This window comes from Nicotiana tabacum, chromosome 24, assembly GCF_000715075.1.
Source record: "Nicotiana tabacum cultivar K326 chromosome 24, ASM71507v2, whole genome shotgun sequence".
NCBI lineage: Eukaryota > Viridiplantae > Streptophyta > Magnoliopsida > Solanales > Solanaceae > Nicotiana > Nicotiana tabacum.
This window is the reverse complement of record NC_134103.1, coordinates 100,529,929-100,602,017: the sequence shown is the minus strand read 5'-3', so window position 1 is coordinate 100,602,017 and position 72,089 is coordinate 100,529,929. Positions and strand designations below refer to the sequence as shown.

Here is a 72,089-nt window from a genome sequence, read left to right as displayed (position 1 = left end):
CTTATTTGTCTATTTCATAGAAAATGGAAAAAAGAATGTAACAAGTGGTACTGTGTTGCTGTTGCAGTTTCAGTCAACTACTACTAATTGTTGAAAGATTTATTCTACACAGAAAAAAGACATTAAAAGCATTATATGGAGTTGATAGCAGCGACGAAAAGAAACAAAAGTGATTACGAAGATAAAAGTTAAGCAAACAAAATTCATTTTGGGCTGTACATACAACTTCTTGAACTATACATTCAACATTTTTCAAAGATGAAAGTCTCCGACAATTTAAAGCGGAATTTATAATATTTTCATTATATTCTAAATCTCTCCTCTTCGCACTTTTATAACCTAGGAAGAACTATCCTCCCTCATGTGTAGAGGTGTAAACATTGTTATTCATATTTCATGCTATTCTTTTCTTTTTGTATCTATTCTTGAATACGTTATCTTGGTGTGAAGCAAAAGCCTCAAATTAGTTTTAGTCCTAAACGTGTATATATATGTATATATATGTATGTGTGTGTTTATATATATATACTAATTTGATATTAGGCACATACTATTAGAACATTGAGCATTTTCTTGTTCTTTAGAGATACCATTAGGTGTAAACTTGGATTCCTATCCTTCATGTTTAGTTTTTTTTACGTTTCTCATTTAGAGAACAGTGATGTTTCTATGATGCAAAACTATTTTGGCTTGGCTGTTTAATAAATATTTGTTGCCTTCGACAGAAAAGGTAGGTTACTGTAACGACCTAACCAGTCGTTTTGAGTTCTAGCATGTCGTTCAGCGGTTTGAGGCCTTGGGTAGCTTCACTTCAGGTGCTACGACTTGTACGCGCGGTCAGAATTAAATTTCGTGAAGTTCGGAGTTGATTTGGAAAGAAAATTCTAATTTCGGAAGCTTTAAGTTAGAAGAATTGACTAAAGTTTGACTTTTGAGTAAACGACCTCGGAATCGGGATTTGAAGGTTCCAACTTCCAACATGTTTGTATGATGATTTTGGTCTTAGAAGCGTGTACGGGTATTGATTTGGAGGTCCGCAGGTCATTTCGGCGTCAATTGGCGAAAGTTGTAAATTTGATGATTTTTGAAAAGTTTGACCGGGAGTGGACTTTTTGAGATCGGGGTCGGATTCCGATTTTGAAAGTGGGAGTAGGTCCGTAATGTCAATAATGACTTGTGTGCAAAATTTGACGTCAATCGAACTTGATTTGATAGGTTTCGACGTCTAATGTAGAAGTTTGAAGTTCTAAAGTTCATTAAGCTTGAATTGGGGTGCGATTCGTGGTTTTAGCGTTGTTTGATGCGATTTGAAGGCTCTACTAAGCTCGTAATGTGTTTTGGGAATGATTGGTATGATTGGACGGGGTTCCGGGGGCCTCGGGTGAGTTTCGGACGGAAAACGGAACGAGTTCAGACTTGGAAGAACTGTTGAAGCGGCTTATGGTGCGATCGCACCTGCGAGGTTGTGGCCGCAGGTGCGAGACCGCAGAAGCGGCCCATGAGTCGTAAAAGCGGTAGGGGTGAGCTGGATGGGATTCCCAGGTGCAAAGAATATGCCACACCTGCGGGCTCGCAGATGCGGGTGGAGGAGCGCAGAAGCGGAATTGGGTTCTGCAGAAGGGGAATTGGGTTCCACAAAAGCGCTATTTGGGCCGCATAAGCGGAGGCTGCTGGCTTGAGATGGAGCCGCACCTGCGATGATTTTTTTGCAAGTGCGAAGCCATAGAAGCGGCTATTGGACCGCATGTGTGAAGGTCGGGCTGGACAGTGTGTTTCTTTAAAACGAGGGTTTGGCTTAATCCCATTTCATTTCGTCCATGGGAGCCGATTTTGGAGCACTTTTGGAGTGCTATCTTCATCAACTATCGTGGGGTAAGTGATTTCTTCACATTGTGAGTTAATACATAGTTTATATATGGATTTAAACCAAGAAAATTATAAAAATTGGGATTTTGGTAGAAAACCTAGAAAATTAATATTTTTGGATTTTGACCACGAAATCGGACATGGAATTGGGAATAAATTATATATTTTAGTTCGTGATTAAAGTTTATATAATCATCTATGCTCACTGGGGTGTGTACAGACTCCGGAGGGGCTCCTTCAGCCCAAGCGTGATATAAAGTCGATATGGCCAACTGCAGGCGGGTAGTCCCGATCCGTATAATAATAAAGCCTATAAGGTCTGCTGCAGGCGGACAACCCCGATTCATATAATAATAATATATATAGAGACAATATGGCCTACTGCGACGCACAACTCGATCCCATAAATATACTCTCAATGGACGAATATGACTGAGTGTGAAATGTACATTTTTAAAATGATTAATTTAACATCAACACGACCCCATGGGGGTCCAAAAATATCGGCACGTAGCCTAAACATGATCTTCAATAAGAGCCTCAGCTCAATTTCTCTAACACATGGAACATATTTAGATAATAGCATGATTCTTTAATTTTACAACTTCACAGGATTTATACAAGTCACAATTTTTATGGTGCACAACCACACGCTCGTCAACTAACGTGTGCGTCACCTCCAAACAATTTATATCATACCAATTCGGAGATTCATACCCTCAGAACCAAGTTTAGAAGTGTTACTTACCTCAAACCGTGTAATTTATTACTCCACTATGTCTTTGCGTAGCTAATCGGCCTCCAAACGCCTCGAATCTATTCATAAATAATTCGATTTAGTCAATACAAATTATAGGAATTAATTCCATATGAAAATATAAATTTTCCATCAAAAATCTGAAATGTTACCCCAAAATCGTCCGTGGGGCCTACATCTCGGAACTCGTCAAAAGTTACAAAATCCGAAAGCCCATTCAACCACAAGTCCAATAATATAAATTTTACCAAATTCCAACATCAACTCGACCCTCAAATCTTCAAATTAAACCAAGAGGGTTTTCTAAATTTTCCAACTTAATTCATCAATTAAATGTTAAAAATAACCATGGATTCGGGTAATTTGAGAAATATTGAGTTAAGAACACTTACCCCATTATTTTCCTTAAAAATCTCCCGAAAATCGCCTCTTCCCGAGCTCCAATGCGTCAAAAATAGAAAATGGGACAAAGTCCCATTTTCAGAACTTAAACATTCTGTCCAGCGATTCCTTCTTCGAGTTCGCGAAGCACAAAAATGCTACCAAAATTTTCTCCTTTGCATTCGTGACTCCTCGTCGCGTTCACGAAGCCTTCCGACCTCTTTCATTTGCATTTGCGAGCCACGAGCCGCGTTCGCGAAGGCTTAACACCAGGCAGGCTCCCAGCTCCCCTTACTCTTCGCGTTCGCGTTCGCGTAGGCTTCCCCAGCCTCTTCTTCGTGTTTGCGTCTTCTTCATCGCGTTCGTGATGGGCAAATCCCGGTAGCCCACAAATCTTTCTTCGCGAACGCTGAGACCCTTCGCGTTCACAAAGAACAACACCGGACAACAGTTGCAAAACAAGAAAAAATGATCTGAAACCATCCTGAAACTCACCCGAAGCCCCCAGGACCTCAACCAAATACACCAACAATTCCTAAAATATTCTACGAACTTAGTCGAAACCTCAAATCACATCAAACAATGCTAAAACCATGAATCATACCCCAATTCAAGCCTGATGAAATAAGAACTTTCAACTTCTACATTCGATGCTGAAACCTATCAATTCAATTCCGATTGACCTCAAATTTTGCACACAAGTCATAAATGATATAACGGAGCTATAAAAATTTTCAAAACTGGATTCCGATTCTGATATCAAAAAGTCAACTCCCTGGTCAAACTTCCAAACATAAATTTCTATTTTAGCCATTTGAAACCTAATTTAACTACGGGTTTCCAAATAATTTTCCGGACACGCTCCTAAGTCCAAAATCATCATACGGAGCTACTGGAATTATTAAAACTCTATTTCAGGGTCGTTTACACATACGTCGATATCTGGTTACTATTTTAACTTAAGCTTTAAACCTTGGAACTAAGTGTTCCAATTCATTCCAAAACCTCACCGGACCCAAACCAATCACCCCGGAAAGTCACATAACAACTGTAAAGCATAAATTGAACAGTAAATGGGGGAACGGGGTTGTAATACTCAAAACGACAGGCTGGATCGTTACACTCTGTGAGGGGGAAACTACCCCTAGGTGATGTATTTGTTATGTGTTACTTGTTGCGGGGGCTACGTACGCACAAGGTGATGAGACTCCGTACGTAGCTAGATTCATGTTATGTCGGGGTAGACTTAGGTTCCCACCATGCTATAACTGTACTATTTGAGTTGTCTCTTGCCTATTAAATTCCTTTATTTTACGTTGCGACTTGAGACTAGACTCATGTAGAATGATAGACTTGCTATTGTAGAGATTCAAAAGGCTTTATGATTAGCCGCAGAATAATTGTACTCCTTTTATGAATTTTCCCCATATGATGTGCTCTCATCGAAAGGTTTCCCTTAAAAATTCATGACTCACATGTGTAATCGTGAGTGGGGTCAAGGACCTGTAATGACCCGGTTAGCTGTTTTGAGTATTACAATCTTGTTTCCCTATTTACTGCTCAATTTATGCTTTATAGTTGTTATATGACTTGCCGGGGTAATTGGTTCGGGTCCGATGAGGTTTTGAAATGAATTGAGACACTTAGTCTCCAAGATGAAAACTTAAGTTGAAAAGGTTGATCAGATGTCGACTTATGTGTCAATGACCCCGGAATAGAATTTTTATGATTTTAATAGTTCCGCATGGTGATTTTGGACTTAGGAGCGTGTCCGGAAAATTATTTGAAAGTCCGTAGTTAAATTAGGCTTGAAATGGCTAAAATAAAAATTTTAGCTTGGAAGTTTGATCAGGGAGTTGCCTTTTTGTTATCGGGGTCATAATAAGATTCTAGAAATTTGAATAGGTCTGTTATGTCATTTATGACTTGTGTGCAAAATTTGAAGTCAATCGGAGTTGATTTGATAGGTTACGGCATCGAATATAGAAGTTGAAAATTCTTAGTTTCATTAAGCTTGAATTGGGGCATGTTTCATGGTTTTAGCATTGTTTGATGTGATTTGAGATCTCGACTAAGTTCGTATGATTTTTTAGGACTTGTTGACATATTTGGTTAAGGTCTCGAGGGCCTCGGGTGAGTTTCGGATGGTTAACAGATCAAATTTGGACTTAGAACAAAGCTGGAAAATTTGTTGCCTACTGATGCAAACGCACCTGCGAAAATTATCTCGCAGGTGCGAGTTCGCAGAAGTGAGCCTGGGTGCGCAGAATCAACATTGGTTTGGCAAGGACTGGGATTGCATACTTGCATATTACATCTCAGTCTCTATTGTTCATTGTTGATACATTATATCATTTCTATTGGGGCTGATTTTTCATGATTACTGAGCGCCCGAGAGACTGGAAAGATTTATGACTGAGTGAGGCCGAGGGCCTTATTGTGAGATATTATACTACAACACGTGAGTTGTCCGTGCAGCACGTGAGTTATCCATGCAGCACGTGAGTTGTCCATGCAGATTATAGTGCTTGGACTAAAGGATTCCCTCCGGAGTCTATACACACCCCCAGTGAGCGCAGGTACCTACTAAGAGCGAGAGCCGAGTGCTGAGCGACTGGAAGGTCTGAATGTTGCTATGAGATGATGCATTTATTTCATTATTGTTATACTACAGTTGTCGTATATCACTGTTTTGGAAATTTGTGAGAGATTATCTTCTTGTTCAGTCGTACTTGATATGAAAGTAATGTTTGGGCCTTAATTGTTGAACTTGCAAGCATGCCTACTTTCTTATGTTGGAAATTACTGTAATTGGACTTAGCTGTAAAGCTCGTCATTACTTTCAGTTCTTTATTTAGTATTTTTACTTGCTGAGTTGGTTGTACTCATACTACACCCTGCACCTCGTGTGCAGATCTAGGTGCTTTCGGATATGGCGATTGTTAGATCTCAAAGTGTTATCAGTTGGAGACTATCAAGGTAGCTATTTGGCGTCCGCTGGCCTTGACTCTCTTCCTTTCAGTTATTGTACTATTTTATATTTTCAGATAGTGTTTTTATCACTCAGACTTTGTTATCATTTAGATGCTCATGTACTCATTGACACCGGATTTTGGGAGTGAAATTTTATCATAAATTGTGGGATTTTCTGTTACATCTACATATTATGTTTTCAAACGTAAAAGATTATAGTATTTTATTGAGGTTAACGACTTGCCTAGTGTTGATATAGGCGCCATCACGACATGTAAGTTTTATGTTGTGACAACTTGGTATCAGAGCCTAGGTTATATAGGTCTCACGAGTCATGAGCAGGTTTAGTAGAGTCTTGCGGATCGGTATGGAGATATTTGTACCTATCTTCGAGAGACTACCGAACCCTTAGGAAAATCACTTTCTTGCATTCTGTCATGCGAATTGTTGATTACGGAAACTAAATTTCTGTTATTCTATTCTCTCATAGATGGTGAGGACACGTACTACCGGATCGGATGGTCAGTCACCAGTGCCACCAGTTAGGGCCGCGAGAGGCCGGGGCCGAGGTAGAGATCGAGGTGTAGCTCGTACAGCAGTTGGAGCAGCACCTGTAGCACCACCAGTTGCTCCAGCTCAGGAGCAGATTCCAGATATAGTTGAGCCGACAGAACCAGCTCAGGCACCAGTTGTGCCCATTGTGATTCCAGGCCTTTAGGAGGCTTTGGCCCAGCAATTGACAGTTTGCACTAGCCTTGCTCAGGTGGTTTCAACTCAGGTCGCACCAGCCACTTCTCTGTCCGAGAGAGGTACTCATACCCCTGTTGCCCGTACTCCAGAGCAGGTAGTGCAAGGACTTCACATACCGGGGACACTACCAGCCCATACGGCTGCAGCTGCTCAGGCCCCGGTAGTCCCCGTTATGGCAGATGATGAGTAAAGGAGACTTGGGAGATTTGGGAGGCTTAGACCTCCATCATTTAGCGGTGCTGAGTCAGAGGATGCTCAGGGTTTCTGGATAAGTGTCAGCGGATGCTTCGGACAGCGGGTATTCTGGAATACCAGTGGGGTCTCGTTCACTACTTTTCAGTTTTCTAGGGCTACCTTCAGATGGTGGGAGGCTTATGAGAGGCGCAGGATGGACAGTGCAGTACCACTTACATGGTAGAATTTATCTATTCTCTTTTTGGAGAAGTTCGTGCCGCAATCTCGCAGGGAGGAGCTACGCAGACAGTTTGAGCAGCTTCGGCAGGATGGCATGTCTATGAACCAGTACGAGATGAGGTTTTCTGAGTTGGCTCGCCATGCAGTTTGGTTGGTTCTCACTGATAGGGAGAGGATTAGGAGGTTCGTTGATGGCCTTACGTATCAGTTATGGTTGCTTATGACTAGGGAGAGGATATCTGGTACCACTTTTTATGAGGTGGTTGACATTGCTCGGCAGATAGAAGTGGTCTGTAGCTAGGAGAGTGGTGAGAGGGAGGCCAAAAGGCCTCGAAGTTCGGGCGGCTTCGGTGGAGTACCTTCTGAGGGCAGTCCTACCACAATAGAGGTCGTTCTTACAGGCATGCTCAAACGGATCGTCCAGCTCATCGTGGTGCATTAGCTAGCCACAGTTCTTACAGTGCTCACTCAGGCTAGTCTTCATTCAGTGCACTATTAGCGCAGAGTTCTCACCATGCCTTGTCCGCTCAGGCTATTTTGGGTAATTCCTCAAGTTATCACGATCAACAGTTATGTCAGATGAGGGGTTGTTTTGAGTGCGGAGAATTTGGTCATATCAAGAGAGATTGTCCTAGGTTATTGAGTGGTGATCAACATCAGAGTTCTCGGCTGATGGCACCAGCACCAGCAGTTACACTACCCGCCCAGCTAGCTCAGGGTGAGGTTCAGTCAGCTAGGGATCGCCCAAGATGGGGAGGCCGATCAGGTGGCGGTCGGTCCCGATTTTATGCTTTTCCTGCCAGGCCAGATGTCGTTGCTTCAGATGCAGTGATCACAGGTATTGTCTCAGTGTGCCACAAGGAAGCTTCTATATTATTTGACCATGGTTTTACTTATTCATATGTATCATCATACTTTACTCATTATCTGGATATGCCCCATGAGTCTTTAGTTTCACATGTTTGTGTATCTACACCGGTGGGCGATACTATTATTGTGGACCGTGTGTATCAGTAGTGTGTGGTAACTATTGGGGGACTGGATACTAGAGTTGATCTCTTATTGCTTAGTATGGTTGATTTCAATGTAATCTTGGGTATGGATTGGTTGTCTCCATGTCATGCTATTCTGGAATGTCATGCAAAAACTATGACGTTGGCGATGCCGGGGTTGCCGAAGGTCGAATGGAGAGGTTATCTTGATTATGTTCCTAGTAGGGTAATTTTTTATTTGAAGGCCCAACATATGGTTGGGAAGGGGTGTTTTTCATATTTGGCCTTTGTGAGAGATGTTGATGCTGACACTCCTACTATTGATTTTGTACTGGCAGTGCGAGACTTTTCAGATGTATTTCCTGCAGATCTGCCGGGTATGCCACCCGACAGGGATATTGATTTTGGTATTGACTTGGTGTCGGGTACTCAACCTATTTCTAGTCCTCTGCATCGTATGGCACCAGCTAAGTTGAAAGAGCAACTTTAGGAACTCCTTGATAAGGGGTTTATTAGGCCTAGTGTGTCGCCTTAGGGTGCACCAGTTCTGTTTGTGAAAAAAATGGTACTATACGGATGTGCATCCACTACATGCAGTTGAACAAAGTTACAATCAAGAACAAGTATCCCTTGCTGCATATTGATGATTTATTTGACCACCTTCAGGGAGCGAGGGTATTCTCCAAAATAAATTTGAAATCCGGGTTTCACTAGTTAAAATTTCGAGACTCGAATATTCTAAAGACGGTATTCAGGACCCGTTATGGTCGTTATGAATTTCTCGTGATATCTTTTGGGCTGACCAACTCCCCATCAGCATTTATGCACTTGATGAATAGTGTATTCTAGCCATATCTTGATTCATTTGTCGTAGTATTCATTGATGATATCCTGGTATACTCAGGTAGCCCGGAGGAGCATGCACAATACTTAAGTATTGTATTACTGAGGCTGAGAGAGAAGAAACTTTATGCCAAATTCTCCAAGTATGAGTTCTGGCTTAGTTCGGTGGCATTCCTGGGACACATAGTGTCCAGTGAGGGGATTAAGGTGGATCCGAAGAAGATAGAGGCAGTTCAGAGTTGGCCCAGTACATCTTTAGCTACTAAGATTAGGAGTTTTCTCAGCTTGGCCGGTTATTATCGTCGCTTTGTAGAGGGTTTATCATCCATTGCATCGCCTTTGACAAAATTGACCAAGAAGGGTGCTATTTCCAGGTGGTCGGATGAGTGTGAGGAGAGGTTTCAGAAGCCCACAGTTTGCGATATTCCATTCATCCGGGTGCCGCTAAGATGTACCAGGACTTGAGGCAGCACTATTGGTGGAGAAAAATGAAGAAATATATAGTTGGGTTTGTAGCTCAGTGTTTAAATTGTCAACAGGTGAAGTACGAGCATAAGAGACCGGGTGGATTGCTATAGAGACTTGAAATTCCGGAGTGAAAGTGAGAGCGTATTACCATGGACTTTGTAGTTGGGCTCCCGCGAACTTTGAGGAAGTTTGATGTTGTTTGGGTGATTGTAGATTGGTTGACCAAGTCCGCGCATTTTATTCCGGTTGGTACTACTTATTCTTCGGAGCAGTTGACTGAGATTTATATCCGCGAGATTATTCGCCTACACGGTGTGCCAGTGTCCATCATTTCAGATCGGAGCACGTAGTTTACATCACAATTTTGGAGAGCAGTGCAGCGAGAATTAGGTACACAGGTTCAGTTGAGTACAACATTTCACCCTCAGACGGATAGACAGTCCGAGCGCACTATTCAGATATTAGAGGATATGCTATGCGCTTGTGTCATTGATTTTGGGGGTTCTTGAGATCAATTTCTTCCACTGGAAGAGTTTGCTTACAATAACAGCTACCAATCGAGCATTTAGATGGCTCCGTATGAGGCTTTATATGGGAGACGGTGTCGGTCTTCGGTGGGTTGGTTTAAGCTGGATGAGACTAGGCTATTGGGTACTGATTTGGTTCAGGATGCTATTAAGAAGGTTAAATTGATTCAGGAGCGGCTTCGCACGGCGCAGTCTAGACAAAAGAGTTATGTCGACCGGAAGGTTCGCGATGTTGTTTATATGGTAGGGGAGAAGGTACTACTCCGAGTTTCGCCTATGAAGGGTGTTATGAGGTTTGGGAAGAAAGCCAAGTTGAGTCCTAGGTATATAAGAAGATTGGAGAGGTGGCTTATGAACTTGCATTGCCGCCTAATCTATCGGGTGTTCATCCAGTGTTTCATGTATCTATGCTCCTGAAGTATGTCGGAAATCCATCTCATGTTTTGGATTTCAGCACAATGTAGTTGGATGGTATATTGACTTATGATGTGGAGCTGTCACGACCCCAAATTCCCTCCGTAGGAGGTCATGATGGCACATATTCTCTAAGACTGGGTAAGCCTATCAATGCAGAATAATAATAAATATCTGAAATAAATAAACTACAATTCAACAATTACAACTCCCAAAACCCGGTAGAAATAAGTCACAAGCTTCTAAGAATTCATTCTCTATGTCTTTATACATTAGAGTCTAAGGCAAATAATTAAGAAAACATAGTAAGATAGAAGGGGACTCCGGAGTCTGCGGACGCTGGCAGATATACCTCGAAGTCTCCTCGTACAGCTAGTTCACTGATGCCAAGTCTGATAAGATGTACCTGGATCTGCACAAAAATATGTGCAGAAGCGTAATATGAGTACACCACAGCGGTACACAGTAAGTGCCAAGCCTAACCTCGGTAGAGTAGTGACGAGGTCAGGTCAGGCCCTACTGAAAAATAAATAATGGCATGATAAAATGTTTAACAATATAAAAAGATAAAATGACAATGGAAATGAATCAAGTAGTATGTCACCATTTAATTACACTAAATAATGGCAATTAATACCTCGTGAAAACAAAACAGAATTCTTTTCAGCTTTAAGAAAATCACAACAATAATCAAAGGCAACTGCGGCTATAAATCAATATCAACAAGGGCACTCCCGAGGTACCGCCTCGTAGTCCCAAATCATAAATAAATTCACAATATCTCATTTCCTTATATCACCGTGGGAGCCTTCACAATTTATTTTAAAGAAAACACTTTTCCCGAAATAGCATCCCGCGTTCTAGCCATCCTTATCACACCGCATGACTTCTAGTAGTTTTCCCTACTAGCCACGCGTATCAAGACACCCTTATCTCACCTCATGCGTTTCAACACACCAAACCTTATACCACCGCATGCGTATTAATATCACAATTTGCACCTCAAGTGCCCAAATATTTCAATTTGTCAAAATAAACCAACAACAATATTTTTCCATAATAAAGAGCGCGTGCTCATGCCAAAATAATTCATAATAATATTTTCCATAATAAAGAGCTCACGGCTCCATCACAATTAGTACGAGAATCTCACAAAATATTCAACAAATATAATAATTCACAAATTTACTACCTTGTTTTAAATATCAAAATTTTAAATGTAAAATACTTCATTTTTAATAATATTTAAATTAATAAATTCATCCTTCAAGAAACTCACAGAACAAAAGAAAACAGAGTTTCAACTAAATAGGTAAAACACTTAGCAGGAACAAGTCAGGCATATTTAAAATACGAAAATATATTAATGATGATGAATATAACAGAATAAAACAATTTAATTTATATGCAACAGTGCTCTACACAATTTAAAGACATAATCTTCCATATTTAGCCCGTGTACACACTCGTCACCTCATGTATACGACTTTAAACACATTGCAATTATCACATCAATACCAATCCTAGGGGAAATTTCCCCCACACAAGGTTAGACAAGTCACTTACCTCGACTTGCTCCAATTTAATCACGTAGTATGCCTTTTCCTCGATTTTCCGACTCTGACCGACTTGTATCTAGTCATATTCAATTCGATATAGTCAACAAAAATTATAGAATCAATTCCATAAGAAAATACTATATTTTTCAATAAAATCCGAAATTAACTCAAAAATTGCCAGTGGGGCCCACATCTCGGAATCCGGCAAAAGTTACGAAATATGAACGCACATTCAACCACGAGTCCAACCATACCATTTTTACTAAAACCGACATCAACTTGACCTCCAAATCTCAAATTCTCATTTTGAAATCTCTAGGCCCAAATCTTCTAATTTTACCTTAAAACATGTAATCTATTCGCAATATTCAATGATAATCCAATATATTTGACTAAAAATGATCATATGTGACTTACCTCAAGTTCCTCCGTGAACTCTCTCTGAAAAATCGCCCAAAACCGTGTTGAAAATGTCCAAAATGACAAAAATGTCGGAACCCCTCTGTTTTGTAATCTGTCAAGGCTTTCGCACCTGCGATGCACGTGACCGCATCTGCGCTTTCGTAGATGCGAAGGCCTCCCTCGCTTCTACGGCTAGCTTCACTTCTGCGATCCCTCGTCCGCATATGCGGTCTCCCAGATGCGGCATTTTCCTTCGCATCTGCGGCCATTACCCACTCGCCCCTTTTCGATTATGCGCTCCCACGCTCGCTTCTGCGAGCTCGCACCTGCGAGCCAAATTCCGCAGGTGTGATTGTATCAGTAGGCAGCAGCAAGTTCAATTGTTCTAAGTCCAAATTTGATCCGTTAACCATCCGGAACATGCCCGAGCCCCTCTGGACCTCAACCAAATATACCAACAAATCCTAATATATCATACGAACTTAGTTGAGTCTTCAAGTCACATCCAAAAACACTAAAACACGAATCACACATAGATTCAAGCCTAATGAACTTTGAAACTTTCAATTTCTACAAACGACACCGAAACCTATCAAATCAAGTCTGATTGACCTCAAATTTTGCACGCAAGTCATAAATGACCTAACGGAACTATGAAAATTTTCGGAACTGGATTCCGACTCCGGATTCAAAAAGTCAACTCCCCGGTCAAACTTCCAAATTTAAATTCCTATTTTATCCATTTCAAGCCTAATTTAACTACGGGCCTCCAAATAATTTTTTGGACGCGCTCCTAATTCCAAAATTACCATGCGGAGCTATTAGAATCATCAAAACTTTATTTCGGGGTCGTTTACACATAGGTCGCTATCCAGCCTACTTTTTTAGCTTAAGTTTTAAACTTTGGAATTAAGTGTTCCAATTTATTCTAAAAATCTCATCGGACCTGAACCAATTGCCCCGGTAAGTTATATAACAGTTATAAGGTACAAAATGAGCATTAAATAGGGGAATGGGGCTACACTTTTAACTGGCTGGGTCGTTACATCCTCCCCCTCTTAAACAAACGTTCGTGCTCGAATGGGTTTAGAATTATACCTGGAGTGGTGAAAAGATGAGGATAACAGCTGTGCATATCATGCTTGGTCTCCCAAGTCGCCTCCTCGATCGGATGACCCCTCCACTGAACCTTCACAGAAGCAATGTTCTTTGACCTCAGCTTTCAAACCTGCCCATCCAAAATAGCCACTGGTTCCTCAACATAAGATAAATCCTTGTCCAACTGAACTGAAGTCTAACACATGAGACGGATCGCCGTGATACTTCCAGAGCGTAGAAATATGGAATACCGGATGAACTGCAGAGAGACTAGGTGGTAGTGCAAGTCCGTAAGCCACCTCTCTAACTCTCTCAAGAATCTCAAAAGGCCCAATATAACTAGGGCTCAACTTTTCCTTCTTCCCGAACCTCATCACACCCTTCATAGGCGAAACTCGGAGCAAGGCCCGCTCACCAACCATGAATGCAACATCACAAACCTTCTGAACCACATAACTCTTCTGTCTTGATTGGGTTTTACGAAGTCGATCCTGAATCAATTCAACCTTTTCCAAGGCATCCTGAACCAAGTTTGTACCCAATAGCCTAGCCTTGCCCGGTTTGAACCAACCCACTGGAGACCAGCACCGCCTATCATACAAGGCCTCATATGGAGCCATCTGAATGCTCGACTGATAACTATTGTTGTAAGCAAACTCCCCAAGTGGTAAGAACTGATCCCAAGCACCCCCAAAATCTATCACACATGCACGAAGCATATCCTACAGTATCTGAATAGTGTGTTCGGACTGCCCGTCCGTCTGAGGGTGAAATGTTATACTCAACTCTACTTGAGTACCCAACTCACATTGTACTACCCTCCAGAATCGTGATGTAAACTGCGTACCCCGGTCAGAGATGATACATACCGGTACGCCGTGAAGTCTGACAATCTCGTGAATATAGATTCGAGCCAACTGCTCGGAAGAGTAGGTAGTCATCACATGAACGAAATGAGCTGACTTGGTCAGTCTATACACAATCACCCAAACTGCATCAAACTTCCGCTGAGTCCGTGGAAGTCAAACAATGAAATCCATAGTTTCATTTTGGAATCTCTAACTTCTGAAGCAATCCACCGGTCGCTGATGCTCATATTTCACTTGTTGACAATTTAGACACCGGGCTACATACTCCACTATGTCTTTCTTCATTCGCCTCCACCAATAGTGTTGTCTCAAGTCCTGATACATCTTTGCAGCACCCGGATAAATGGAGTACCGCGAACTGTGAGCCTCATGTAGAATCAACTCACGCAAACCCTCTACATTAGGCATACATAGCCTACCCTGCATCCTTAATACATCGTCATCTCCAATAGTGACATCCTTGGCATCACCGTGCTGAACTGTATCCTTAAGGACAAGCAAATGGGGGTCATCATACTGACGCTCTTTGATATGGCCATAAAGAGAAGACTGAGAAACCACACAAGCCAAAACTCAGCTCGGCTCGGAAACATCCAACCTTACAAACTGGTTGGCCAAGGCCTGAACATCCAAGGCTAAAGTTCTCTCTGCTATCGGTAAATATGCTAAGCTGCCCAAACTCTCCGCCTTATGACTCAAGGCATCGGCCACTACATTGGCCTTCCTGGGATGATAGAGAATGGTAATATCATAATCCTTAAGCAACTCCAACCATCTTCGCTGTCGCAAATTAAGATCCTTCTGTTTAAACAAATGTTGTAGACTCCGGTGATCGGTGTAGATCTTACAATGGACACCGTACAAATAATGCCGCCAAAGTTTTAAGGCATGAACAATAGCTGCTAACTCAAGGTCATGGACCGGATAATTCTTCTCATGTACCTTTAATTGTCTGGACGCATAGGCAATCACCCTACCGCCTTGCATCAACGCTGCACCGAGACCAATACGCGACGCATTACAATACATAGTATAAGACCCTAAACCCGTAGGTAATATCAATACTGGGGTTGTAGTCAAAGTTATCTTGAGCTTTTGGAAGCTCTCCTCACATTCCTCGGTCCACCTGAATGGAGCACCCTTCTGGGTAAATTTGGTCATAGGTGCAGCAATAAAAGAGAAACCCTCTACAAATCGGCGATAATACCCTGCCAAACCAAGGAAACTCCGGATCTCCGTAGCTGAGGACGGTCTAGAACAACTCTGCACTGCCTCAATCTTCTTCGGATCTACCTTGATCCCCTCACACGAAAATATATGACCCAAAAATCCCACTGAATCAAGCCAGAATTCACACTTTGAAAATTTTGCATATAACTTCTTTTCTCTCAAAGTCTAAAGCACAGTCCTCGGGTGTTGTTCATGATCTTCCCAACTCCGGGAATACACTAGAATGTCGTCAATAAACACAATGTTCAAAGAATCAAGATATGGCTGAAATACACTATCCATTAAGTTCATAAATGTTGTTGGGCCGTTGGTCAGCCCAAAAGACATCACAGGGAACTCGTAATGACCGTACCAAGTCCTGAAAGCAGTCTTCGGGATATCTGGCTCCTGAATCTTAAACTGATGATAGCTTGAACGCAAGTCAATCTTAGAAAACACTCTAGTACCCTGAAGCTGATCAAATAGGTCATCAATACGTGGCAGTGGATACCTGTTCTTCACTGTAACCTTGTTCAGCTAGCGGTAATCAATACACATCCGCATAGAACCATCCTTCTTCTTTACAAATAAAACAGGAGCACCCCAAGGCGATACACTGGGCCGAATAAAGCCCTTATCAAGAAGTTCCTGTAACTATTCTTTTAATTCTTTCAACTCTGCTGGGGCCATACGATATGGTAGAATAGAAATGGGTTGAGTGCATGATAACAAATCAATGCCAAAATCAATATCCCTGTCGGGTGGCATACTATAGGAACTGACTCCATGGTAGGAGATCCACTGGAAATACATCAGTAAAATCCCTTACTATAGGAACTGACTCCATGGTAGGAGTATCAACACTAACATCTCTCACATAGGCCAGATACGCATCACACCCCTTCTCAACCATTCGTTAAACTTTAAGAAATGAAACAACCCTGCTAGGAACATGATCTGAGGTACCTCTCCACTCTAGCCATGGTAGACCTGGCATAGCCAACGTCACCATCTTGGCGTAACAATCAAGAATAGCGTGATATGGCGACAACCAGTCCATGCCCAAAATAATATCGAAATCCACCATACTGAGCAATAATAAATTAGCTTTGATCTCAAAACCACTGATAATAATTAAACATGACCGATATACACGATCCACAATAATAGATTCACCCACGGGTGTAGATACATAAACAGAAGAACTCAAGGAATCGCGTGATACGCCCAAATACGGGGCAAAATCTGATGACACATAAGAATAAGTGGATCCTGAATCAAATAAGACTGATGCATCTCTATGACAGACCGGAATAATACCTATGATAACATAATCGGATGCAACAACCTCTATTCCTATCAGGAAGGGCATAATATCTGGCCTGGCCTCCCCCTTAGGGAAACCTCTACCTGTCCGACCTCTACCTCTAGCTGGCTGTGTAGGTGGAGTGGCAATTGGTGCAGTAATCATGGCCTGAGAAGCCTGAGGGCCCTGTGGAATAGGTGAGGCCTGAGAACTCCGTGAAGGTGCACCCCTCCTAAATCTGGGGCAATCCCTCATGATGTGATGAGTCTCACCACACTCAAAACAAGCCCTCAGAGGTCATGGCTATTAGGACTGGCACGGGCCTGATCGACTAGACTGTCCGCTGAAAGCACCCCGTACAGGAGGTACAATAGACACCGGCGATGCATAATATAGAACCTGAGGTCTGGGAGTAGCCGGAATACCACTGGAAGCTGGAAGTGCTGAATGAATAGGACGACTCACATAACCTCTAACATGAGGGGTGCAACTGAGGCACAAGAATTATTATATCTGCCAGAATCTCGGGGTGTCTTAGCTTCTCTCCCTTCCCTCTCCCGAGCCCACATACCTTCCAATCTCCTAGCAATTGACACCACTTGTTGGTATGTGATGTCCATCTCTAGCTCTCGGGCCATACTGAATCAGATACTAGGGTGGAGACCCTCAATAAATCTGTGAACCCGCTATCGAACAGTAGCAACTAAGGTTGGTGCATGCCTAACCAACTCACTAAATCGGACCGCATACTCTGACACGGTCATATAACCCTGGCGCAGCTGCTCAAACTCTGCGCGCCATGTATCTCTAAGACTCTGAGGAACATACTCCCTTAAGAACATATCTGAAAATTGAGTCCAAGTGAGTGAAGATGCCTCAGCGGGACTATCCAAATCATATGCCCGCCACCACTGGTAGGCTGCTCCTCTAAACTAGAATGCCGTGAAAGAAACCCCACTGGAATCCATAATACCCATAGTACAAAGGATAAGGTGACATTCCTCCAGAAAACCCTGAGCATCCTCTGAAGCTAAACCGCTGAAAGTGGGAGGGTGGTACTTCTTGTACCTCTCGAGCCTGAGATGCTCCCCCTCTGAAACTGATGTCCTAATCTCAGGCCGAACTGGGACAACTGGCTGCATTGGTATAACCTTTGGGGCATGGTCATCTTGGGCCCGTGGCTCTGGAGTACGGGCGGCAGGAGTCTGTGCTCCTCTCCCGGCCTGAGATGTGGCACGAGCAAGTGGAATTAACCCTACCTGAGCTAGAGTGCCAAACATGCTCAAAAACTAGGCAAGAGTTTCCTGAAGTGCAGGTGTAGTAACAGGCGTCTCAGGTGCATGTTCCTCAACTGGATCTACTGGTGGCTCTGGTACAGTAGCATGTGCAGGTGCTCTGGCTGCACCACGTGGTCTTCCTCGGCCTCGGCCTCTGCCCCGACCCCGGCCTCTTGCGGCTCCAACAGGGGGCACGGGTGTCTGATCATCGGATCCAGTTGTGCGTGTCCTCACCATCTGTGAGAGAATAGAACGATAATGGTTTAGAACTTTGAAGTCAACAATTGCGCACGATAAGGAATCAAAGAAGTGAATATTTTCCTAACAGTTCCATAGCCTCCTGAAGATAAGTACAGACGTCTCTGTACCGATCCGCAAGACTCTACTAAACCTGCTTGTGACTCATAACACCTATGAACCTAGAGCTCTGATACCAACTTGTCACGACCCCAAATTCCCTCCGTAGGAGGTCATGATGGCACCTAATCTCTAAGACTAGGTAAGCCTATCAATGCGGAATAATAATAAATATCTGAAATAAATAAACTACAATTCAACAATTACAACTCCCAAACCCCGGTAGAAATAAGTCACAAGCTTCTAAGAATTCGTTCTCTATGTCTTTATACATCAGAGTCTAAGGCAAATAATTAAGAAAACATAGTAAGATAGAAGGGGACTCCGGAGTATGCGGACGCTGGCAGATATACCTCGAAGTCTCCTCGTACAGCTAGTTTACTGATGCCTGGTTTGATAAGATGTATCTGAATCTGCACAAAAAGATGTGCAGAAGCGTAGTATGAGTATACCACAGAGGTACCCAGTAAGTGTCATGCCAAACCTCGGTAGAGTAGTGACGAGGTCAGGTCAGGCCCTACTGAAAAATAAATAATGGCATGGTAAAATGTTTAACAATATAATAAGATAAAATGACAATGGAAATGAATCAAGTAGTATGTCACCATTAAATTACACCAAATAATGGCAATTAATACCTCGTGGAAACAATACAGAATTCTTTTCAGCTTTAAGAAAATCGTAACAATAATCAAAGGCAACTGCGGCCATAAATCAAAATCAACAAGGGAACTCCCGAGGTACCTCCTCGTAGTCCCAAATCATAAATAAATTCACAATATCTCATTTCATTATATCACCGCGGGAGCCTTCACAATTTATTTTTTAAAAAAAAATATTTTTTCCGAAATAGCATCCCACGTTTTAGCCATCATTATCATACCGCATGACTTCTAGTAGTTTCTCCTACTAGCCACGCGTATCAAGTCACTCTTATCTCACCGCATGCGTTTCAACACCCAAACCTTATACCACCGCATGCGTATCAATATCACAATATATCATAATTTGCACCTTAAGTGCCCAAATATTTCAATTTGCCAAAATAAATCAACAATATTTTTCCATAATAAAGAACTCGTGCTCATGCCAAAATAATTCATGATAATATTTTTCCACAATAAAGAGCTCACGGCTCCATCACAATTAGTACGAAAATCTCACAAAATATTCAGCAAATATAATAATTCACAAATTTACTACCTTGTTTTAAATATCAAATTTTTAAATGTAAAATACTTCATTTTTAATAATATTTAAATTAAAAAATTCATCCTTCAAGTAACTCACAGAACAAAAGAAAATACAGTTTCAACTAAACAGGTAAAACACTTAGCAGGAACAAGTCAGGCAAATTTAAAATACGAAAATATATTAATGATGATGAATATAACAGAATAAAATAATTTAATTTATATGCAACAGTGCTCTACACAATTTAAAGACATAATCTTCCACATTTAGCCCGTGTACACACTCGTCACCTCATGTACACGACTTTTAATACATTACAATTATCATATCAATATCAATTCTAGGGGAAATTTCCTCCACACAAGGTTAGACAAGTCACTTACCCCGACTTGCTCCAATTTAATCACGTAGCATGCCTTTTCCTCGATTTTCTGACTCCGATCGAATCGTATCTAGTCATAATCAATTCGATATAGTCAACAAAAATTATAGAATCAATTCCATAAGAAAATACTATATTTTTCAATAAAATCCGAAATTAACTCAAAAATCGTCCGTGGGGCCCACGTCTCGGAATCCGGCAAAAGTTACGAAATATGAACGCACATTCAACCATGAGTCCAACCATAATATTTTTAGTAAAACCGACATCAACTTGACCTCCAAATCTCAAATTCTCATTTTGAAATCCCTATGCCCAAATCTTCTAATTTTACCTTAAAACATGTAATCTATTCGCAATATTCAATGATAATCCAATATATTTGACTAAAAATGATCACATGTGACTTACCTCAAGTTCTTCCGTGAACTCTCTCTGAAAAATCGCCCAAAACCGTGTTGAAAATGTCCAAAATGACAAAAATGTCGGAACCCCTCTATTTTGTAATATGTTAGGGCTTTCGCACCTGCGATGCACGTGACCGCATCTGCGCTTTCGTAGATGCGAAGGCCTCCCTCGCTTCTGTGGCTAGCTTCGCTTCTGCGATCCCTCGTCCGCATCTGCGGGCTCACAGATGCGGTATTTTCCTTCGCATCTGCGGCCACTGCCCACTCTCCCATTTTCTCTTCTACGCTCCCACGCTCGCTTCTGCGAGCTCGCACCTGCGAGCCTAATTCTGCAGGTGCGATTGTATCAGTAGGCAGCAGCAAGTTTAATTGTTCTAAGTCCAAATTTGATCCGTTCACCATCCGAAACACGCCCGAGCCCCTCGAGACCTCAACCAAATATACCAACAAGTCCTAATACATCATACGAACTTTGTCGAGTCTTCAAATCACATCAACAACACTAAAACACGAATCACACATAGATTCAAGCCTAATGAACATTGAAACTTTGAATTTCTACAAACGACTCCGGAACCTATCAAATCAAGTCTAATTGACCTCAAATTTTTCACAGCAAGTCATAAATGACCTAACGGAGCTATGAAAATTTTCGAAATTGGATTCCGACCCCTATATCAACAAGTCAATTCCCTGGTCAAACTTCCAAACTTAAATTCCTATTTTAGCCATTTCAAGCCTAATTTAACTACAGGCCTCCAAATAATTTTTTGGACGCGCTCCTAAGTCCAAAATTACCATGCGGAGCTATTGGAATCATCAAAATTTTATTCCTGAGTCATTTACACATAGGTCACTATCCAGCCTACCTTTTTAACTTAAGTTTTAAACTTTAAAACTAAGTGTTCCAATTTATTCTAAAAATCTCATCGGACCCAAACCAATTGCTCTGGCAAGTCATATAACAGTTATAAGGTACCGAATGAGCATTAAATTGGAAAACAGGGCTATAACTTTTAAAACGATTGGCCGGGTCGTTACAGGTGACGGTGACCATTTTAGACTAGCAGGTTCGAACGTTGAGATCAAAGAATATAACTTCAGTGAAGGTACAATGGAGAGACCATCCAGTCGGAGAAGCTACTTGGGAGACTGAGCGGGAGATGATGAGCAATTTTCCACACCTATTAGAGACTCCAAGTATGATTCTAAACTCGTTCGATGACGAACGTTTGTTTAAGAGGGAAAGAATGTAACGACCTGACCGGTCATTTTGAGTATTACAGCCTCGTTTCCCCATCTACTGCTCAATTTATGATTTACAGTTGATATATGACTAACCGAGGATAATTGGTTCGGGTCTGATGAGGCTTTGAAAAGAATTGTGACACTTAGTCTCCAAGATGAAAACTTAAGTTGAAAAGATTGATCGGATGTTGACTTATGTGTAAACGACCCCAGAATAAATTTTTGATGATTCCAATAGCTCCGTATAGTGATTTTGGACTTAGGAGCGTGTCAGAAAAATTATTTGGAAGTCCATAGTTAAGGCTTGAAATGGCTAAAATAGAAATTTAAGCTTGGAAGTTTGACCGGGGAGTTGACTTTTTGATATCGGGGTCAGAATCTGATTCTGAAAATTTGAATAGGTCTGTTATGTCATTTATGATTTGTGTGCAAAATTTGAAGTCAATCGGAGTTGATTTGATAGGTTTCAGCATCTAATGTAGAAGTTGAAAATTCTTAGTTTCATTAAGCTTGAATTGGGACATGGTCCGTGGTTTAGCATTGTTTGATGTGATTTGAGGCCTCGACTAAGTTCGTATGATATTTTAGGACTTATTGGTATATTTGGTTGAGGTCCCGGGGGCCTCGGGTGAGTTTCGGATGATTAACAGATCAAATTTGGACTTAGAACAAAGTTGGAAAATTTGCTGCCTACTGATGCAACCGCATTTGCTGGAAAAATTGGACTTAGAAATCATGATTAGATTATGTGTTGGTACTGTAGGGACCCACAGAGGTCGTGTACCTGTTGAATTATCTGCTCAATTGCTATTTTGTAATGAGTCATGATTTTACTTGCATATTACATCTCAGTCTTTATTGTTCATTGTTGATACATTATATCATTTCTGTTGGGGCTGATTTTTCATGATTACTGAGAGCCTGAGAGACTGGAGAGATTTATGACTGAGTGAGGCCGAGGGCCTGATTGTGAGATATTATACTACAACACGTGAATTGTCCTTGCGGATCTAGATATTATACTATAGCACGTGAGTTGCCCGTGCAATACGTGAGTTGTCCGTACGGATCCGAATATTATACTATAGCGCGTGAGTTGTCCGTGCGGATTATTGCGCTTGGGATGAAGGAGCACCTCTGGAGTCTGTACACACCCAGTGAGCGCTGGTACCTACTAAGAGCGAGTGCCGAGTGTTGAGCGAGTGGAAGGACTAAGTGACTGTTGCTATGAGAGAATGCATTGATTTCGTTATTGTTGTACTACAGTTGTCGTATATCACTATTTTGGAAATTTCTGAGAGATATTATCTTCTGGTTCAGTCGAACTTGATATGAAAGTATTGTTTGGGCCTTAATTGTTGAACTTGCAAGCATGCCTACTTTCTTATGTTGGAAATTACTTTAATTTGACTTAGCTGTGAAGCTCGTCACTACTTTCAATTCTTTATTTAGTATTGTTACTTGCTGAGTTGGTTATACTCATACTACACCATGCACCTCGTGTGCAGATCCAGGTGCTTCTGGATACGGCGACTGTTAGATCTCAAAGTGTTATCAATTGGAGACTATCAAGGTAGCTGTTTGGCGTCCGTTGACCTTGACTCTCTTCCTTTCAGTTATTGTACTGTTCTATATTTTCAGACAGTATTTTTATCAGTCAGACTTTGCTATCAATTAGATGCTCATGTACTTAGTGACACTGGATTTTGGAAGTGTAATTGTATAAAAAATTATGGGATTTTCTGTTACATCTACATATTATGCTCTCAAATGTAAGAGATTATAGTGTTTTATTGAGGTTAACGGCTTGCCTAGTGTTGAGATAGGCACCATCACGACATGTGAGTTTTGGGTCGTGACAGGACCCGTCAAAGCTTCTTATTCTAATGGGTTCGAGTCGTTCACCTCGGCAAGATAGATACATCTATGGTTCGTATCGTTCGACCCTCGGCAGTGCGCACATTATAATGGATCGGGTCGTACGCCTCGGTAGAATTTTGTATCACACTCTCATGAGAGCGGGTCGTTCGCCTCGACAATAAAATAAATGTATCTATGGTTCAGAAATATTATGATGGATCGGGTCGTATGCCTCGGCATTTCTATAAAATACTCTTATGAAATCGTGCGTAATAATTGATAAGAAGGCAGTATATCTGTGAGTTTTCCTAATTTGAACTGTGGCGACCTATCTGGTGAGGTCCATTATATATACTCCGACTGAGGAGGTAACTACTAGCTGAGAGTTTGAGTTATTGTTGAGAGGAGAATTTTACCACGTATTTATACTTGTTATTTTATTTATTTTCTTTGACTCACATCTGTTTACTTCTACCGTATCTGTCTTATTGGACCATTCGTAAATGTTGATGTCGACCCCTCGTCACTACTTCTCTAGGGTTAGGCTAGATACTTACTAGGTATGCGTTGATTTACGTACTCATGCTACACTTGCTGCACATTTTGTGCATGTACATATATGTCTGGTGGTCTTTTGGGCGCAAAGGTCGCGGCTATTGCGGGGACTTTACCGTGAGCTGTATTTTATGTTACGATCCGCAGCCTACAGAGTCTCCATCAGAGTTATTTATATTCTCCTGTCTAATTTGTATTCCAGATAGATATTGTAGTTTATTATATTTCCTAGTTGATACTCATGCACTTGTGACACCGGGTTTTGGGAATTCCTACGAGTTGTTCATTATTGTAGTTCATGTAAATATTATTATTTACTCTGTAAATTCTATTTCATACTATTTAATTAATAAAAATTATGATTTCAAAGTAATAAAATTAGTAATTAAATTGTTCAATCTTTGTTTGCTTGCCTGACAACGGCGTTATGCGCCATCACGACCTATAGTAAATTTTGGATCGTCACAGTTACGATGTTACTCTCAATTCTCATGTGATGGGCTTAGAGTTAAATCCAAATTCCTACTTGTTTTTTTCATTGAAATAGAACTATATCAATTGTCGAATAACCTTAGGAGCACTTCATATTCATCCCCTTGTGTTCATTTTGCTCTCTATTTCTCCACTTTTTTTACTTTTATCAAATAAAACTATATATATACTCAGTGATATGGAGTACACGCGCAATACGCGTGCTTAGAACTAATAAAACAAAACTTATGACAAAACGTACAATTTGAAGCCTATATAAGCTTTTATCCCCTAAAGTATTTAAAGCCCGAGGTTCTTAAATTATTTTATTAATGGATATATAAGAATCATAAACGACGCTTATTTTATACCAGATGAAGCAGGGGCATAGGCACCTTACCTCAAACGGTGTTACGTAACACCGCTTCGTCAATTTGTTTAGTAAATATTTATGTATTGATCATAAGAGAAATAAAAATATTTGGTATAGATATAAAAAATGATACAATTATCGTTAAAGTGATTTATTTATTTATTTATTCACCTTTTCAAATATTAAACGTCGCTATAGTATAAGATACTAAATGCCATGTCAAGAATTTGATAGGACCTATGTCAAATTAGAAGAGATTGGATCCACCAATAAATAGGCTACATTGTTCAAGAAATGTTATGACATGGAGTTAGCTACATAAAAAAAATCATAATTTAAAAAGTTTTACGAACTTAACAAGAAATTACTAAAGCATTATTAAAGATTAATTAAGATGGTCAAATGCACAATTTGTAACAGACACAAGAAGAGACAAGTAAATCTTAGAACATAAACTCCAAGTTTTCACGACTTGTTCAAGATTATATTATTTTCTTTGTTCTATGTGGAATTAAGCTTCTTCAATGAGACAATGAGAGACCCCTAGAAGGCAAGAAGCATTTCAAAATTTCTTCCCCTTTTCCCTTGTCAAGCACAAAGTAAAATATTTTTCTTATATGAAGTCGTAGAAAAATAAAATAATTTTTTTCTGACTAAAGTACAATAGTAGCATCTTTCTTGATTCATGACAAAGTCAATAAAATATTAAGTAGTTTAATATAGTAATAAACTAAAAGAAGTTGTGTACCTTGTACCACAAAATGCTTTGGTATATGCCGAAACGAAAAAGACTTGTGAAACACAAAACACAAATTTTCACATTCCTCCCTTTTATTTTATTTTCTCTCTTTCTTTTTCAGATAAAATCATAAACGAAGAATCTAAAGTTTAAAAAAGACATGGTTGGGGCTATATGTTTGAAGAATTACTACGAGAGGAATAGGAAAAGTTGAAAAATAAATAAATAATGGGACACTCAGATATGCTCATTCACTGCTTATGGTTTATTATTTTCCCATTCCTTCGTAATAACTTTAGTCCCTCTTCATTTTCTTTGATTCATTCTTTTCAAACTTCTACTTCTTTATCATTCCCTATACAGGAATTTCGAGAATTACTCCCATAAAAATCTTTACAATTTCTTTGTTAGATCTCTCTCTTTCCCTCTTCATCACTTTTGATTAAACTATCTCTGATTTAAAGTAATATTACATCCGTTCCAGTTTATGTGAACTTATTTCCTTTTTTGTCCGTTCCAAAAAGAATGATCCCTTTCTAAATTTAGAAATAATTTTGTAAACTTATAATTCTACCCTTAATGAGAAACTTTTATAACCACACAAATACTCTGGGTCCCTTTTTGAATTGTTTAGGACCACAAATTCCAAAAGTCTTTATTTTTTCTTAAACTTTGTGTCCAGTCAAACAGGTTCACATAAATTGAAACGGAGGGAGTATTTTGACAAATTGAATTTGTTTTAAAATATTAACGTTAAATAGAAGTAATTTATTTTGTCAATCTATCCTAATTGTTCCACATAGTGAAACGTTAGTCAAGTGATCATTTAGAGTTTTAGACTAGTATTTTTATAATTAAATCTATTAAATATCTTTCTGAAAGAGTGCAAGCATTTTAAACAGGAAATTATACGTATCAATAGGAATATGTTTTATCTGATTTAGGAAAATTTCCATAATCACTCGAACTATTCTACATTGAATTCCCTTCCATTCATCAATATATTCGTTTTTTCTAGAGCCCTTGTCATACTTAAAAATTTCTACACACAGCTATTTCCGAGTAGTAAAACAAAGTCGGACACCCAATAGAACAAGTCTATCATTGTACTTGACACCACCAAATGGCATTACCTCTTTATAGCCGGCCACTTCATTCTTCCTCTTATATGTACTTCACTCCTTACTATTCCACCAATTCCTTTTCCCTTCTCCAAAATCCATAAGGAACAAGGAATTATGGAAGATTGAGATATTGTAATCACAACCTCTCTATGCACTACACGTTCGTTTGTCATTATTTCTAATCTCGTTCAATTCTTTACAGGCACATATCGATAAAGTGATCATCGAAAATGGATCGACTATTAAGCTTAGAACCAACAAATCTGGTGACGATAAGATTTGAACCAGGTCAGAAGTGTTCAGGGGAGTTAACTCTCCGGAACGTTATGTACACCATGCCAGTGGCTTTCCGACTACAGCCAGTGAACAAGACACGTTACTCGATCCGTCCTCAATCGGGTATCATCTCTCCATTAACCACAATCACCTTAGAGATCATTTACCATCTCCCTCCAAACACAACTCTCCCTAACTCTTTCCCTCATTCTGATGATTCATTCCTCTTACATAGTGTTGTTGCCCCAGGAGCTGCTATTAATAAGAACCCTTCTTCCACCTTAGACATGGTCCCAAGTGATTGGTTCACCACTAAGAAAAAACAAGTATTTATTGATAGTGCTATTAAAATCATGTTTGTTGGTTCACCTGTATTATGTTATCTAGTAAAAAAAGGTTACATGGATGAAATTAGGGAAGTATTAGAAAAAAGTGACCCTAATTGGAAACCAGTTGATTCAGTTGACTTTGAAGGTCAAACTTTACTTCACTTAGCCATTTCACAAAGCAGGCCTGATCTTGTACAATTACTACTTGAATTTGGGCCTAATATTGAGGCCCATAGCAGATCATGTTCAAGCCCACTTGAAACAGCAGCAGCAACAGGAGAATCACTAATTGTTGAACTCTTATTAGCTAAAAAAGCTAGCACTGAAAAAACAGAGTTCTCTGCTTCTGGTCCAATACATTTAGCTGCAGGTAATGGCCATTTGGAAGTACTAAAACTGCTTCTACTCAAAGGTGCTAATGTGAATTCTTTAACAAAAGACGGGAATACGGCTTTACACCTCTCTGTTGAAGAACGAAGGAGGGATTGTGCGCGTCTTTTGTTGGCGAATGGTGCTAGAGCTGATGTACGAAATGCTAAGAATGGTGACACGCCTTTGCATATTGCTGCTGGTTCGGGAGATGAACAGATGGTTAGAGTTTTGCTTCAAAAGGGAGCTGAGAAGAATATACGTAACAACTATGGCAAAACGGCTTATGATGTTGCAGCTGAATATGGCCATAACAAGCTTTTTGACGCCCTCCGTTTAGGTAATCTGAATTGGATTAACTGAGTATACTACCTTTGACTCCAGCTATATTATACGAGACACACATATACATATCATATATAGAAAGGTTAAAAAGTAGTTATATATTAGAAACATAATTTTATTTATATACAATGATAATGTAAAGAATATTTTACACTAAAAGTATATTTAACATGTGTACCAGTTGATCGGTCTAATTTTTTAGTTTACTACCCCCTCTTATCATGCGTTGACTGTTACATTATTTAATTATCTTTTAGGTGAACAGGTAATGTAACTCTTTTGTTATATTGTCAGCGCACATATAGAAGTTAATCTCATTAATAACAAAGTTTAACTTCTGTGAATTATTGGTGTATAATATTTCATTTTTGTAGTATTAGGTCGAGGTAATCTATAATAACATGTAAGTGTTAATAGTAAACCTAATTTAATTATCTAGAAAATAAGGTAAATAACCTGAAATAACTGATTAAAATATTGATAGCGTAAAAATTCTTTATATATATCTTCAATGCATATAATTTAAACCTTAGTAAATAGATTGCACGGCTGATCTAAATTCTTGATTTGCCTCTGTAGGTGACAGTCTATGTGTGGCGGCTAGAAAAGGCGAAGTAAGAACCATACAAAGGTTGCTAGAGAATGGAGCTAGCATCAATGGACGTGACCAACACGGTTGGACTGCATTGCACAGGGCATGTTTCAAAGGAAGAATAGAAGCTGTAAAGGCATTAATAGACAATGGAATTGATGTAAATGCAAGGGATGAAGATGGATACAGTGCCTTGCATTGTGCAGTGGAATCTGGCCACGTTGATATAGCCGAGTTGCTAATTAAAAAAGGCGCAGATATTGAGTCAAGAACTAGTAAAGGGATTACTGCATTGCAAATTGCAGAGTCATTGCATTATTCTGGTCTCACTAGGGTACTAATGCAAGGTGCAACCAAAGAACAAGTTGGGGCAATGGAGACAAATTTTGTGAAATCGTCTGGGAAAATGGCTGTTAAAGATGTAGAAATTGGGAATGTCAAGAAAAGATCTGTTAATAAATCATCAAGAGTTCGGAGGAGCAGCTTTGATAGGACTGTTCCATTGGCTGTTGTGTGATAATTTCTTGAAGTTAAATGAACTGAATATTCCTTCTTTGTTGAGGAAAGAATGTTTCATCCTCTTGATTTGGGTGATCGGAGTAGATATTATATAAAAGACAGTTTAGTGCACTAAACTCCCATTATGTGTAAAATGATCAGATTCGTCGAGTCATCAATAGTAAGTTGTTAGGTTTTAATAATTGTAGTTGCTCTATTCCAATGCCAATATCTTTTACTTTTCACGTATTGTTGTTGTATCTGCTTGTTTGGATAGTTGTTACCTATTATATTGTATCTTATTGTTACTTTAAATATAACGTTTGTTTTAATTGTTACTTAAATTTTATTGAATTGTATCATTAAATCCGTCGTCGTTAAGTAATAACTAAAAGTGTCATTTTATGTAACGACCGATTGGTGTGGTCGCGTAGTTACTCTTTTTACCCACAAAGCTAATGTGGGAGACACATCAAATGCCACAGTGGACGTGCACAGTCAGCTAAAGGAGAAAACACTCAGAAGGAGCACACGCATGAAGGCTCTGCCTAAAAAGTTAACTGATTTTGTAATTGAAGCTGGGTGATGAAATTGCGTGAAGCGGAGTACGTGAAGGGCAATGTGTAAAGATACTAGTTAGTTATAAATAGCTATCAGTAAGAATATTAGAGGAGACTATTGTGATAGTGGAAACTCTATCTCCTTATCTCATTCGGTAAATCTCTCTTCTCATCTCCTCCTGCAATACTGCTCTATTAATATTCTCCTAATTTAGTTTACTTGTAATTCCAATTGAGTGATTAATACAATCGTTAGTTCCATTGAGTTTCAGTAAATCAGATTGTTTCATTGGTGCTTTCATCCCGAGGTCCTTCCATGGAGGACCAAAAGGTACTCAAGGCTCTTGTTGATGATTCGGTTCGTGATTTAATTCGTGAGGTGAAAGATTCAATTTCTAAGGAAATGACTGAGATGCGTGAAATATTAATGGAGATAGTATCCACTAAGGTTTCGATGGGAGATAGGCGACAGGAACTCGCACCGGTGGCCAGGACTCCCCGACACAAACAAGCATCAGTGGAGTTTGGGTGGTTCTATGGTAACAACCATGATGCCTGGATATTCCTAGCGGACCGCTATTTTGATTTTTACAAAATTGAGGAGGACCAGAGATTGACAGTGGCTTCATTCTATTTTGACGGCGAAGCATTGGAGTGGTACAAATGGTTATTCCGCAATAAACAGTTGGTTGACTAGCCACACTTTGTGGAGAAGGTGCGTATACGTTTTAAGGAGAAGGGGCTCGAGTCGGTAGAGGGACGTTTGGCGAAGCCCCGGTAGGTCACCACCGTGTCTCAGTTGCAAAAACGATTTGAGGCCATCGCTAATAAGACCGACGACATGTCGGATAGACTCATGGTTAGAATTTTTATATCTGGGCTTATGGATGATATTAAAAAGCATGTGTTGAGCGATGGGCCTAAAAATTTTGAGGAGGCTGTCTCGTTGGCCAACATCCATTAATGATGGATTCTGATTGAGAAGGGTCCTGTTTGACCGCTTTAGCTAATAAGGGGCTTCTCTTTTTTACAGTCTCAGTTCCTCTGCATACAATCATCCTTCACCATCGTTCGTTTCCACCAACCAGGCAACACCGACTAAACCTCATATTATATGTCTCACCCATGCAGAGATTCAGAGTCATCGTGAGCGCAACCTATGCTATTATTGCGAGGAGAAGTATTCAGCGGGCGATAATTGAAAATCGCCACCTCAACTGCTTCTCCTCACTGATGGATCTGATGTGGAACCCACCTTACCAAAGCCTTTGTCTCTAATGACATTTTTGCAGAGGAGCTGCAATGCCTTGAGCTTAAGGAACGATCCACTATATCATATCATGCATTGGCTGGCAAAAATTCTTCGTTCACTCTCCGATTTCTGTGACATGTGAATGGGTCCCCCGTCCAGGTTCTGGAGGAAGGTGGTAGCAACCATAACTTTATCCAGGCAAGGGCAGCTAAGTTTTTACAACTTCCCTGTAACGACCCGACCGGTCGTTTTGAGCATTTTCACTTCGCTTGGTGGTTTGAGGGAATGAGTAGCTCTGTATGATATATTATGACTTATGTGTACCATCGATTTTGGTTTTGGGGTGATTCGGAATTAGTTTGGAAGGATAAATTTCATGTTTGAAGCTTTAAGTTGGAAGAGTTTACCAAGTTTGACTTTTTTAGTATTTGACCTCGGATCGAAGTTTTGATGGTTCCGTTAGGCCCGGATGGTGATTTTCGACTTGGGTGTAATCCCGGATTCGCATTTGGATGTTTCTAGAAGTTTTCGGCACTATTTGGCGAAAGTTAGCAATTTGAAGGTTTGTAATGTTCACAAGTTTGAACGGGAGTTGACTTTGATGATATCAGGTTCGAATTATTATTTCGGGAGTTGGAATAGGTTCGTTATGTCATTTGGAACTTGTATGTAAATTTTGGATTCATTCCGTATTGGTTAGGCTTGAATCGGACGCTTGGTTCGAAGTTAGAAGTTTATGAACTTAAGAGATTGATCTTGATCGACGATTCGTGGTTTTAATTTTAATATGTGTGATTTGAGGCCTCGAGTATGTCCGTAATATATTTTGAGACTTGTTGGTATGTTCGGACAGGGTCCCGAGTTGCTCGGGTGAGTTTGGGTGGTTTCGGACCATTTCTAGGCCATTTTGAGTTAATGGATTTTGGCTACAGCAGTGTGCATCACGATCGTGGACTTTGGTTCGTGATGAGTAAAATGGGAAAAGGGCACCCGTGATTAGCGGAGCATTCTTCGCATTCGCGAAGAATAAATTCCGTTTTCACTAACATGACTTTAGAAGCTTATATCTTGTAATCTATAAGGAATTTGGAGATGATCCAAAAAGAAAAGTTGTAGCCCTTTGTGTTTAGTTTTTAGAAAAATCAAATTGTTTGTCTATTAGAGTTTTGTAGAAAAAATTTATGACTGATACACTCCAGGCTGTCTGGAAGAGTTGGGCAAGCTTGCTGGAATTCGTTCGTCGCGATCACGGGGGAATGCTCGCGATTGTGATGTTGGGGACTGCCATCGCAATGTTGGGGACCGCGATCGCGAAGAGGGAACCCTAGAAGTGCATTAAAACATCAAATTTCTAGATTTTGAGTTCATTTTAACATATTTTGAGCTATGGAGCTCGGATTGAGGCGATTTTGAGGCAATTTTCACCATATGAATTAGGGTAAGTGTTCTTTACTCGGTTTTGATTATATTTCATGAATCTATCCTTCATTTTTGGCATTTGGTTGATGATTGCAAAAGAGAAATTGGGGGGGGGGGGGTGTCTAAAATTTCATAAAGTAAATTTTTGAGTTTTGAACATATTCAGAGTCAGATTTGAGTGAAACTAGTATGGCTGGACTCGTAATTGAATGAGTTATCGGATTTTGTGAGTTTTGTGACGCTCCAAGGTGCGGGCCCAGATTTGACTTTTTGGTTGACTTTGGGCTTTTGATTAAAGATTCTACCTTTATCGATTGGGTTTGTTTCCTTTGGCATTATTTGATGTTCTTGAGTTGCTTTCCCCGCAGCATCGTTTTGCTTACTTGGTATTAGATTTGGCTTGTTCGAGGTAAGTAACACTTCTAAACTTGGTGCTGAGGATATGAACCCCTAAATATACGTGTTATGTGTTCGGTGTTGAGGTGACGGGCGTGTAGGCATGCACCGTGTGAAGTATGATTCGGTTGATTTCGCGATACTGTGTAGCTACCTAATCTTATTTTTATTTATGAAATTTCTACGTGCTAGAGAAATTGAGTTGTGATCCATGTTAGAATCATGTTTAGGCTATATGCTTATTCTGTTGGGACCCGCTGAGGTCATTTTTGTTGTTGAGTTATTTTCTTAAATTGCATTTACATACTCAGTCATATTCATTCATTTGTATATCATATCTCAGTCTCTGTTATCATTTGTTGTCATATCATGTTGTTATCATTATTTGGGATGTTAGGCATGAGATTTGTGAGCCCGAGAGACTGGAGAGATTGATGATTGAGTTGGGCCCTGAGAGCCGGATTGTGAGTGATATTGATGGGATCGGGATGCACGCCGCAGCAGGTATTATTGATTCATGATGGGATTGGGCTGCACGCCGCAGTAGGTATTATTGATTCAAGATGGGATCGGTGTCTGCACACCCACAGTGAGCGTATTTACTATTGATTCATGATGGGATCGAGCTGCGCGCCATAGCAGGTACTGTACAGTGCTGAGTGACTGAGTGTGTTGAGTTATTGAGCGTGATGAGTGGGAGTGTGAGAATGTGATATTGAGTACTCTGAGAGTGTGAGAATGTGATATTCAGTACTCTGAGAGTGTGAGTACATGAGTTCATCATTGTGACGTATTGCATCTGACGTGCATACTTGTCATATAAGCATAGAGATGCATTTCCTCATGTTACACGGTTTTGTGACATTTATGACTTCACATGCACATTGACATGTAGGCATAGAGATGTACTTTCCTCATGCTATATGATATTGAATCACCTTATCTGTTGTTGAAAGTTTTTGGGAAAAATCAAAGGTTTCTAACTCATATTTTGGTAATTTCGATGAAGGATTTGGGTTTTACCGTTATACTTGAAAAGCATGACTATTTTCCGTAACTGTGAACTAGTTGAGCATCATATCTCTGAGTCTTGTACCACTTTTATTATATTGTTATGAGTTGTTGTTGGCTATTGGTATTGGAATCTAACCTTTGTCCCAGCTCATCATTATTTTCAATCGAAGGTTAGGTTTGTTACTTATTGAGTACATGGGGTCGGTTGTACTCATTCTACATTTCTGTACCTTACGTGCAGATTTTGGATGCTGACATTGCTGTGTACGGTGGTAGCTAGCATGTAAGGCGTACCTGGGTTCCGGTCATAGTTGCCTCTTATTCTTGGTAGCTTTAGAATGATTAATCGGTTTATGTATATTTCAACAGATGATGTATTTATTTTATACCAGCTTTGTAAATTCTAAATCCTAAAAGCTCATGATTTGTTGTAATGACCCGGCCGGCCGTTTTGAGAGAATTAGCCCCGAACCCCTAATTTTTGCTTCATATACTTCATTTAGTAGTTATGTAACTTGCCGGGAGAATTTGTTTTAGTTTCGGAGTGAAATGGGACACTTAGTCCCTAAAATAGAAATTTAAGTCGTAGGAATAGGTCGTAGTTCGAACTGTCTGAATACGACTCCGGAATGGAGTTTCAAAGTTTTCAATAGCTCCGTAGGGTGATTTTGGTCTTAGTAGCGTGTTTGGATGTTGAATCAGAGGTTTGTTGGTCATTTTAGCGTCAATTGGCAAAAGTTGAAAATTTGATGAATTTTGAGAAGATTGACCGGGAGTGAACTTTTTGATATCGGGGTCAGATTCCAATTCTGGAAGTTGAAATAAGTTCTTAATGTCAATTATGACTTATGTGCAAAATTTGAGGTCAATCAGACTTGATTTGATAGGTTTCAGCATCGAATGTAGAAGTTTGAAACTTTGATGTTCATTAGGCTTGAATCGATAAGCAAATCATGTTTTTAGCATTGTTTGATGTGATTTAAATGATCTACTAAGTCCGTATGATGTTTTAGAACTTGTTGGTAAGTTTGGTTGAGGTCCCGGGGGCCTCGGATGGATTCCGGATAGCTAACGAATCAAAAATTAAACTTTGAGCATAGCTGAAGCTTTGTTGTGTCTGGTGTAATCCCACCTGCGCATTTTGGACCGCAGGTGCGGCACCGCAAAAGCGGCCTTCGAGCTGTGAAAGCAGAAATAGGACTGTCCAGCTGAGCCCGCAGATGCGGTCATCGCCCCATAGAAGCGAGAAGATGGGCACAGATGCAGAAGGTGCGCAGGTGCGATAGTGAGTTCCGCACCTGCGGTTGCGCAGATGCGAGGGAGAAGACTGCAGAAGCGGTGCATTTTCCACAAAAGAGGGACCGCAAATGCGGTCAAGTGATCCGCAGAAGCGGAAGTCCTGGGCAATGTTTAAAACCGAGGGGCTTCGTGATTTTTGTCATTTTGGACTTTGCATACTCGGTCTGGGGCAAAATTTGAGAGCATTTTCGAGGGATTTCTTGAGGTAAGTCCCTTGTACTTATTTTTGATCAATAATCTTGTTTCCCCATTGATTTTCCCACCTAGTTAATATGTATTTAAGGTGGAAATTAGGAGTTTGAGATTAAGGATTTGGAGAGTTGATTTGAGGAATTGAGTGGCGATTTCGTGTTGGATTTTGATAATTTTTGTATGGGTGAACTCGTGGTCGAGTGGGTGTTCGTATTTTGTAACTTTTAACCAATTCTGAGATGTGGGCCTGGGTCGACTTTTTTGGGCTAAATTTTTTATTCTTTGCTAAAGTCGTAGTTTCATTATTAAATTAGTTTCTTGTAGTTATATTTATAGTATGAAATTATTTTGGCTAAATTCGAGTCGATCGGAGTTGGAAATTCTAGGGAAAGGCATACTACTTGACTGATTGAGCGAGATTTGAGGTAAGTGACTTGTCTAACTTTGTGTGGGGGAAATCCCCTTAGGTTTTGGTACTGTTGTAACCATTTGTGATATGTGAGCGCCGTGTACACGAGGTGACGAGTGCGTACATGGGCTGATTATGGAAAATTCGGTTCTTGTTGATTTGTCATCTTTTGAATTTCTTTAATTGAGTTGTCTTCTTTTAAAATACATTAACTGAATTGCCTTAACATATGTAGTGATCATGTTTAGCCTAGTATCGCATGTCTATGTGCCCTAACTCTTACTTGCAATTTGTGAAACATGCTTAGTTGAATTACCTACTTTCCTTGATTTGAATTAAATCTTTAAATGTAAGATTCTTACTGAAAATTCATGTTTTCCTTTGATTACCTGCTGCATATTTACTTTGGGACTACGAGGCGTTTACTTAGGAGATCTCCCCTATACTGCATATTTACTTTGGGACTACGAGGCATTTACTTGGGAAATCCCCCTGTATTGCATATTTACTTTGGGACTACGAGGCATTTATTCGGGAGATCCCCCTATACCGCATATTTACTTTGGGACTACGAGGTGTTTACTCGGGAGATCACCTTGTCTTGCATCTTTACATTTGTGACTACGAGGCGGAACCTCATGAGTGCCCCTGTTGTTTACCACTATTTACTGTGCTGATATTTTCTGAAACTCCTTATTGTTTAAATTCTAAGTCATTTCAAAATATTATAATACCTTCTGCCTTACTTTTCTTTTAAACCAGTAGGGCCCTGATCTGACCTCGTCACTACTCTACCGAGGTTAGGCTTGGTACTTATTGGGTACCATTGTGGTGTACTCATACTACACTTCTGCACATCTTTTTGTGCAGATCCAGGTTCTTCCCACCAGACCAGATACCAGTGAGTTGGACCACACGTGGAGACTTTAAGGTATATCTGTCAGCGTCCGCAGACCTTGGAGCCCCCCTCTATCCTTACTATGTTGTTTTCCTTATCTTTTTTAGACTCTGATATATAGAGGCACTTAGTATTTGCTCTTAGAAGCTTGTGACTTGTTTCCACCAGGTTTTGGGAGTTGTAAATTATGGATTTGCAGTTTTATATTTATATATCATCTGTTGAGATTGGAGTTAAATTTATTATTGATTTATTCTGCAAATTATTAGGCTTACCTAGTCTTAGAGACTAGGTGCCATCACGACATCCTACGGAGGGTGAATTGGGGTCGTGACAAGTTGGTATCAGAGCTCTAGGTTCATAGGTGTTATAAGTCACAAGCAGGTTTAGTAGAGTCTCGTGGATCGGTACAGAGACGTCTGTACTTATCTTCGAGGGGCTATGGATTTGTTAGAAAAAGTTTCACTTTCTTTGATTCCTTATCGTGCAATATTTTGACTTCGGACTCTAAACTTTTGTCTTTCTATTCTCTCACAGATGGTGAGGACACGTACAACTAGATCGAATGATCATATACCCGTGCCCCCTGCTAGAGCCGCGAAATGCTGGGGACGGGGTAGAGGCCGAGTCAGCGTGGTGCAGCCAGAGCACCCACACGAACTACCACAGATGAGACACTAGTAGCTCCAGTTGGAGGGCAGACACCTGAGACGCCTATTACTACACCAGCTTTCCAGGAGAGTCTTGCCCAGTTTCTGAGCATGTTCAGCACCTTAGCTCAGGCAGGATTGATACCTCTTACTCCTGCCACATCTCAGGCTGGGGGAGGAGTACAAACTCCCATCGCCGGTACCCTAGAACAGCGGGTTCAGGTAGACCAGGATCCATAGATCATACCGATACAGCCAGTAGCTCCGGTTTAGCCCGAGGTTAGGGCACCAGCTTCTGAGGTAAAGCAGCTCAGGCTCGAGAGGTACAAGAAGTACCACCCACCTACTTTCAGTGGATTGGCATCAGAGGATGTCTAGGGTTTTCTTGAGAAGTGCCACTGTATCCTTCGTACTATGGGTGTTGCGGAGACTAGTGGGGTTTTTTTACTATATTACAGCTTAGAGGAACGGCCTATCAGTGGTGGCGCACATTCGAGTTGTATATTCCGTCTGAGGCAGCTTCACTCACTTGGACTCAGTTCTCAGATATATTCCTAGGGGAGTGTGTTCCTCAGAGTCTCAGAGATGCTTGGCGCGTAGAGTTTGAGCAGTTGCACCAGTGTGCTATGACCGTGTCAGAGTATTCGGTCCAATTCAATGATTTGTCCAAGCATCCACCAGCCTTGGTTGCTACCGTTCGAGAGCGGGTTCGTTGGTTTATTGAGGGGCTCAACCCCAGCATCAGATTGAGCATGGACCGAGAGTTGGAGATGGATATTGTGTATCAGTAGGTAGTGAGGATTGCTAGGAGGTTAGGGGGTATACTGAATCAGGATAGAGAGAAGAGAGAGGCCAAGAGGTCTCGAGAGTCTGGCACTTATAGTGGTACTCGTGCCCCAGCTACAGCTTGTCAGGGCAGAGGTTATATGGGTCGCCCTGTTCAATCAGCACTTCCAGCTGCAAGCGATGATCCGGCCACTACTAGGCCCCAGGATCCTTATTATGCACCGCCACATTTCCTATGTTACACGGTTTTGTGACATTTATAACTTCACATGCACATTGACATGTAGGCATAGAGATGCACTTTCCTCATGCTATCTGAGATCGAATCATCTTATCGGTTGTTGAAAGTTTTTGGGAAAAATCAAAAGTTTCTCACTTTCTCATATTTTGGTGATTTCGGTGAAGGATTTGGGTTTTACTGTTATACTTGAAAAGCATGACTATTTTCCGTAACTGTAAACTAGCTGAGCATCATATCTCTGAGTTATTTCCTATACCACTTTTATTATATTGTTATGAGTTGTTGTTGGACTTTGACCTTGGTCCCAGCTCGTCACTACTTTCAACCTAAGGTTAGATTTGTTACATATTTAGTACATGGGGTCGGTTGTACTCATACTACACTTCTGCACCTTGCATGCAAATTTTGGATACTGACGTTATTGTATACAACGGGAGCTGGCATTGAAGGCGTACCTACGTTCCAGTCATAGTTGCCTCTTGTTCTTGGTAGCTTTAGAATTATTAATTTGTTCATGTATATTTCAACAGATGATGTATTTATTTCATACCAGCTTTGTAAACTCTAAATCTTAGAAGCTCATGATTTGTACTACCAGTCCTTGGGATGCCTTTGTATAAAAGTTCAGTTATATTATCTTTATTCCTATTAGTGAATGTCTTTTGAATTGGATTATTGCTAATTATCTTACCTAGCGGGTTGGATTAGGTGCCATCATGACTGTGGATTTTGGGTCATGACAAGAATATCTCTAAAAGCTGAGCCCAAGTGAGTGGGCTACATCAACTGGCCTACCCTCCTCGTAAGTCTACCACCACCTGTATCCTACTCCTGATAGCAAAAATGTCTGTCACTACAAGGTGCGGATGTGGTTCTCGAAGCTTCGTGGCTTTCCACGCTATAAAGGGTGGTTACTGACTATACTGAATACCTCTTTGAATTTCAACACCAGGGAGCTATCGTTATTTGGAAGGGATTGATTCTAACTAAAGCTCAACTTGTCCAACTACAGAGTATCCGAAGATACACGGATACATGTGCTATTTCCTCCTACTTCTGATTGCATATGGTCGCACCGGACGAGGCTGCCAATGAACAGGTTAGACTGGACCTACGATGCCTCCTGGATACCTTTGTTGATGTTTTCCAAAAATTGTGAGGATTACCTCCTTCTAGACTGCATGATCACACTATCTATCTAGTTGTCGGTGCAACTTCGGTCAACGTCAAACTATGTCGATACCCCTACTTCTAAAAGCAAGTCATGGAGCAACTGGTAACGGATGCTCAAAAAAGGGGTAATTCGGGCTAGCACTAGTTCTTTTTCTTCTCCAGTATTGCTTGTGCAAAAGAAGGATGGTACATGATTATTTTGTACAGATTATAGGGTCTTGAATGCAGTCACAGTCAAGGATAGATTTTCTATTCTGAGAGTTGACTAGTTGTTTGATGAGTTGCATGATTCAGTCTATTTTTCTAAGCTCGACTGATTGGGTGGTTATCACCAGATTCGAGTTAGGCCAGAGGATGTAGCTAAGACAGTGTTCCGAACTCACGATGGACATTGCGTGTTTTTGGTAATGCCATTTGGGTTATCTAATGCACTATCTACTTTCTAGCTACCATGAATGAGGAATTCTGTCCATTCTTGTGTCACTTTGTTCTCATATTTTTTGATGATATCCTAGTGTATAGTCCTTCTTGAGAGGAACATTTGGGCTCATCTACAGTCAGTTTTACAGCTATTATGCCAACACATTCTGGAACCCAAACGTAGCAACTACAGTTTGTCCAAACAACAATTGATTATTGGGGTATGTGATATCTAACCAAGGACGTCGTATTGATCCAGCAAATATCACAACAATTGAGAAATGGCATGATCCTAAGAACATCAAGCAGGTGTACAGTTTCTTTGGGCTCGCCGGGTACTATAGGCGATTTATTCATCACTATGCTGCAATTGCCGACCCTCTCACAGATCTACTCCGCAGAGAAGCCTTTGTCTGGACTAATAACATCTATACATACTTTGAAACTCTTAATAGTAAACTCAGTTATACCCCAATTTTTACCTTACCATATTTGTTTCAAGAATTTAAACTGAAAAACGATGCTTCAGGGCAAGAATTGGTGCAGTTCTCTCGCAAAAGAGGCCTCCAGTTGCTTATTACAACCAGAAATTGAGCAAAAGAATGTAAGGAGCTTCAACTTATTACAGGAAATTTTTTGATATTACCCAAGCGGTGAGAAAACGACGACAGTAACTAGCTAAGCAAAAATATGATGAATTAAACAATCCAAACACTAGAACAAAAAACGTGGCTAAGCAAACTAGTGGGATATGATTTCCAGATTATCTACCGGCCGGGCAAACTAGATCAGGCTGCTAATGCTCTCTCCCTTGAACCTATGTTCCTCACCATCTCAACGAGGAGTTATGACATTAAGAGCGAGCTCAAGGCACTGAGTCAGTCACACTCGTAGTTAGCAGCACTTCAAAAATCAGTCTAGGACCAGCCTTCTGACAACTTGGGGTTCAACTTTCGTAATGGTATCCTTTTCTTTAGAGGTCGTTTGGTTATCCCTTCTGATTCACCTTTGCGACAGACTTTACTCCGTGAATTTCATGACAAAACAGTTGGGGGACATGCCGGAGTTGTGAGCACTTATCATCGCATAGCTTCCAATTTTTATTGGAAGGGAATAAAGATAGACGTCCACAATTATGTTGCAACTTGTCAGGTTTGTCAGCACATGAAGGATTCCCACCAACTAAAGATGGTATGCTTCAGCCCTTACCCATTCCCTCCATGGTATTATAGGATAGTTTGATGGATTTTATTACTTGTCTGCCGAGCTCTAGAGGTAAATCTACCATCTTGACCATTGTGGATTGACTGTCCAAGTATGGACACTTTATTCCCTGCCTTCATCCTTCTCTACTCAATCAGTAGCTGAGGCATTTGTAGTTGGTATTATTCTTCTTCATGGACCTCCTTGATCAATTGTGACTGACCGAGATCCCAGATTCTTACACACATTATGGCAAGAGTTGAACATTTTGCAAGGCACATCATTAGCAATAAGCACTGTATATCATCCTCAAACTGACGAGCAATCTAAGGCACTCAACAAGTGTGTAGAGCAGTACCTTTATTGCTTTGTGGCTGATGCTCCTCACAAATGGGTTGCTATGCTCCCTTGGGTCGAATACTGGTATAATACTGCCTTCTAGTCCTCTACAGATATGACACCTTTCACAGCCTTGTACGGAAGGGATTTTCCTACCGTTGCTCGCTACATTTTGGGCAGCAGTTCCAGTGAACCGGTCGAAGCTTATTTGGTAGATAGGGATGAACTCATGACCCTTCTCAAGAATAATTTGGTGCGTGCATAGAGACATTGTTGATAAACGACGTTCCGAGCTAACTCTTCAGGTGGGAGATTGGGTGTGTAAATGCCTAATTTTTGCTCTTTCTTTTTCTTCTACATTATATTTTCTTTTTAGGTTTATTCTGTATGTATTTGTAGGTTGTAGAATCAGATGATATTAAATAATTTGTTAATGGGGTTATGGTATTGGTCTTATCATTTTAAAGCAAAAATTGGGCCAAATCAGCGGCTCAATTGCATTTAACATACTCAGCTCAAGTCCCCAACCAGACATGCCAAAATGACGTAGTTTCATTTAAGTGGTTGAGATTCATTTGATCCAATGGCCATATTTCACCCAAATCCCAAGTATATAAAACCTCCAATACCCGAACTTTGCCCTCATTTTCCCCCTTTTTCTTTTATTTCCCCCCTCTCTCATCACTCTCTCTTCTCCCTATCTCTCCGCCGCCTAAACCCTAGCATCACCGGTCGTAAATCACCCCATGGTGGTGGCGCACCACTAAATTACCCCATTTTTACACTATTCTCTTCTTCTCTTCATCCTCTACACTAATCCAAACCCCAAATCCCCAAAATCACTCTCAATCTCCATAAATACAAACCTAATTGTAACCCTAGCTGGCACCCGCTACCGCTAACCACCATCAAAACCCCACAAATATTACATCATCCTCTTCATCTCCCCCCTCTCTCCACAAATCCAAGCCCAATTTCCTTCAAACCCCTCTCAATCCCCCGAATCCGGCGACCACCCCATCTGTCTCACCGCCACTAACCAAACCACTATCCAAACATTGCTCGTGCACCACCAAAATCACCACCATTGATCCTATTCGTTGGTCTATCTCGTGAATCAAAGCACAATTTCTCGTTGGTGATGTCATGATTGACCACTGTCTCGCCAGAATTGGCGGCCACGATTCACCAATTAAAAATCATGCTCGAAGTTTACATCGCTGCCATTTTGACGTTCCATCACTGTCCGGGGGCATTCGAGCTTATGGTATACCTTAATCCTCCCCCTCCCCCCCCCCCCTCCTTGTTTTTCTATTTTGCTCCACGCATATTTTAGGTGCTAGTTTAATTTTTAGTTTCTTTTGTTTTATCTTTCTAGTTAGTATGATATTATTTTATGATTTTCATGCTTAGTTGGTATTTTGTTGTATTTTGTATGAATTGTTGAAGTGTTATTTTTTATGTTATCGCTCGTTTAATGACGTGTTTAACCTATCCGAACAACATAATCGAGCAAAAGTTTATCATTGTCATGTTTTCCCCCTTCTTAGTTCACCTTTGATTAATCGACAAATTAATAATTTTGCTTACTCTATGTTTGATCATTGATGAATCAGTTGATGTACTTGGTACTTGCCTTTTGTAAATTGGCCATTTAGTTTAGTTTGTTGACTGGTTAGGTTAAGTGTTTACAATCGTATTAGTCTCTTATCAGTCCAAATGCGGTTAACGTTTAGCCTTTTGTAGTTTAGTTACTGATATTGGTAAAAGCTGAAAGGTAGATGGGTGTAATCATGAATTAGGGTGCATAAAAGGTTTGTTTTTTATTAGTAGGGCGGCTAAAAGTACATTTTCCTCCATGCTTCTGCCACAGTAGGTCGAAGACTGTCAATCTGTTAAAGTAAGTTGAAACATCATGTTTCCTTTACATTTGTAGTTGAGGTTGTATTCTGCTAGTGTATTTGGTTGATGATTTAAAGCTATGAATATTTCATGTTTAGTCCATTAAAGATTGTTATTAATAAGGTGTAGATTCTAAACTTGAAAACTTAAGGTTCTTCCTTCTTGTATGTGATGTGAGTTGACGAAAGAGGGGCTTTTATTTGCAAAGAATAGGTCTAATGGTTATGTGTGTAAGGTTTTAAGGTGTTGGTTCACAAGGTGCAACTGATTTTTGTTTAGGTTATTAACTTGGGTTTAAAGTGGCTATTTTGTAAAGTGGTCGTGCCTGCCATCGTGCTTTGTCAAAAGTGGTTATGGCTGTAAATAAAGAGGCTAGATCTGCAACATTGTAACAGGCTGCTGCAGATTTGGTTAAAATAGCACGGGCTAGCCAGTTTTCGGACTGGTCATTCAAAAATAGCCAATGTTTGCCAAGTCATTGAAAAATAGACACTATTTTGCCGCAACAGAGACCGATCCAGCATAATATACTGGAGTTCGGTGCACTTGTGTATGAACTTCCAGCATATTATGCTGGACCGGTATACTTTGCTGGCTCCAGTATAATATACTGGAGTTCCAGCAAAGTATACTGAAACTCCAAACTCCAGTATATTATGCTGGAGTATTTTTCGGATTTTGAACAGTGTTTTTTGTTCAGATTTATCTTTGCATAAAAAGTAGCTAAATTTCGATGACTTTTGAAACTGTGGCTATTTTTTAATGACCATGACCACTTGTAAATCTGACTATTTTTGAATTTCTCCCGCAGATTTGGGGTTTAAAGAGGCTGTTGGGGCCTTTGAACCTTTGCCACAAGATGAGCCCAGTGGTGGGCTAACGGATTTTTCTGCTTGATCCAAAAGTAGTGTAGTGAAAGATGTTGACCCATTTCTCATTTAATAAGGAATTGGCTCACTCTATTAAAATAAACAAAGTTGGTTCAATATTAATCTGCCATGTTTTCCCAATAAGTCTAAAAATCAGAATTCCTTTTTTTTTATTTTACTAATTCAATAATTCAGTCACTTCCAGCAAACAATTCCAAAAGCGTTAGGCAAATTATAGGCATGGATGTAAGCATATAATTTTTTTAAAATATTTTGATTATACTAATTTCATCTTTTAATTAACAACAACAATAATAAAAATAAAGTATAAATAAGGTCCAATATCAATAATATCCATATGTTGTCTTATCACCATTAAGCTACACAGAGGTATTTTCTTTCGCAATAAAGATGAACAATTATTTTTTCAAAATCTACCCCTAAAGTAATAGATATTAAAAAGATAATTAATTTTATCTTCCGATGTCGGGAAGACTCGCTTTGGAATAAAGATATAAATAAAATGGCAAGGTCGTGAGGACACGTCTTGTTTCAATTCTTTCAAATAAATAAAAGTTTGTTATTTAATTAACTTCGAGTAGGCTTCAATTCTAGGTGCGACACACGAACTAAGGTAGGGGATACTCGTCTTGGTTAGTGTAAGCTAGGATCGGAGTTACTCGTCCTAGTTTGAAATTCATAAAGTCATCAACAATAAAAACGGACATAGGAAAAGCATGAAAATAAAATAAATCACGGTTTATCCAAAATTAATTCTAACCAAGTTTAAGTTAATAAAGCGGCCGTGTTAGAACCACAAAATTCGGGGATTGCCTTACACCGGTCAACATAATTCCTTACTCGGTCTCTTATTTTTGCGGATCAATAATAAATAGAGTCAGTTTTCCTTTGATTAGGGGTTCAAATAAAAGGTAATTTGGAACACCCAAAAATTAATTTCAAGTGGCGACTCTATAAATAAAATAACCCTTACTCAAATGTGCCACTTTAATTAAAAAAAAACCTTTTTCACTATAATATTTTGCGAATGGTAAAAAGGGGTGTGACAGGGTGTATGTTAAGCTCTAATCTTATCATCAAATCGACTGCAACAACTTCTCCTTATCTCATTCGGTAATTCTCTCTTCTCATCTCCTCCTTCCAATTATTTTTCAATATTGCTCTAATTAATATTCTCCTAATTCAGTTTACTTGTAATTCCAGTTGAGTGATTAATACAAATGTTAGTTCCATTGAGTTGCAGTAAATCAGGGAGTTGCAGTAAATCAGGTTGTTTCAGTTACCTTATTTTTTCTATTTTCTTGCCCTTCTTCATTATTAAATAATTTTATTTTATTTTTTACCTTATTTTTTTATATATTAATTCTACTTCGTACCCTTACTCGCTATGCATATAAAGAAAATTATATGCAGATAGAGGCTCCTCAAGTTAGAACTTGTAAGTGGTAATTATAAGACCCTGGAATTTTGATTGTGGCTTTTAATTCCCCAAACTTTAATTTGTGATGATACAACTAACACAATCCCCAAACTTTTCCGAAAATGAAAACAATGTCATTTGGATTAAATCAAATTTTTGTTTCTAAAAATCGAACCAAAAGTGTTTATCAAAATCAAATCAGTCCTTATCAGGCTTACCCAAAAACTACTAGTAACATATACGAATATTCTCAAAAAACGGGCGTTTTCTAAAAAACTAATCCAATACGTATTTTTTAAATTTATTTCCAAAAATTGTACCAAAACGAGATCCAAAAAACTTGAACATGACAAATTGACGTTAATCCATCTTTCAACTGGCACAGGAAGAGGTCACTAACTTCACCTAATTAAAACCTTGGGGTTTTATCGACTAGTTTCATGTAATGATGAGTTCCTCAAAAATTGTTAGTTGATGAAATTTGACATTTTATTATATCTATTATTAAAAGTGACATGTCAATTTCGTTGGCTTTCAAGATAATCTAAGCACGTATTTTATTTTAATTTGTCACTACCAACCAACTTATTGAGCCCACACTCAACATATCCCTTAAATGGTCCCTTTTCACCAACACAACCTTTTGACCAAAACTTAGACAACTATTTTTGGAGAATTAAGTTTCAATTGTGAATAAACTCAAAATATACTCCCCTTTCTTTTGACTTTCCATCTATTTATGCTTACTTTGTCACACAATTTCTGACTCACCAACCACTAAAAAGAAAAGTAAAATGTCACTAGTCTTTACCTACTTATTATGAACTACACATTTTATAAGTTAATTATATTTTGTCTCAACACGGCACCTCACATACAAACCAATTTTTTTTTGTTTTTTAATGAACTATTTTTGGGTGGCGGAGAGATTTTGAATGTTTTAACACGAGCCATATTTCTCTGTACATGTACAAATTTATTGCCTTCTCATTGTAAAATATATTTCAAAGTTACAACGGACAATTAGTATTAGATAGATTGACGTCTAATTTAAGGTTTAAGTTTCGTGTAAAATTTTTATATTATTTTTCTTAAATACATAGCTTTCGCTTGTTATTAGTACGCCTTTTTATAGATTATTTGATTTTTCATCTTCTTTTTTCCTTCTTTTGGAGATTATGTATGCTTACTAACTAGTCATGAATGTATTTAATTTTCTATTTTATGTGTTGTATGTAATTACTATTCGCTTCTACTAATCAAAAATTAAATTATTATACTAACAATATTAATTTTTTAGTATAAGTTGCATGAATAACATGCAAGTTTTTTAGATACTTACCCAGAAATTTCCATCTGATTTTTGAATACTTCTTTCTCCATGTTGTACTCACTACCAATGCACTTAAATATAATAGTAGTTCTTGAAAATTTTGTGCCAATTATTGTTGAATAAACTATGGCCAATCGTGCTGCATGATTTCAGTAAATTAAAAATGGATCTTAATCTAATAACATATTCTTTTCCAATAGGTATAAAATATTATAGCAGTTAGTGTAAATAAGATTATGTCCTACTTATTAGTGGACATAAGACATGTTTTATCTTTAACTTTCATAAAACTTGTACATTTTTTAGTGAAATACGCAAGAGTTACTCTTAGAAAAATTCAAGTCTTTAAAGTTCCTAATATATGAGCATTTTATTCCCTTAATGCTAACAAAGCTTTGTAGAAGATCATGAACTTAAAGGATTGCTCAAACTCTTTAAATTAAAATAGAGGGAAATTTCATTGAAATAAAGTATTACAAATTTTTGAAAAATTTATTTTTGATAAAAAGAGGACAAAATTAAATGTCTACGATGATAATCAACAAATTTTCTCAACTGGGACAAAAAAACAAGACTTGGTTTTTCATGATCAAGAGTGATCCTGAAAGCAAAAATCTGAAGTGTCTGATGATGTCATGATACTATTGGAGTTAACTCAATTCAAATTTCAGTTGATATTAAAAATAGAATATTCCTTACAAATAGTTTATATATCATAATATAATACTAGAGAACGACGTGCTCTAAAATATAGTTTGCCGATTAATTTCGTAAAAAGAGTTTACTAACGTCCAATTTACCGAACAAAGATTAAATATAATTAGTTGTGTTGAACTTAAACTGGATTATATGTAATGCAAGTTAAAGTCTGGTCTTATTTTGGAGGTTGCTAAGAAGGCCTCAAGGGAATTATTTAATATTGGAGTAATGATAAGGGAAAGGGGGGGGGGGGGGAGGGAATTATAAAATTGTTAGTAGTTGATATTACCTCCTTAACAGCTTGTTTGGATGGTAGTTCATTGTCGTTTCATAATGTATCGTATCGTACTTTGTATTATATTGTATCGTTTGATAAATATAATATTTGGATAGATTGTGTCGTTTGTTATCGTTTCATGATATCACACACCAACAATATGAAGAATACTTGCAATATTTTAAAGAAAAATTATGACACAGGGTAAAATTACTATATAAAAAGTAGGGTAAATGATAAAATAAAATTATTCAATAATAATGAAGGGTGAGATTGAGATAAAAAGACAAGGTAACGACACGACCACACCAAATCGGTCGTTACATAAAGTGTCACATTTTGTCGTTATGTAACGGCGAATTTAACGATACGATACAATAAAATTTAAGTAACAAACAAAATAAATAGTAACAATACAATACAATGGTTAATAACTATCCAAACAAGCTGTAAACCTACCAAAAATATCTGGTTTTGATGGATAGTGGCAAACATCAACTCCAACACATGGATTCTTCATATTTAAAAAAACTATTACTATAATAGACAACCAAGAGAAAAGAAATGCTGGAAATATAAAAAAAAACTAAGTTTTATAATTGTAACAATGTAACTCCATTACCAACTACTAACAAATTATATATGGGTTTTCTTTCTGGCTGCTGCAAATGGTGACATAGAAAAAAAGGTACTTTGGCTTTTAATATCATAATAATCAAAATTCATAAAGTGGCTCGTATCGACTACCACCAACTTTTGCCCTCTTTTATTTTCTTTTATTTTGTAGATACGTATGTTTTTATTGACCCACATATACGTATTTTGTCTACAAAATAAGACAAATCAAGTTTGAATTATGAGAATATAACTGTCCTTGTAGCAATTATGTGGTAAAAATTAATGAAAAGCGCCAAAACGGTAGACTAATATAATATAGCAATAGTATTGGATGGTGTATGCAATTTTGATGTTCAGGTGCCAAATTAATGTAGAGAAAGCAAAACTTCTTTATCAGAAATATAAAAAAAGAAAAAGTAAAAAAGGAACAACTAAAATTACCTGGAAGTTTGTTTACATTGCTTACTACTAGTATAAATTAATGGAAGTTAGTGCGCATTACTTTTTAGGAGTATAAATTAATAGAGTACAAGTTTGTGCTTTGTACCCATCTCTTGCTACTATGAAGTTTCTTTGACTCCCTTCGGCCTAATTTAATTAATTTTTTTAGCTCTTTTTATATATATTAAGAAATACATCTTTTAGCATTAATTAACAATGAAATTAACCATATTAATATTAACTTATTTTTTAAAAATATAACAAATACTCCTAGACTCTTTACTCCAAGGACAACTTTGGAAAAAAAAACTTAATTCCTTCTTGATATATGAAAAAATCAAATATTGTAAACCATAAAAAGAAAAGGCCAAAAAATCAATTAAAGTGGATCGAAGAGAGTATATATTATATCCCACAAAACACAATTAATCAAAGATACTTTTATACTATCGGCTGACACATAACCGTAATATAAACAACCAATTACTTAGTTAAAGCCTAAAGAGGAAGGGCCTTTACTCTACTTAATAAATGGTAATGCTTAGTTACTAGTTACTGTACCTATATATAGTACTTCCTCCGTTACGGTGCTTATCGAGCGGATAATTACGCTCAACAGTTCGGCTTATCAGTTATCGAATTATAAATGTAGTAATCCGCTAGTCATCCAATAAGACAATGGACGGATTGATATCTGATTAACGATTATCGAGCGGTTTATCGGCTAAACCAAATAGAATTTTTTTGAACAATCCTAGTCTTGATACCAAACGACCAAACTGCATAATTCAAACTGTCTCTGTTAGTTGTAGTAGTGTTTCCTGATGAGAAGCCAAAGATGACTACCATTAGCTACAGACAGTTCTATCATTCTTTGTACAACTACTTATGCAACAATGTAGTAACAAGTTGCTATTACTTTAGTATGCTATAATATGAGCTACCGGCCTATCGTTTAGAGAGTTATAGCCATGTTCCCCCATTTTCTGCTTCTTTTGTGTTCTTCAGCTATATTATGATATATCGGGGTAGTTGATTCGGGTTTAGAGTGGTTTCGGAGTGAATTGAGACACATAGTCTCTTAGTTAATAGCTTAAGTTGGAAGAGTTAACCGAATGTTGACCTATGTGTAAACGACCTCAGATTTGAATTTTGATGGTTTCGTTAGCTCCGTTATGTGATTTTGGACTTAGGAGCGCGTCCGAAATATGATTTAGAGGTCCGTGGTAGAATTAGGCTTGAATTGGCGGAAATTAAAATTTTGGCAATTTTGGCCGGTAGTGAAAATTTTGATATCGGGGTTGGATTGGATTTATGGAAGTTGGAGTAGGTTCGTGGTGTCATTTCTAACTTGTGTGCAAAGTTTGAGGTCATCCGGTCGTGGTTTGGTAGGTTTCGGCATCGTTTGTTGAATTCGAAAGTTTAGAAGTTCTTAGGCTTAAATCCGGATGTAATTTGTTGTTTTGATGTTGATTTGAGTGATCCGAAGGTTCAACTAAGTTTGTATGAGGTTATAGGATATGTTGGTATGTTTGGTTATAGTCCCGAGGGCCTCAGGGTGATTCCGGGTGGTTAACGGAAGGTTTGGAATTGGAGAAATACAGCTGAAGTTGCTGCTACTGGTGCTTTCCGCACCTGCGGAGTGGGAACCGCAAGTGCGATGACTGTGAAGGAAGAGTTTCAGGTGCGGCTAAGGGAGACCTAGGCTCATACCGCATGTGCGATGGAAATTTTGCATCTGCGGTGGTCGCAGAAGCGGTTTGGGAGGTGCAAATGCGCAGATGGATCGCAGGTGTGGCTTGGGTCCCACATCTGCGATAACCGCAGATACGGTCACGTGATCGCAGGAGCGGAGTCAGGCTTTTAATGAATTTCCGCAAAAGCAGAGCCCGATTTGCAGATGCGGAACTAGGACCGCCGGTGCGATTTTAACTGGGCAAAAAACCCCAGCTCGAGGTTTTGTCTTCCATTTTCAATTTTGGACTTGGGGAGCTCGGGAGAGAGGTGATTTTTCGAAGGTTTTCAAGGAGGACGTTGGGGTAAGTGATTCTAACCCGTATTGGTCTAATTTCCGTGAATCTATGGCATTGTTCATCATTTAATTAGGGATTGGAATTTGAAAATTTAGGGATTTAGGGCTTGAGAATTGGAGAGTGAACTTTGGGGTTTTGGAGGGGCAATTGAGGTCGAATTTTGGTAAATTTGGTATGACTAGACTCGTGAGTGAATGGCTTCTCGATTTTGTAATTTTTGTTGGATTTCGAGACGTGGGCCCAGGGGCCGGGTTTGAGCCGATTTCGGATTTTATCTATAATTTGATATTTTTCTTGTGAAATTGGTTCCTTTAGCCTATATTGATCGTATTGTATTTCTTGTGGCTAGATTCGGGATGTTTGGAGGCCGATTTGAGAGGCAAGGGCATCGCGGAGTAGGATTTTGCTTGGTTTGAGGTAAGTAACGCTTCCAAACTTGGTTTTGAGGGTTCGAAACCCCAAATTACGTATTATGTGACTGGTTTTGAGGTGACGCACATGCCAAGTGATAGGCGTACGGGCGTGCACCGTGAGAATTGTGGCCTGGGTGATTCCATGGCACCGTTTAGTGACTCTATTCTGTTAATATCCATGCTTTCATCACGTGATAAAGTAATTGAGCTGTAAATCATGCTAGATATCTGCTGGTTTATGCTGGTATTTTTGGGACCCTTAGCGGTCGTTTCTTGCTGTCATCTCATTATTTTCATTAATATTCCGTACTCAATCATGTTCAAGTATTTTTATATCATATACCAGTCTCGATTAGTTATTGAGTCATCATATCATTGTTCCGGATTTGTTTTAATGACATTGTGAGCCCGTGTGTGAGACTGGAGAGGTTAATGACTGACTGAGGCCAAGAGCCTGGTTATGAGTGACAGTTATGGGATCGGGTTGCACTCCGCAGCGGTTATATTGAAGATTATGATAGCGCTTGGGTTGTAGGAGCCCCTCCGGAGTTTGTAACACATCCCTAGTGAGTGCGGATGATATTATTGAGGGATGGATTTCCTTGAACATAGATTTGCCCGAAGTACTTGATACCTGGATATGGATTTCTCCACAGGGTTGGATTGCCCCTTTTCCTCAGTACTGGTGACTTATAGTCAGTGTTGTATATGTTCCCGGATGTATTTCCCTGGGCCGGATGGCAATATACAGTATCGAGTAGTTGGATACTTGAGAGTGGAGCATATGGTACATTTCATACAGTCTGTATATTGGCATGTACATATAGCTGAGTTGTATACCTTACACTATTCAGATATATATATCCTTTACTGTTTGAGCTGTATATTTGACTTGAAAGCATGCCTACATTTCTGCACATTGATTTTTGTTTAGCCTGTTGAGTTTGAGTTCGTCACTACCTTTCAGTCCAAAGTTTGGACTTGTTACTAACTGAGTTGGTGTACTCACGTTACTCCCTGCACCTCGTGTGCAGATCTAGGCAATACCGGTCGTAGCGACGGTTGCTGATTGAGGATCCTAGAGTTTTGGAGACTATCAAGGTAGCTGCACTGCGTTCGCGGGCCTTGACTTTCCTTCTTTATCTTTGTCGTGCTTTTAGTTTATATCTCTAGACACTGTAGTAGACTGTACTTCTGATCTAGATGCTCATGTACTCAGTGACACCCTAGTTTTGGGCTGGATTGTATCACTTTGGGATTTTCTTATGTTTGGAACAGTTTTTCTTTAATGCTAAATGCTTCCGTTAACATTTTCAAACTTATTGTTATTGGTGTTGGGTTGTTGAGTTGAGGCTGGCCTAGTTCCACAATAAGCGCCATCGACGGTTGATTTTGGGTCGTGAAAAATATGAGCTAATTGTCTGTTCACCGGCTTTTATCATTTCAACCCTCAAGCTATAACAACATATAAAGCTCACCTAAAAGGGAAGGGCTTTTAATGTACTTAATAAATGGTAATGCTTAGTTACTAGTTACTGCACATATATATAATACTTCCTCCGTTAGAGGTGCTTATCGAGCGGATAATTACGCTTAACAGTTCGGCTTTTCGGTTATCGGATTATAAATGTAGTAATCCGCTAGCCATCCAATAAGACAACAGACGAATTGATATCTGATTAACGATTATCGAGCGATTTATCAGCTAAACCAAATAGAATGTTTTTGAACAATCCTAGTCTTGCGGATACCAAAAGGCCAAACTGCATAAGTCAAACTGTATCTGTTAGTTGTAATAGCTTTTCCTGACGAGAAGCCAGAGACGACTACCATTAGCTACAGACAGTTCTATCATTCTATGTACAACTACTTATGCAACAATGTAGTAACAAGTTGTTATTACTTTAGTGTGCTATAATATTAGCTAATTGTCTGTTCACCAGCTTTTATCATTTCAACCTTCAAGCTATAATAACATATAAAGCTCGCCTAAAAGGGAAGGTCTTTTACTGTACTTAATAAATGGTAATGCTTAGTTACTAGTTACTCCACATATATATAGTACTTCCTCCGTTAGGAATGCTTATCGAGCGAATAATTACGCTTAACAGTTTGGCTTATCGGTTATCGGATTATAAATGTAGTAATCCTCTAGCCATCCAATAAGACAACGAATGGATTGATATCTGATTAACGATTATCGAGCGATTTATCAGCTAAACCAAATAGAATTTTTTTTAACAATCCTAGTCTTGAGAATACCAAAAGGCCAAACTGCATAATTCAAACTGTCTCTATTAATTGTAGTGGCTTTTCCTTATGAGAAGCCAGAGACGACTGTCATTAGCTACAGACAGTTCTATCATTCTATGTATAACTACTTATGCAACAATGTAGTAACAAGTTGTTATTACTTTTGTGTGTTATAATATGAGCTAATTGTCTGTTCACCAGCTTTTTATCATTTCAACCCTCAAGCTATAACAACATATAAAGCTCGCCTAAAAGGGAAGGTCTTTTACTGTACTTAATAAATGGTAATGCTTAGTTACTAGTTACTGCACACATATATATAGTACTTCCTCCGTTAGGAGTGCTTATCGAGCGAATAATTATGCTTAACAGTTTGGCTTATCGGTTATCGGATTATAAATGTAGTAATCCTCTAGCCATCCAATAAGACAACGAACGGATTGATATTTGATTAATGATTATAGGATGATTTATCAACTAAACCAAATAGAAATTTTTTTAACAATCCTAGTCTTGCGAATACCAAAAGGCCAAACTGCATAATTCAAACTGTCTTTGTTAGTTGTAGTAGCTTTTCCTTATGAGAAGCCAGATATGACTGCCATTAGCTACAGGCAGTTCTATCATTCTATGTACAACTACTTATGCAACAATATAGTAACAAGTTGCTATTACTTTAGTGTGCTATAATATGAGCTAATTAGCTGTTCACTGGCTTTTATCATTTCAACCCTCAAGCTATAACAACATATAAAGCTCGCCTAAATGGGAAGGGCATTTACTGTACTTAATAAATAGTAATGCTTAGTTACTAGTTACTGCACCTATATATAGTACTTCCTCTGTTAGGGTGCTTATCGAGCGGATAATTACGCTTAATAATTCGGCTTATCAGTTATCGAATTATAAATGTAGTAATCCGCTAGCCATCCAATAAGACAATGGACGGATTGATATCTGATTAACGATTTTCGAGCGATTTATCAGCTAAACCAAATAGAATATTTTTGAACAATCCTAGTCTTGCGGATACCAAAAGGCCAAACTGCATAAGTCAAACTGTATCTGTTAGTTGTAATAGTTTTTCCTGACGAGAAGCCAGAGACGACTACCATTAGCTACAGACAGTTCTATCATTCTATGTACAACTACTTATGCAACAATGTAGTAACAAGTTGTTATTACTTTAGTGTGCTATAATATTAGCTAATTGTCTGTTCACCAGCTTTTATCATTTCAACCCTCAAGCTATAACAACATATAAAGCTCGCCTAAAAGGGAAGGTCTTTTACTGTACTTAATAAATGGTAATGCTTAGTTGCTAGTTACTGCACATATATATAGTACTTCCTCCGTTAGGAATGCTTATCGAGCGAATAATTACGCTTAACAGTTTGGCTTATCGGTTATCGGATTATAAATGTAGTAATCCTCTAGTCATCCAATAAGACAATGAATGGATTGATATCTGATTAACGATTATCGAGCGATTTATCAGCTAAACCAAATAAATTTTTTTTTAACAATCCTAGTCTTGAGAATACCAAAAGGCCAAACTACATAATTCAAACTGTCTCTATTAATTGTAGTAGCTTGTCCTGATGAGAAGCCAGAGACGACTGTCATTAGCTACAGACAGTTCTATCATTCTATGTACAACTACTTATGCAATAATGTAGTAACAAGTTGTTATTACTTTTGTGTGTTATAATATGAGTTAATTGTCTGTTCACCAGCTTTTATCATTTCAACCCTCAAGCTATAACAACATATAAAGCTCGCCTAAAAGGGAAGGTCTTTTACTGTACTTAATAAATGGTAATGCTTAGTTACTAGTTACTGCACACATATATATAGTACTTCCTCCGTTAGGAGTGCTTATCGAGCGAATAATTATGCTTAACAGTTTGGCTTATCAGTTATCGGATTATAAATGTAGTAATCCTCTAGCCATCCAATAAGACAACGAACGGATTGATATTTGATTAACGATTATAGGATGATTTATCAACTAAACCAAATAGAAATTTTTTTAACAATCCTAGTCTTGCGAATACCAAAAGGCCAAACTGCATAATTCAAACTGTCTTTGTTAGTTGTAGTAGCTTTTCCTTATGAGAAGCCAGATATGACTGCCATTAGCTACAGGCAGTTCTATCATTCTATGTACAACTACTTATGCAACAATGTAGTAACAAGTTGCTATTACTTTAGTATGCTATAATATGAGCTAATTAGCTGTTCACTGGCTTTTATCATTTCAACCCTCAAGCTATAACAACATATAAAGCTCGCCTAAATGGGAAGGGCCTTTACTGTACTTAATAAATAGTAATGCTTAGTTACTAGTTACTGCACATATATATAGTACTTCCTCCGTTAGGAGTGCTTATCGAGCGGATAATTACGCTTAACAATTCGGCTTATCAGTTATCGAATTATAAATGTAGTAATCCGCTAGCCATCCAATAAGACAATGGACGGATTGATATCTGATTAACAATTATCGAGCGATTTATCAGCTAAACCAAATAGAATATTTTTGAACAATCCTAGTCTTGCGGATACCAAAAGGCCAAACTGCATAATTCAAATTGTCTCTGTTAGTTGTAGTAGATTTTTCTGATGAGAAGCCAGAGACGACTGCCATTAGCTACAGACAGTTCTATTATTCTATGTACAACTACTTATGCAACAAGGTAGTAACAAGTTGCTATTACTTTAGTGTGGTATAATATGAGCTAATTGTCTGTTTACTGGCTTTTATCATTTCAACTCTCAAGTTATAACAACATATAAAGCTCAAACTTAAACAAGGATAAAACCAGCTGAACCAACACAATAGTAGCTTGTAGCAGAGGACACCACCAAGCCAGTACCCAATGTTATTCCTACGTAGCTGCAGAAATCCAACACTAATTCTATAATAGGAAATACTTTGCCAGAAACAACACCCCAGCGTATGGGCACAATAAAAAAAAGTTGATTCTGATACAAAGATGAAAGACCCAAACTTCTTAATACTTTATTCATTTAGGGTTTCAATAGTACTTTATATACAAATTGGTAAATGTGTAAATATAAAAATTCTTAATGGGTTAACGGTTTATCCGATTAGAAAAATGAGTAATCCGCCCCTATACCGTTAAGTCGTTAATTATAAAAAGTCAATCTGTTCATCATCCATTACTCCGATAATCCGATACCAATAAACCAATAAGCCACCAGTTCGGTTCGGTTAACGATTTTGGTTCGATTTTGAAGAGCCTTGCCCTCCGTGAACTATTAGGGTGTGTTTGGTTTTTCAGGAAAATATTTTTCTGAAAAATATTTTTCTGAAAAATAAGTGGTTTTATCACTTAATTTTTCTTATTTGGTTGGTGAGTGAAAAACATTTTTCGGTAGGTGTGGTGGGGTAGGGGTGGTTGGGAGTGGGTAAGGTAGGGGTGGTTTGGGAGATGGGGTGGGATGGTAGGGGTTGGTGGGGGTGGAGAATAAGGTGGAGAAGGTTGAAAAAGAGTTTTGAAAAATATTTTCCCTTTTCTTGATAGGAAAAATATTTTTCTCCAATTGTTCATGAGAAATATTTTTCAAAACATTTAAGCCAACCAAACATGGGAAAATTAAAAAAAATATTTTCTGAAAAATATTTTCCTTCATACCAAACACACCCTTAGTTGTTCACTTTTGACTTTGCGCACCCTTTAAAAAATATAAATAAAGTGCGTATTTTATAATTTTATCCATAATAATGATAGTATTTCAAAAAAAATGGGAAATGATTTGAAGAATTAGTAGTTAATGATAAGCGTAAAATATGAAAAAAAAGATTGTCTTTCTCTTGATTTACTAAAATTGATAAGTAAATGTGAAAATATATTTTTAGTATGGTGGACAAGTAACCAAATATATGTATAATTTAGTTGGAACTTAAATTCAAATTACTTTCGATATAAAAAAACAAAGTCAATGTTTATACATTTTGAAAAAAATTATGATTCAACTAATAGTCAACAATTATTTGAAAACGCAGTTAATTTTAATTTAGATAACAATCAAGATCGTCGTAAATCAAACTAGTATTAGTACCCGCACGATTCGAGGACAAATATAAAATTATGATTTGGGTAATTTGAATTATGTGCAAATTACGTTAAAATTTAAACCTTCCAGATAAAAATTATATACAATTATTAGATATCAGTTAAGAAGCAGGACATGAAACCATTTCCCATATTTCGTACTGGATAATATGTTTTCCTTTTTTAAAAATTTATTTGTGACAACCCAACCCCTTGATCTTAGTACTTGCATTTTATTTTGTGGTCAACATTAAATAATATCAAATATATCACGTTGTAATATGTATTGTATGAGCATATTATTTTAACAAAATTCTTTTTACTACCACTTTATGTTTTACCTCAAAGTCGAATAAGTCTCATCCTTCTACATTGTCACCCAAACAAAAAATTCTATTTAATCTTTGCTTATAGTTGTTGCATTATTCATTACTTAATATTGTTATATTTTATTAGCTTACCAATTGACTTAATATCTTTCTTATTACCTTTTTGATAATCATATATAAATATAATTTTTTATTCCTAAAATATAATGTATTTTTATACTTTTATCCTCTTACTCAGAGCTCTTTCGTCATTTAAATCTATCAATAATATTTTTGAATATTATTAATTATTTAATATTGTAAAAAATTATTTATTTGTTGTTGTTGTTGTTGTTGTTGTTGTTGTTGTTGTTGCATTTAATATCCTTAAATTAATTCAAAGTATAAATATTCTCACACTCTATTTTTCCTCTTTATATATTTTAACCCCTATTATAAATTTTAATTAGTTTTTTATATTAATATTTTATAATATAATTAAAATATGATGTATCACATTTTATTTTAAGTTATAATTGTTTTTTAGTTTCAGGATACAAATTTAACTTTTATTTTGGTTACTAAATTACCTACGTGAGACATTTATTTTGTATTCTTAAAATTTTAATTTTGTTATCCAATTTTTATTTTTATTTATCTAGTTAAACTTTAATTTTGTGGTTCTATCCATAGTTTGAGCGTTTTAACTATAATTTTAATCTAATCTCAAGTTCAAATCATCGTTTCCTTCTATTTCTAATATTAAATATTTTTAAATTGTTAATTATTGCTACTACGTAACTAATATATATTATTTCATATTTTCATGTGTCCTTCCTTAACTTTTCTTTTTATTTATATCATTATCTATTTATATCCTTTAATATAATATAGATCAACATATATTTTTTTAATCTTGATATAAATATTTATATTATTTTAAATTAATACTAGAAATTATTAAATTATTTAAATTTATTAATAATATTTTAATTATTATATACTATTTTTTAAAATATTTTGATTTAGTTATTTATTATTAATTAATTGAGAAATAAGCTATATGTGGCTTTTTCTGGTTATGCCATATGACTGAATTAGCTATTAGTTAATAGTTAATATGTTACATGTGGCTTATCTTAAGGCTGCAACTTGGCTTAAGGAGAAGGCTTCATGATTGAATTTAACTTTTATTTTTGTTACTAAATTACCTACATGAGACATTTATTTTGTATTCTTAAAATTTTAATTTGTTATCCCATTGTTATTTTTATTTATCTAGTAAAACTTTAATTTTGTGGTCCTATCCATAGTTTGAACGTTTTTACCATAATTTTAATTTAATCTCAAGTTCAACTCATCATTCCCTTCTATTTATAATCTTAAATATTTTTGAATTTTTAATTATTAATATTTCTTTGGTAAATAAAGACTTTATTACCAAGTAAAATATGTACAGCTCAACAAAAAAGAAACAAATTGCTCAATAGAGGAAAATGAACACCGGTTCCATTTTCCTGTACATCAGTCGTTCCCCCTTACAATGCCCACCTACATACTCAAGGATAAGAATTAAGGTGTTGCAGCGTTCTTGCCATAGTTGCCTCCTTGATTGCTCTATAGAAGACTTCTTGAACTATCATCTTTGTGATTTTTGATGTACTTCTTTGTGTTTGCCTAAATATCCTTTGATTCCGCTCCATCCAAACATGATATACAGTTCCGGCCAGCACCATTCTATAGATTTCCGACTTAGAATTCTTTCCATTATAATGCATTACAACCCATGCTAGTTCGTCTTTCCAGCTCGGTGCTTGTCTTTGAATTCCTTGCCATTCCAGTATTTTATCCCATATTTCGGAGGTTATTTCACATTCAAAGAATATGTGTGAAATAGTCTCATCTTGTTGGTTGCATAGTGGACATATTTGGTTCACCAATATACTCCAACGAGTTAGCCTGTCAAGTGTAGATAGTCTCTCATGTGCAGCCAACCGGAGGATGAAAATCCATTTGGGGGTAGCCATGTTGTTGCATATCATTCTCTTTCAGGGTACCTTGTCATAATCCCCCCCGAGCTTCCTGTACATTTTCCTAATGGAAAACTTTCCTATTCCCAGGAATTCAGTCAAGGTGATGCCAGCTTGCTCCAAGTGCTTGCCTGCCTTAATGATCTTTTGGACACACCGTGATGCTTGATTATATTTCGCCGCCCATATTAGTCCTTCCTTCCAATAGTAGGCATGAAACCATAAGAACCACAGTTTGTTCTTCTTTTTGCATAGATTTCCAAAATTGTTGAAGTATAACAACTTTGTTCCATGCCTTCATTTCAGTAAAGTTCACACCACATGCAGATTGAGGTTGGCACAGAATATCCCATGCTAGAAGTGCCTTGTTTTATCTTTCCTTATCTCCAGTCAATAAGAATTTTCTGCAATTCGAGGTGATCAGTTTTTATGATCTTTTTGGGGAGCATGAACACATGCAACCAGAATGTTTGGACTAAGAACATGACACTTTTGATTAGTAGCACTCTCCCTGCATAAGTTAGAAATTTAGAAGTCCAACTGGTTATTCTTCCTAGTATTTTTCTACCAATGATTGGAATTGAGTGCTAGATAGTCTTTTAGAACTTAGGGGCGCACCAAGATATCTAACTGGCAATTCTCCGTGTGAAAAGCCCAGCAAATTGAGTATTTGTTGCTTTAGAACAAGTTTAACCCCACAGAAGTAGATAGAACTCTTGCTAGGATTTGCAATGAGTCCTGAAGCTCTTGAAAAGTATTGAAAGCATTGGAATAAAATCTGGACATATTGCATATCCCCTTTACAAAATAGCAGTAGGTCGTCGGTAAATCCTTGTTGGATAATCTTCGTTTTGGCACACTTGCGATGATATTTGAATCCGGGATTCTTGGTCATTCTTTTCAGCATTCTGCTGAAGTATTCCATAGCTAGTACTATTGCGTTACCTAATATATAATATTTTATGTTTTCATGTGGCCTTCATTAACTTTTCTCTTTATTTAATATCATGTGGTGACTTGGGACAGAGAAATCCGGATGAATACCACAAGGGGGGCATAGGGCTGTGTGAACGCGGCTGTTACCTAATATATAATATTTTATGTTTTCATGTGGCCTTCATTAACTTTTCTCTTTATTTAATATCGTGTGGTAGTTGGCAAGGTGATTTCCTTTCAAACTTGAATTGGCTAAGTAACCTGTGTGGTAGTTGGCAAGGTGATTTCCTTTCAAACTTGAATTGGCTAAGTAACCTTCAGGTTTTAATTATTGTAGAATTGACTTTCATGCTTAATTAATAGTTAAGTGAGATTATAAAGTGAAAGAAAAAAGTTGAGTATTTATCCCTAAAGTTTCAATTATTATACTTTGTCCCCAACTTATATAAATGTAATATTACCAGATTTTAAAAAAAAAAAACCATCCCTTCCCGCCTCATCTACCGCCCAATCCTCATTTTCTACGGCTGATTCATTCATTGTAGCTTATTTTTCTTGCATTCAACATACAAAGGTCGTCTCCCTTCTTTCCCATTCCTCTCAAAGCTTCATTCTTTTGATTTAACATTTACTTTGAAGAAATCGACAAATTTGGGTTTTTTCGGATCTGTCGAATTTGGAAAAGAAATTGGTGGTACATTGAATTGATAATTCATTTCAGGTGGTATATTGTGTACCTCCTTCATCTTGTAAGTTTTTTCATCTCATTTTCTTCGTCATTGTTAATTTGGATTTCTGCAAATCTTTTCTGCACAGTGCTCGACCACTATTGTATAATAGACCACTGGTTCACAATAGACTAATAGCATATTATATATTAGTATGCAATCTATATTCTGATGAATGGGTTGAGGGGCCCACTAGTTGGAATTGGAATTCCTATATAAAAGTTGCGGTACCTATCCGTATACCTAGCAATTGTACATTTGACAAATTTGTTGATGTCATCATTAAATATGAAAAACTAACATGTTTTCCGAGGAATTTGAATATTACACATATGCTTAGCTTTGCACCGAAGAAGGAAAAAATTCCTCCTTCCTTCATTAAGAATGACAATGATTTGCAATTGTACCTCCTTGATGTTACAATTGATGGTATAAGGCCTTGTTTGAAGAAATTTCTGGCTGAAAATGAGTTTGAAGAAGGCGCTGAAGTTCTTGTTGAAAGGTCTCTTTAAGGTTCAAATGTCACAGCTGCACTACCACCACCATCACCACCAATACAGCCACCAATTTTAGAATTAGAGGACGAAAGAATGATGAAAAATGGCTTCAGTGAATTTAGTGATGACTTGCATGATTTTGGTAACAATGAAATGAACTCGTATGATTCGGAAGATGCAGATGGAGCAAAAGAGCTCCCAGATATTGTCACTCGGGCAGCTGGAGATAAAGGCATGGTGGACTCGTTAGCTACACAACACAACCACTCTGATGGTACAGATATTTTCCTTGGGAAATGTTTTGACAACAAATTAGATCTAATGAAACAGTTTGAGATTTTTTATATGAAAAAACATTTTACGTTTTGTATGAGGAAGAGTAGCAGTAAATTAACTTCAATGGCATGCCAAGATGTGAGTTGCCCGTGGAAGTTACGCGCTTTAAAGTATGAGAGTTCTGATAGGTTTTATATTACCAAGTACCATGGCGAGCACACATGCGGGGTACAACACATATCAAGTCGTCATCCTAATACGTCGTCGAAGACTTTGGTGCATATTACCAGGAACGGTATGTTAATGGAAAAGGTCCATCCCCGTCAGATCTGAAAGATGCTATTTTTGCAGATTTTAATCAAAATCTTACTTATTGGATGAGCTGGAACGTAGGTAAAATAGTTAAGTCTATGATCAGGGGTACTTAGGAAGATGGGTATACTTTGTTAGAAGCGTATCGCCATATTATGATGTCCTATAATGAAGGAAGTATTGTTGATTTGAAGTATGATCATAAACTGCATTTTCGATATTTTTTCTTATCTGTTGGAGCTTTCATTAAGGGATTCGCGCATATGAGAAATGTTAATACTGTTGATGGGACATTTCTGAGTGACAAGTATGGAAGCTGCTTGTTATCTGTTGTAGCACAAGATAAAGAAAATCACATTTTTCCAATTGCGTTCTGTGTAGTCAATAAAGAGCGCGATGATTCTTGGACCTACTTTTTTGAACAGTTGCGGCACATTGTTGATGAAAATGTTCAATTGTGCATTATATCTGATCGACATGTGTCTATTGGGAATGTCTTCAGAAAAGTTTTTTTTGTCACTTATCATGGTTTTTGCACGCGTCACATTGCTGAAAATATGTGCCAGAGGTTTCGTTGTGGGATTTTAATTAAGTATTTCTTTTCTGCTGCACAGTCATACAGTACTAAGGATTTCTTTGACCATTTTATGCAATTGCGTGATAAAAGCAAGGAAGTAGCTAACTGCCTCGCGAATGAAATTGGGTTCCAAAAGTGGAGCAGGGTCTTCTTTCTAGGAAACTGGTACGTCATGTTAACAACAAACATTGCAGACTCGCTTAACGCAATGCTTAAAGACCAAAGATACTTCCCGATCATTGGCCTATTCAATCATATTATTCGAAAGTTTGCAGAAAAATTCGAGGAGAGGCATAATGAAATGAAAAATGCTTTGACCCTTTTTGTTCCTTCTGCTAAAAAGAAGATTAAGAATAATATGGTTATCGGCGACACGCTTTGGGTGCATCAATTAGATAATAACTAGTTTAGCATCGTCGGGCACGATGTAACGACCTGATCGGTCATTTTAAGAGTAATAGCCCCAATCCCCTATTTATTGCTTTTCCCATATCTTCTTCTGCTATTGTGACTTTCTGGGAGATTTCGTTTTGGTTTTTGGAGTGATGTGGGATACTTAGTCCCTAAACAAAAGCTTAAGTCTAGGATTTTGACCGTAGTCAAAATTGTGTGAAGACGACTTTGAAATGGAGTTTTGTCGGTTCCGTTAGCTTCGTTGGGTGATTTTGGGCTTAGTAGCATGTCCGAATTATGTTTTGGAGGTCCGTAACTTATTTAGACTTGAAATGGCGAAAATCCATTTTTTGGAGATTTGGACCGGTAGTGGAAATTTTGATATCGGGGTCGGGTTCCGATTCTGGAAGTTGGAGTAGGTCCGTAATGTTAATTATAACTTGTGTGCAAAATTTGAGGTCAATCGAACGTGATTTGATAGGTTTCGACATCGGTTGTAGAAGTTTATAGTTTCAAGTTCATTAAGTTTGAATCAGAGGGTGATTTGTGATTTTAGCGTTGTTTGATGTGGTTTGAGGGCTCAACTAAGTTTGTACGGTATTTTAGGACTTTTTGGTATGTTTGATTGAAGTCTCGGGGGCCTCGGGTGTGTTTCGGATGCTTAACAGATTGAATTTGGACTTAGGCTAGTTGTTGAAGATTTTCTGGTTTCTGGTATTTTTGCACCTGCGTAAGGGAAACCGTAGGTGCGGAATCGCATGTGCGAAGGAGGAGTCGTAGATGCGGCCAAGAAGGAGTTGGGCAGGAACCGCAAGTGCGAAGATTTTTCCGCACCTGCGAGAATCGCAAATGCAGGCAACTGGACGCAGGTGCGAAGGGGGGCCGCAGGAGTGATGCATTTCCGCACCTGCGATAGTCGCAGATGCGACAGAGAGTCCGCATGTGCGAGATGTCAGGACAGAACACTTAAATGCAACGGTTCGCGATTTTTGCTCATTTTCAACATTTTGAGCTCGGGTTTGGCGATTTCTTGAGGTGAGTACCTTGTGCGTATTTTTGATCAATAATCTTACTTTTCCATTTATTTTTCCACTAGTTAGTGTGTATTTAAGGTGGAAATTGGGAGTTGGAGGCTAGAGATTTGGAAAGTTTGATTTGTGGATTTGAAGAACCATTTGGTATCGAATTTTTATAAATTTGATATGATTAGACTCGTGAGTGAATGGGCTTTCGAATTTTGTGACTTTTACCCGATTCCGAGACGTGGGCCCGGGTCGACTTTTTAGGACGGATTTCAGAATTTTTATTAAAATCTTAATTTTATTAATTAGATTAGTCTATTATAGTTATATTTATGATATACAATTGTGTTTGGTTAGATTTGGGCCATTCGTAGTCGGATAATCGAGGAAAGGGCATTCTTACAGATTGGTTGAGCATGACTCGAGGTAAGTGGCTTGTCTAACTTTATGTGGGGGAAATCCACCTTAAGATTTGGAACCATTATGATATGTGAGCATCGTGTACGTGAGGTGACGAGTACGTATACAGACTAGTTGTGGTAAAACCCGATTTTCTTACTGAGCAGCAACATGTTTTCCTTTTATTTTGAGTTATACCACTTTAATGAGTATTAATCTATTTTTATTCTTAATTAAGTTATTCCAATATGTGTAGCTATCCTGCTTAGTCTAATACATCATGTCTACATGTCTTAATTGCTTATGTGAACTCTGTGCAACATGCGTAGTGAATTTCCTGCTTCTTCCTTGACTGGTACTTAGTCTAAATCATAAGATTTCGTGATGTAGTTGTATTTCTATTGTTTGCGCTGCATATTTACTTTGGGACTACGGAACGGTATTCCGGGAGATCCCCCCTATACTGCATATTTACTTTGGAACTACGAAACGGTATTTCGGGAGATCCCTCTGTACTGTATATTTACTTTGGGACTACGGAGATCCCCCATGCACATTTACGTTTGAGACTACGAGACGGTATCTCGGGAGATTCCCTACTATATTTCTGTGTATTGAGTTGTTACTTACTATGAATTCTTTCTTGTTAAATTTCAGTCTTTATTTTACTGCGATATTTCATTCTTGCCTTGCTTTATTATCATATTCCAGTAGGGCCCGTACCTGACCTCGTCACTCCTTTACCGGGGTTAGGCTTGGCACTTACTAGGTACCGATTGTGGTGTACTCATGCTACTCTTCTGCACATGTTTTTCACCTGCAGATCTAGGTGTTTCTTATCAGCCACACTATCAGTGAGCCGGGACAGCTTTGGGGACTTCAAGGTATATCTGCCGCGTCCGCAGACCTCGGAGTCTCATTCTACTCTTCCCCATGTCCATTATCTTCTGTATTTTCTTTTAATAGAATATGATGTATAGAGACACTAGAGTTTTCTCCTGTAGTTTGTGATTCACGATGTTCCGGATTTTGGGATTGTTGTATTATTTTTGAATAGCTGGTTAAATTTATATTTTTATCTCATTATTCCACAAACAATGTTATGCTTAGCTAGTTGTAGAGACTAGGTGCCGTCAAGACGTCACACAGAGAGGAAATTGGGTCGTGACAAGTTGCTATCAGAGCTCTAGGTTCATAAGTGTCGTGAGTCACAAACTGGTTTAGTAGAGTCTCGCGGATTGGTATGGAGACGTCTGTACTTATCTTCGTGAGGCTATGGGGTTTTTAGGAAAATTTTACTACTTTGATTCCTTGTCGTGCGAAAATTGTTGACTTCAAAAATTCTAAACTTATGTATTCTATTCTCTTACAGATGGTGAGGACACGTACAAGCGGATTTGATGACCAGGCACCCGCGCCCCCTACTAGAGCCGTGAGAGGCCGGGGCCGGGGTAGAGACCGAGGACGTCCATGAGGTGCAACCAGAGCACCCGCACGAGCTGCTACAGATGAGCCCCCAATAGCTCCAGCTGGAGGGCAGACACCTGAGATACATGTTGCTGCACCAGCCCTCCAGAAGACTCTAGACCAGTTTTTGAGCATGTTCAACACCTTAGCTCAGGCTGGATTGATTCCACTTGCTCCTGCCACATATCAGGTCGGGGGGGAGCACAGACTCTGGTCGCCAGTACCCCAGAGCAGTGAGTTCAGGTCGACCAGGTTCCAGAGATTGTATCAATGCAGCCGATAGCTCCAGCTCAGCCCGAGGTTAGTGCAACAACTTCTAAGGTGGAGCAGCTCAGACTTGAGAGGTACAAGAAGTACCACCCACCTACCTTCAGCAGATTGGCTACAGATGACGCTCAGGGTTTTCTAGAGGAGTGTCATCATATTCTCCGTACTATGGGCGTAACAGAGATGAGCGAGGTTTCTTTTACTACATTCCAGCTTAGAGGAGCAGCCTATCAGTGGTGGCGTGCCTATGAGCTGAGTAGTCCGGATGAGCCAGTTTCACTTACATGGACTCAGTTCTCGAACATGTTTTTGATAGAGTATGTCCCTCAGAGCCTCAGGGACTCACGGCACGTGGAGTTTGAGTAGCTGCACCAGGGTGTTATGACTGTGTTAGAGTATGCAGTTCGTTTCATCGATTTGGCCCGACATGCATCGGCCTTAGTTGCCACAGTCCGAGAGAGGGTTCGACGGTTTATTGAAGGACTCCACCCCAGCATCCGGAGTAGTATGGCCAAGAAGGTGGAGATGGATATTTCTTATCAACAGGTTGTGAGTATTGCCAAGAGATTTGAGGGCATGTTGGCCCGGGATAGAGAAGAGAGGGAGGCCAAGAGGTCTCGAGAGAATGGTTATTATTCTGGAGCTTGTGCCCCAGCAGCTCGCCATGGTAGGGGTTATGTGAGTTTCCCCGTTCATTCACTTCTTCTAGCCACCAGCGGTGTTCCAGCTCCTTCTAGGCCCCATGAGCCTTATTATGCACCACCAGTATCTAGTGTGCCTCCTGCACGGGGTGTTCCTAGCGGCCAGTCCAGCAGACCTGGACCGAGCCAGTCACAACAACTGCGTCCTCTTAGAGCTTATTTTGAGTGTGGCGACACTCGCCATATGGTGAGGGATTGCCCCAGATTTATGAGGGGTGCACCTCTACAGACTTCTCAGCCACAGCGTGCTCCACCAGGTCCTCAGGCTATGATTACAGCACCAGCTGCCACCCCACCTGCTTAACCAGGTCGAGGTGGAGGTCGGGGAGGTAGAGGTCACCATAGAGGGGGAGGCCAGGCCAGATATTATGCACTTCCTGCTCGTACAGAGGCAGTTGCTTTTGATTCTGTCATTACAGGTATTGTTCCAGTCTGTCATAGAGATGCGTCGGTATTATTTGACCCAGGCTCTACATATTCTTATGTGTCCTCTTATTTTGCCCCGTATTTGGGCGTATCGCGGGATTCTTTGAGTTCCCCTATTTATATGTCCAATCCTGTGAGAGATTCTCATGTTGTAGACCGCGTGTATCGGTCGTGTTTGATTGCTCTTAGTGGTTTTGAGAGCAGAGCCGATTTATTATTGCTCAGCATGGTGGACTTTGATATTATTTTGGGCATGGACTAGTTGCCGCCCCATTATGCTATTCTTGATTGTCATGCCAAAACATTGACGTTCGCTATGCCAGGATTACCGCGATTAGAGTGGAGAGGTACCTTAGAGTATACTCCCAACAGAGTTATTTCATTTCTTAAAACTCAATGAATGATTAAGAAGGGGTGTGACGCGTATCTAGCTTATGTGAGAGATGCCAGTATTGATAACCCTACAGTTGAGTCAGTCCCAGTAGTGAGGGATTTTCCAGATGTATTTCCAGCTGATTTTCCGGGCATGCCGTCCGACAGAGATATTGACTTTGGCATTGATGTGTTACCGGGCACTCAGCCCATCTCTATTCCTCCGTACCATATGGCTCCTCCTGAGTTGAACGAGCAGTTACATGAGTTGCTTGATAAGGGCTTCATTCGGCCTACTGTGTCACCTTGGGGTGCTCCTGTCTTATTTGTGAAAAAGAACGATGGTTCTATGCGGATGTGTATTGATTACCGCCACTTGAACAAAGTTACAGTGAAGAACATGTATCTATTGCCTTGTATTGATGACTTATTTGATCATTTACAAGGTTCCAGGGTGTTTTCCAAGATACGTTTCGGCTATCATCAGTTGAAGATTTGGGAGCCAGATATCCCGAAAACTGCCTTCAGGACTCGGTATGGTCACTACGAGTTCCTTGTGATGTCTTTTGGGCTAACCAATGCCCCAGCAACTTTAATGCACTTGATTCACAGTGTGTTCCGGCCTTATCTTGATTCATTCGTCATTGTGTTTATTGACGAAATTCTGGTATACTCCCATACTTGGGAGGATCATGAGCAACACCTGAGGACTGTGCTTCACACCTTGAGAAAAAAGAAGTTATATGCAAAAATTTCAAAGTGTGAATTTTGGCTAGACTCAGTGGCATTCTTGGGTCATATAGTATCGAGTGAGGGGATCCAGGTGGATCCAAAGAAGATTGAAGCAGTGTAGAGTTGGCCCAGACCGTTCTCAGCTATGGAGATCCGGAGTTTTCTTGGTTTGACGGGGTATTACCGTCGATTTGTAGAGGGTTTCTCAACTATTGCAGAAACTATGGCCAAGCTAACCCAGAAGAGTGCTCCGTTAAGGTGGACAGAGGAATGTGAGGAGAGCTTTCAGAAGCTCAAGACAGCTTTGACTACAGCACCAGTATTGGTATTGCCTACAGGTTCGGGGTCTTATATTGTATATTGTGATGCCCCACAGATTGATCTTGGCGCGGTGTTGATGCAGAACGGTAGGGTGATTGCCTACGCATCCAGACAGCTGAAGGTGCATGAAAATAACTATGATGTTCATGGAGTTAGCAGCTATTGTTCATGCCTTGAAGATTTGGCGGCATTATTTGTACGGTGTTCCTTGTGAGATCTACACCGATCACCGGAGTTTACAGCATCTGTTCAAGCAGAATGATCTTAATTTGCGTCAGAGGAGGTGGTTGGAGCTACTTAAGGATTATGATATAACCATTTTGTACCACCCTGGGAAGGACAATGTGGTGGCCGATGCTTTGAGTCTCCGGGCAGATAGTTTGGGGAGCTTAGCATATCTACCAGTAACAGAGAGGCCCATGGTGTTGGATGTTCAGCCCTTAGCCAGTCAGTTTGTGAGATTGGATATTTCTGAGCCGAGTCGAGCATTGGCTTTGGTGGTTTCTCGGCCTTCCCTTTATGATCGTATCAGGGAGCATCAGTATGATGACCCCCATCTGCTTGTCCTTAAGGACACGGTCCAGCACGGTGATGCTAAGGAGGTCACTATTGGAGATGATGGTACATTGAGGATGTAGGGCAGACTATGTGTGCCAAATGTAGATGGTTTGCATGAGTTGATTCTCCAGGAGGCTCACAGTTTGAGGTACTCTATTCATCTGGGTGCCGCAAAGATGTATCAGGACTTGAAATAACATTTCTGGTGGAGGAGGATAAAGAAGGACATAGTAGAGTATGTGGCCCGATGTCTAAATTGCTAGCAGGTGAAGTATGAGTATCAACGACCAGGTGGGTTGCTTCATAAATTGGAGATTTCGGAATGGAAATGGGAGCGTATCACTATGGATTTCGTTGTTGGACTCCCACAGACTCAGCGGAGGTTTGATGCAGTTTGGGTGATTGTGGATGGGCTAACCAAGTCGGCTCATTTCATTCCTGTGATGACTACCTATTCTTCCGAGCTAGTAGCTCGAATCTACATCCGTGAGATCGTCAGGCTTCATGGCGTACCGATATCTATTATCTCTTAATGGGGTACGCAGTTTACATCACGGTTCTGGAGAGCTGTATAGCATGAGTTGGGTACTCAGGTTGAGTTGAGCATAACATTTCACCCTCAGACGGAAGGGCAGTCCGAGCGCAATATTCAGATATTAGAGGATATGCTTCGTGCGTATGTGATAGATTTTGTGGGTGATTGGGACCGGTTCTTTCCACTTGCGGAGTTTTCTTACAATAACAGTTATCAGTCCAGCATTTAGATGGCACCGTATGAGGCTCTGTATGGTAGGCGGTGTCGGTCCCTAGTAGGTTGGTTCGAGCCCGGCGAGGCCAGATTATTGGGTACGGACTTGGTTCAGGATGCCTTGGAAAAGGTTAAGGTGATTCAGGATAGACTTCGCACAACCCAATCCAGATAGAAGAGTTATGCAGATCGGAAGGTTCGCGATGTAGCATTCATGGTTGGAGAGTGAGTCTTGCTCCGGGTTTCTCCTATGAAGGGAGTTATGAGGTTTGGAAAGAAGGGAAAGCTGAGACCAAGGTTCATTGGTCCATTTGAGGTGTTGCTGAGAGTTGGGGAGGTTGCTTATGAGCTTGCCTTGCCTCCCAGTATACCAGGAGTTCATCCGGTATTCCATGTTTCTATGCTCCGAAAGTATCACAGCGATCCGTCTCATGTGTTGGATTTCAACTCAGTCCAGTTGTATAAGGATCTATCTTATGTTGAGGAGCCAGTGGCTATTTTAGTCTTTAGACAGGCAGGTCAGAAAGCTAAGATAAAAAAACATTGCTTCCGTGAAGGTTTAATGGAGGGGACAGCCGGTCGAGGAGGCGACTTAGGAGACCGAGCAGGATATGCGCAGCTGTTATCCTCATCTTTTCACCACTTCAGGTATGTCTCTATGCTTATTCAAGGACGAACGAGTGTTTTAAGAGGGGGAATGTAACGACCCGGCCGGTCATTTTGAGAGTAATAACCCCGATCACCTATTTACTGCTTCTCCCATATCTTTTTCTGTTATTGTGACTTGCCGGGAGGTTTCGTTTTGGTGTTTGGAGTGATTTGGACAGGAACCGCAGGTGCGAAGATTTTCCCGCACCTGCGAGAGTCATAGATACGGGCAGCTAGGCGCAGGTGTGATGCATTTCTGCACCTGCGATAGTCACAGATGCCACAGAGAGTCCGCAAGTGCGAGATGTCTAGACAGAACACTTAAATGCAAAGGTTCGCGAGTTTTTGCCCATTTTCAACATTTTGAGTTCGGGTTTGGCGATTGTTTGAGAGAATATTTGAGGGGTTTCTTGAGGTAAGTCCCTTGTGCGTATTTTTTATCAGTAATCTTGCTTCCCCGTTTATTTTCCCACCTAGTTAGTGTGTATTTAAGGTGGAAATTGGGAGTTGGAAGTTAGGGATTTAAAAAGTTTTG

General features: G+C 39.1%; 2 protein-coding genes and 1 long non-coding RNA gene across 3 annotated transcripts; all 3 read left to right on the top strand.

Moving 5' to 3' along the window:
* The first annotated feature begins 26,779 nt into the window (after nucleotides 1–26,779).
* Nucleotides 26,780–29,491, top strand: LOC107791824 (protein VAPYRIN). The gene is made up of 2 exons (XM_016613965.2): nucleotides 26,780–28,129; nucleotides 28,714–29,491. The coding sequence occupies exons 1-2, from the start codon at nucleotides 27,046–27,048 to the stop codon at nucleotides 29,241–29,243; spliced, it is 1,614 nt and encodes a 537-aa protein (XP_016469451.1). The 5' UTR covers nucleotides 26,780–27,045; the 3' UTR covers nucleotides 29,244–29,491.
* Nucleotides 29,492–39,268: 9,777 nt separating this feature from the next.
* Nucleotides 39,269–44,369, top strand: LOC142178589 (uncharacterized). Its single transcript, XR_012706859.1, has 2 exons — nucleotides 39,269–42,742; nucleotides 44,189–44,369. It is a non-coding gene; the product is annotated as an uncharacterized LOC142178589 (long non-coding RNA).
* An 18,712-nt stretch (nucleotides 44,370–63,081) lies between these two features.
* LOC107791823 (uncharacterized) lies at nucleotides 63,082–63,906 on the top strand. The gene has a single exon (XM_016613964.2). The coding sequence runs from the start codon at nucleotides 63,082–63,084 to the stop codon at nucleotides 63,904–63,906; it is 825 nt and encodes a 274-aa protein (XP_016469450.2).
* The last annotated feature ends 8,183 nt before the right edge of the window (nucleotides 63,907–72,089 follow it).

What these genes read in the sequence shown, in the direction of transcription:
- LOC107791824 (XM_016613965.2), top strand. Translation starts at nt 27,046, where the DNA reads ATGGATCGACTATTAAGCTTAGAACCAACAAATCTGGTGACGATAAGA. An exon ending in TTTTGACGCCCTCCGTTTAG is followed by an intron (nt 28,130 to 28,713) that starts GTAATCTGAATT and finishes TTGCCTCTGTAG; the next exon opens with GTGACAGTCTATGTGTGGCG.
- LOC107791823 (XM_016613964.2), top strand. Translation starts at nt 63,082, where the DNA reads ATGTCCTATAATGAAGGAAGTATTGTTGATTTGAAGTATGATCATAAA.